Here is a 51,523-nt window from a genome sequence, read left to right on the forward strand (position 1 = left end):
GCAAGATACATTTGATTTGATAGTTCTTGGGACTTACAGAGTAAATGCATAAGCAAAATTTTTGCCTTATTTGGCAACAGTACGCACGGAAATGACCAAGATAGCTCTTTAGGATGAATTTTGAAGGATCTTCTGTCGAGGGTGACTTAATTTTCTGTTTCTAAATTCTCTTGGTTTAGTTTAATAGGTCTCCAAAATGTGGCTACAAGATAGAAGATAGTAGTCTTAAGCTCAGTGTTAACATATAAACATAATTAAAAGAACAAAAAAGAGAGATTCGCTGGCTGTAAATTAATGTGAATTGGATAATATTCCAAGTGGATAGAAAGTGAAATTTTGGCCTTTGAATTTTGAAGAGAAATAAGCTATGGAAAATTTTTAGTTACTCTTAGAGTACGGAGAAATGATACTTCCTCTTCTCACATTCATGATAGACCCTATAATGAATTTAATAAGTAGACCTCACTATAAATATAAAAGGAAGGAGTATCATTCTTCATGCTTCGAAAGTACCTAAAAATTACTCATCTACTGGACAGGCTTAACAATTACCCTCAACAAATGGCTTGCCAAAGGCTTATGCTGTCATCACGTTATTTTTTAACATTCTACTTTGATGTGCAGTCATTACTCATTAGTGACAATATAGAAGAAATGATGCACCCCAACTGGGATTCAGTTTTAAAAAAAGAACACGTACCCCAGCTGGATATTTTCTCATTTGCTTAAAAAATAAATTATATTTAAGCACATATTATATACATTTTTTCTAAGCTACCAAAAAATCGGATGGGGTATATCATGTATTCTTACAATAGATGCTTGGGGTTTGACCCAAACACATGCCTGTTGATTGGAATGCAATCTCATATTACCCCTTTTTTTTACATCGTCCTTGGTTTCTTGTTGTTCATCCATCTCCCCATTTTCATTGTCATTATCTTCCTTTTCTTGTTAGCACGATGCTTAGCAGCAATTCTCAACTTCCTCTTGGCATTGCGCATTGGATTGACAACAGCCATGATCTTTTCTTCTTGTTTCCTCTTATCCCTTTTCGCCTTGAGATTCTTCCTGATCTCACTGTAAATTTGTACAAAGCTCTGGATGCCTAGAACTTTCCTTAGAGTTTCACAAACTTCCTGCGCCAATTGCTTAATATCATCTGGAGGACATGGCAAACACATTAAAAGCAAATTCATTAGGTTGCACTAGAAAAACAGTACATACACGACATGACATAGAGCATGCAATTTCTATCTGATATTGTGTGAGAAAATTTCAATCATATCAACAGATGATTCAAACCATAATATTGTATCACGTCAACTCGGGAGATTGTAGAAAAGATAACCATATTATGGAAGCACTGCAGGATTGTGCAGGTGTGTGTGATGTGTAAAAAAGCCCCACTTCAGCCCAGCTGCTACATCTTATTTAAGCCCAGAAGTTAAAAAGTTAATTCCGTGGAAGCTTTGACCAAATCATATACAAATTAACAAAATATCAAATACAGGGGAAAAAAATCAACGGATAGAGATGGCATAATACATTAATGTATGGTCCCTGTCACACATTCTTCAGACGATCAGCTATGCCTAATAATAGACATCCATTTAATCATCCGAACTCAGTGGAAAGAAACCACTCCCAAAAAAAAAAAAAAAAATCCATATTATTAATTTAATAGGCAACAATTTTGAATAATTAAAAAAAAAACAAAGCTCACACATAGTAACCCACTAAAAGGATATTAAGATTTAAAAGATTATATTATAAACAACGGATAAAGGCTCAGAACCCAAAGAAAGGGAGTAAACAAAAAATCCCTTGCTCCCTGGAAAAAGTGAAAAACTTGATGCATAATTCATTATCACATATCTCAATTACTTAACACTTGAAACAAAACAAAGCACCTGAGCAACAATTCAGACAGAAAATAGATATATTTGTAATGTAGCATCACTATTCATATATGGAATCAAACTAGGAATGTAGAACAGTGGGAACCAAACTCACCAGGGATCACTTTCCCAGCAAACCCTTCACAAACTTTATATAGGGGTAGAAGGATTTCATATGCATAATGCAGGCAATCGTCTGGACTGATTTGTGATGAAATTTTTTCAAAACTATTAAATACAATTTTCATCTGCATAAACATTTAAAAGTTCATTAGTAACAAGTATTTTAGGAGGTAAAAACAGATAAAGAATGTGTTGATTTCAAGAGTATGAATAGTGTCTGAATAGGAATCAGAACCATTGTGGAAATTTTCAGGGAATATCTATAATGAACCTAACAAATCATATTTCTCAACATCTGGAAAACAAACCTGAATAGCATCCATCTGAAGGGCAATCTTTCCAATTCTTTTAAGCAGATAAGAAATGATCAAATATCGAATATCTTTGGAGTGGTCATGATCCTTTTGATCACCAGATGTAAGAGAGAAATATACGCTTCTCCCTTTTCTTGAATCAAGCAATTGGAAAGCTTTAAGAAATCGGCCTTGCTCATGCTCTTCAAGGCTAGACCAGAAATTTGGAGAATCTATGTACTCCATTTGTCCCATTAAAGAATGCACACCACATATTGTGAACACAAAGTTTTGTGTTATGAGGTTGCTGGCAGCATCATCATTGAATGGTGTCTTCAATTGGCAGCAGAGGGAAACAGCTATAATAAAAAGTCTACTTGGTTTCATAAGAAAATAAGTCCCTAGTGATTTCTCTTGGTTTTCTCTGCTAGCATCTATTACATTGGCGAAGTACAAGGATATAAGGCGACTTGATATGTGGCGTAACCACATGTGTGGGTGCAAAAGCAGCTCACAGATTGCTTCCCAGATATCCTGAAAATTATACAAAAGAATAAACAAACAACAGAAGAAATGAAACCAAAAGGGACTTAAATTATTATTATTATTATTTTTTTTTTTAAATCCAATAAACCCTTTGGGTTTGGCTTACCTCCAGTACTTTTTCAACTAAACATTTAGTTAGTTTTCCTTTGAGAAAGAATGATGTGGTAGTGGATTTTAATCTCCACCAAAGGATTAGTTAGTGGGTGATGTGGCTATTTCTCATGTCTAGTTAAAAAACTACTAGAGGTAAGCCAGACCCTAAACCCTTCAATCATCAAGTTCCAAAAAGAGAAAATTAAGGAAAGTCAACTTAAACCAAAACCAGCTTAAAGCAACAAAATCCAAAATTACAAGGCCTTATCCAACTACCAAGGGATTGTTGATAATTGATAAGCAAGAATGTCCAACTTGGTTAGAATCCAGAAAAACAATTTCACAATTTAACCAGACAATCACATTACAATTGCCTTGTTGGCAGCCAATTTCAAAACAATATACATTTTCAGTTTCAGATTATTTAAAAGATCATTACGTTACACTAGGAATAAGAAGAATTGGCCATATATTTCTCAGACAAACCATTCACCATGACTAGGCCTGTCAGAGGATTTTTCAAGGATATGATTTATGACTAGATAGCCCAAAGGACTTCATTCTAAAAGGATATGAAGAGAGATTATAATTTTGATTTGAGCACCCATAGTACTGACCATCTCCTTTTTTACACAACCACTACAATATTTAAAAAAAAAAAACCAGTTGCGAGTACATTTAGACTAATAATGTAAAGATTTCATGAACAATACTGAAATTCAAGGTTGGATTGTACTAGACCACCAACCACACTAAGTTCAACCAACAAAAGTCATTTTCAGAACATTATCTAAATGTACCCCATTCAATGAGTTATTATCAACCTAGAGTACTCAATAGCCCATGTCAGCAAACAACATGTGTAACTGTAAATTTCCCCAGCTATAACAGTTATAACTGCCCGCCAAGGCCTAACTTCCACAGTCAGTGATCACTGGCTTAGCCAAGTAGGGAACAGTAGAACTTATTGACTCAACTAAATATTATGCAAAGAGTGACATACCTCAAGATCACTTTCAAAGAACAAATCATGGAACTGATGCAGCATCTTTTCCAACATGATGAGTGAGTAATATGTCTCTCTCCAGGAAGTAACAGCAGTTTCCTCAGGAAAATCTAGTTGCCTATTAGTGACAACATTGATGGCAGATTGCAAAATTTTTCTAGTCACAGGCAATACTTTATTGACATATCTTTGAAATCCTTTCTTCATAACCTCAACTGATAATCCCAAGACCTGTACCAAAAAATTCAAAGATCTCTAAACTATGAATATTTTAAAACACAAGAAAGAAATTTGAATGAGCATCTAAATTTATTAGGATTTCTGTTATACACAAGGGGATTAGATCATATCAGATCATTAAATCTAGTTTACAATGTTTGGAAACAAAATGTGATGAAATACAGATCCCACTGCACTTCTGGAACTGTTATTAATCTCATAATACTCAACAGAACACCTTATGACGCCATATCAAATATATGAACACTGCAAGATTACATATCCCAATGAAATGTAAAAGCACCATCCACTAATGAAAACAGCTTGGGGAATAGAGTTCTGTTTTAGCATGGTTGTTAGTGTTTAGATCAGCTGCTTAAAGTGGCTTTCCCACTTTTATTGCTACAAATCGGGAGGCATCTGTGAAGAAGTTGGTGGTGTGGCAGAGTGTGGGGGAAAGTCGGAGTTGGGATTTGCAATTCCAACGTGATTTTAATGATTGGAAGGTGGAGTTGGTGGGGGCTTTTCTTCAAATGAGGATGTGGATTGGGTGAGGTGAAAGTTCAAGAGTAATGGAGATTTTAACATCCACTCTTTTTATAGTTCTTTGACATTGAAGGGATCTTTTTCTCCACTTTCCCTTGGAGAAGCATTTGGGGGTGAAAGCTCCACGTCGGGTTTCCTTCTTTGTTGGATGGCTACATGGAGGAAGATTCTCATAGGAAAGAATTTGAGGAGAAGAGGTTTCTCAATAGGAGATTGGTGCTGCATGTGCTGGTATAGCGGAGAGGATGTTGATCATCTTTTGATTCATTGTGAGGGGGCTTAGTTATGGAATGATGCTTTTAGATCTTCTGGGGTCTCTTGGGTCTTGCCTAAGAGGGTGCTTGATTTGTTAACTAGGTGGAGGAATTGGTTGGGGAAGCGCTTGTCAAATATTTGGAACTTGGTACCATTGTGTGTGATGTGGATAATTTGGAGGGAGCATCACAATCATATTTTTGAGGATTTGGAGTATTCAAGGAATCATCTCATAGCATTGTTTGCAGAGAATTTTTTTTTTTTTTTTTTGATAGGTAAGAAACTTGTATATTCAAAAAACTGCTAAATTTTGCAGGGACTTTGTTTGATTGTTCTTGGGCTTGGGGACTCACTTCTAGTTATTCCATTCCATTTTTCATAGACTCTCTTCTCTGGTACATAATTTTTTTTTTTTTTTGGTTTTGGTTGCTTGTACATATGTTTTTAGGCTACTTCATCCTTTTCGAATGAAGTAGTCCTTTCTTTTAATAAATTTTTTCTTACTTATCGAAAAAGATTTGAAAAAGATTAGTAAGCACGCAGCTTAGGCAAGCTAGCCCAGACCAACCAGGCCAATCCTGAAATTGGGCAAGCTTGATTTGGTGTTTCTAAGCCAAGGTTAGCTTTTTGATGAAAATCCCATCCCTAATTTAGTTTGGGCTGGGCTAGGGTTGTGGTTCCTACAATCCAAAGCTAACCTGTCACTTCATCAGTTTATGTGATTTCATTCAATTATTTGTTACTGCTCAGATATACCCATGATTATTTGACTTTGGTTATCTGCATTTTTTATAAGGTTATTTTACTTTCTTCTATAGCCATGTCTTTGGTTTTTACATATCTCTCATGTCTATGATGTCATTATTTGCATTTTGTAATTGACGATTAGTAATCTTATCATTTTATGTACCCCTTTGATATTGTTAGATCATGATAATAAGGACAAAAATTCAAATTATTATCTTTCTAACATGAAACTAACTACCAGCCTACATTGACCTAAACCTCACCCTGCCTGAAGATCAATTTGACTCAAATTAAGCTAGCTTGAGCTATTCCAAACCCAAAAACTTGGTTAGGATGAGTAATATGACTTAAAGTTCAAGCTGGACTGCATTAGTATTTGAGGTTTAAGAACTTGGGTTGAGCTTTGCGCTTGGTTTGGCCTCCAACCAAACCAGCTGACCCAAGCTGGAGCACTACGTTAGTATGTGCACGGTATGCATGCTGGACCATTTTATAACTACCCAAAATTTTTGAAGTAATGGTTCTACAACATGACAAAAGAGCCTGGTTGCCTGTCTTTGTTCCTTGTATATCAACTTTAGGTATCCCACTTATATTGACAATTCTATCATTAAGCCTGTAAGTGTGGGGGAGACAAGGGGGTGTTAGTGTCTGAATAGTTAAGATTTTTAAATTCATAGCTCTAGAAAAAGTTTTTCTTTTTGATAAATAAGATAATTTATTAGAGGAGAGGATCACTTAAAATAGTTCTACAAACAGTAAATTTCAAAAAAGCTGCAGGTATGCAAAATAAATGGTGAAGACGATTTCAGTAGTTCTTGACATCAGCCCTATCTAGGTAACTTTGAGTGATAAAATAACTAGATTCAGAAGACATTAACACTTTAAGCATGTTTACAACCATAGTTGGAGGTAGTGGTGCCCCAGAAGGGGGAGAGGAGGGGAGGGGAAGGGGGGGGGGGGGGGGGGGTGGCGCAAAGAGAGAGAAAAGTACCATTAAGTGCTACATGAGTATACTAACACTACTTTAATTTCTGGTTGATTTCTTCTTCTCAGAGAAACACACTTTTGTTTCATAAAATTTCACGAGTACTCCGGGTCTTGATATAATAGACTTATATACTTTTCATCTTTTTCCTATTTTATCTTAAACTAAAAACAGAGTATTTTCTACTATTATAAATGAAAGATATTGATGATACAAAGTACAACGAGCAATACATGTATGACAGGATTGCACTAATGAAGACGACTAATCCACCCACATCAGAATTATCCACCTCAGAATACTTACAAAAACTGAAATAAAATTAACCACCTCAGAATAAAATTCACAGAATATTACCTGGGCAGCGGCACTACGCAGTTTCTGTGTCTCTTCTGAATATGAATACCAAGATAATGTGTAGTCTAGAATGGAATGAAGTGAATGTGGGCTTACACACCCAATGAGTTTCTTTATAGCAGCACCAGTCATGGACCGAACTTTATTATCATGATCATTGGATAAGCAAATCACCAAATGTGTAAATAATGTCAGTGATTGCTCATCAACATTTTTTTTTGGAAATTTGACCATGATTGCATGAATCATTTCAAGCACAGATTCTCTCCCAGTTGAATGCTCATATCTGAAAGAATTGTCAAGTCATTTTAGGAAAAATAAGGAATTTTTATTTTTTATAAAAAGAAACCAAAATTTACTTGCAGATACTTGCCTTAGATTTGAAAGCAGAAAAGCTAGATGTTGTTGCAAACGTTTTACAGAAAGCTGATAACCAAGTAAAAATTGCAACAAAATTTGACTAGATTTCTTTCGAATTGAATCCACTTGACTTGTCACCATCAATTCCCCAACTTGAGTTACAAGATCATATATCTCGGGAACAACTAGCTTGCGACTAACAATTGCCTTGAGCAAAGAAAGGGCAAGGCTAGAAGGATTTCTTTCGAGATCAACAAACAGGGGAAACTGAATTAACAGATGTAACTGAGCTGATGAAAGGGTAATTTTGCTACTCCGCAGAAGCACAGCTAGCAATCTTAGACATGACTGCATTAGAGGACTGCTAGAAGATACCAAACCTTGTGCAATATCCAAGACTGCCACCTTTATTTTATCAGCTTGAGACTCAAGGGATTGTAAAGGCAGTCTTACCAATGGAGTAAGGCAACTAAGGGATGCAGATAAAATATCTTCATACCTGGAACCTAAGCAGTTGCCTAGAAGTGTGACAAAAGGATCCAACATTGATAACACATGTTCATCAATTTTGTCCCGTTTCAAACTTCTTATTCGTTTATGCAATATCCTGAGAGCAAACACAATAATAAGATGTGAAGATACATTCACAACTCGGCCAGAAGTTATTCTTTTTCCACTCATGTCTTTTCTAGGATGTTTTCTTGCCTCTGCACCCAATGATTGTTCACCTTGACCATTTCCATCTTTAATCCCATCTTCAATGAGGCCATACACAAAGATGAATAGGTCAGTCTGATCTACAGATGGATTACGTTCAATGCCAACAGCTATGTGATTCAACATCCTTTCCAATTCTGTTTTGACTTTTGGTGTCATCTGCTTCTGCAAATGAGTTGTAACAGGTGAAAGAAGCTTCAAGGCATGGGTTTTGAATGTTATGCTCTGGGCTATCAATTCCAGTGTTTTAAAAGACATTCGTGTCTTTGTTTCTTTCATTTTTGAAGCAATCTTTCCCACTTCTTTTTCTTCGGCAACATCTCCCATTATGTCATTTTCTACTATGGAAAGGAGATCTCCCAAACAGTAATCCAACTTCCCAATGACAGGTATTAAAAGAGACTTGGACAAGATGAAATTGAGAGTGTATCCCAATACATGCATTTCAAATCCTCGTTTCAAGGTCGCTCGCAAAACCCTGAGCACAAACTGCAGGTATTCCAGCCCCAGCTCCTTCAAACAAGCAGCCAAAGCTGATCTAGCTTCATCACGTATACTTTCCAAACGATTCTTTAAGAAGTTTGCAATGCGATGAATGATACTTGAAAGGAGTGAGTCCATCACATCCCCAGGAAGCAACTTTAGTAGCTTCAGTGCAGCAAGATTGATGTTAACGCTGACCTTATCAGGCTCAAAATTCAGTAGCTTCTGTATCTTCGGGAGAACAGTTTTATGCAGGCACGTCTGTATCTCAGTTGCAATATTAAAAGTACTACACTTGTGCAAAATGGCTGAAGAATCACTACCAATGGTCACGGAATCAGAATCATTCACGAAAGAGTCGTTGCCTTCTTGGCTCTTAGAAATTTCTAGAAAATGAAATTGGTCCAGAATAGAGCAAGTTAGTCTCAATAAGAGCTTTTGCTTGTCTGGTTTCAGAGTAATCTCTCGAAGGCATCTAACTAATAATGCATAGTATGACTTCCATTCCGCATGACCAGAAATAGCTGCAAGGGCCTCTATGCATGCACCTCTAACATGTTCTCCTTTTCCGTCTTGTACATCAAACAAAATATTAAAAAAGAGTGGCACAAAAATCCTATTTATGATTCCCTGAAGCAAAATAGCAGCACAGTAAATTTCAGTACTTAGCAGCACATTTTGAGGAAGCGAGAACATAAAGCGTAACATAATTACCTCCGACATATTGCTAGTACTGATAACATTCTTAAAACGTAATAATGCCCTTGCTCTCCTATGCCTCTGCAAGAACACGTGGATACATCAGAGGTAAGTCTACTTGCTTGGGAGAAACTAATGATAAAAAATATTTCATTAAAGATTATAGCATACTGAGATCTGTTACAAATAGTTATAACCATGACACTTAAAATGCTTCTCCCAATGTTAGAGAAAAGAAATGCAAAGGATCGTCCTTATTCATTCTGAGTCATATTCTTTCAATAGAGCAAGGTGATTATTATCAAGAAGATTAGACATAAACAACTCTAATATCACATGTAAGACATGGAATGAATAAAGTTCAGATAATGATAAACAAAAAAACATGTGAAGCCTTAGGAGGAAATAACACAGAAAACTCACCTGCAAATGAATAATATTATTGAAAAAATCTACTTCAGCATCATTACTGCACAGCATCCCCAATGAATTAAGATTTGCTACTTCTGGAAGTTTCAACACCATTTCTCGTAGTAAATCTATCCATTCCTGAAACAAAAAACATAATGATAGAAAGGATTTAATTTATGCAATTTTGGTTAATTAAAATAATCATTATTATTTTTAATCATGAAAAAGTTTTAAAAGTTTTTTGATATTTCTGTCTGCCACCAACTCTTTGCACAGTCCTTTTAAAGGCATGGAGAAAAAGGTCCAAGTAACATATTGAACTATTATTAAGTCATGCATGCAAGAAGGAGGCAAGTGCATTTGTCTGTCTCTGTATTTTTAATGTTAATTTATCATCAATTCCTACAAGATGAATCACAGAAACTTGATACCTTTTTTATATTAGTTTCTCTACTCAATGTATTCCCCACATGCTTCAAAAGAAATTTGTTTGCTATATGCTGAATAGATGCTCTCGTCCAACAACCATCATCAGAAGCAATCATCTTAGCAATTACTTCTTGGTGACTTTTTCCTTCTTGGCTGATAACTAGTGCAGAAAATTCAATAAACGAACACATTGATCTAAAAGCACTATGCCTTAAGATCAAGTCTTCAGATGACATATCATACACACAATGTGATAAAATGAGCAACACATGATCCTCGTGAATAGTATAGAAGAAATCGACACAAATCTTTTCATAAGCATTGACTATAGTGTCATAATCAAGTCCACCTATTTCTGCAGCAGAGGTTGCATTCAAGTCACGAACAAGTTTTGCCTGCATTCCAGTCAAAGAAGTAGACAACAGGGACAAATGGGTTTTAGAAATCAATTAGGTTCCATTAACGCTCTGTTCATTTTATGGAAAACCTTGTGTGAAGATCGCTTTCCACATTTTCTTATGTTTGGTGTGTTTGGTAGTATCAGAAGAAAAAAAAAGTCACGGAAAACTTCCCTTATTTAACTTGGCATGAGATAGATTTGTTTTCCGCTAATTTTTTTGGAAAACAACTCTATCTTACGCCAAGCTAAATAAGGGTAGTCTAAGAGAAAGTTTTCCAACTTATTATAAGATCACTACCAAACATAGGAAAATGATATAATTTTCTATAAAATGATTTTTGGAAAATTATTCATTTTCTAGAAAATGTTAATGTTGAAACAAACAGGGCATAAAGCAATACTTAAACATAAAAATAATTGAAGATACGAGTATTACCACTAACAGGATAGAAGGATCTACTTCAGCAAGAGAATCAAGAAGATCACAAATAGACAAACGCATATCCAGTTCAACAGAAGTAAGTAGTGGAGAAACTGCATTCAAAATTGTTTTAGTACTGTCGCTCCCTAACACTGGTATAATATCTCGAAAGACTTGCACAGCTTCAGAACAAAGATCTGCAAGAAGAAATAGAATTTTGAAGAAAAATTTAAGACTCTTACAGAGAGTACCAAACTTATGTTTCATGAGATATTCTTACCAGAATTTTGAGCTCTTTTTGCTAAAAATGGGAGCAAGATATCTACAAATTTGCTTGCTAGCAATGGATCCTTTATATACTTTGATAATAATTTGAAAATTCTTATGTCTCTCTCCCCAGGACATTTGACCAATTTCCTGGTACATAAAAAAGGTAAGTCAGAAAGAGGACATCTTTAACAAGAAGCTTTTTCCTTTTCCATAAATACTTTCTACACTAAAGGTACATACATTCACAAACATAATGCATATGCAGAATGACCAGAAATAGATGGGAAAATGGTGGTTTAAATGTGTTGATTCTGACCAGAACTGTCAGTATTTTTTGTTTTTCTCAACTAAAAATGATAATTTTCATTTCACTTTACAAGATGGATGTGAGTGTGGTTTATACAAAATTTTATGACAATAACAAGTGACAAAGAACACACTAGTTTGTTTCCAAAATTTTGGACACTAGGGTCATTGAGGATAGTTTATTCCAATAGCATGAATGGAAGCATCCTTGCATATGTGGAGTCTGACACATGCAAAAGCACATGAATACAAAATAAATAAATAAATGCACCAAAAACACCATCCATACCTCTTGGTGGCACTATCACTTAGGAAAAGGCAATGCAAGCTGCAGATAAGTGCCTCAAGGTTTGGAAGTAGAACTCTTTTTGCAGCATCATCTTTATCATCCAACTCACTATCAAGATTCAACAAGTTCTCAACAAACTTAAGAACACATGATACAATAGCTTCAGAAGCTGACTTGACACTAAGTATTGAAAATATATCTGGAACAAGTTTTGTTTCTCTACTTAGCAGTGATACAAGCCTGTGGCTTCTACTCATAGCAACAAAGCAAGAGAATAATGAACTTGGCTTCTCACTACTGGAACCCTCCTGTTTAAAACCGTCAACTAAATTTTTCACAGATGCAAAGAACAGGTCCCAGAACTCACAACCGAATTCATGATCTTCATACTTATTGAGGACAAAAGAAATTACTTTCAGGCATAGAGACCTTAAATCTTTGAACTGCTTCATAGCACTGCTAGTCTGCATGTTGACCATAAATTTTTATTAATAAGTTGCCATGTTCTCATCTACAACATAACAAAAAAGCACACTAGCTTTCCCTAGAGCTCTTACAAGTCAAAAATATTGGCTGATAAAGAAGATATTGACCCTACCTGCCATCTTACTAAATTGGGACAATATTAAGCACTATTAAGATGGGTATTATTTACCTAGACAGCACCAATACAGATACAGAACATGTATGCAACACAGTACAAACATGGTGATACATCAATCTAAAATTTAGAATATGATACAGCATGGATACTTCAATAAATACATAAATAAATATTTGTAGGCACTTATTCTCTAATTTTATGTTTAAAAGATAAAGAAGAAATGCTAAAGTGTAAAATACAACTAAATAATAAAGGGTAACATACTAAAACTATCCTAAGGTTTGCACTAATACTAGGTACTATCAAGACTTTTCAAAAATATCAAATTTGTTCCCAAAGCACAAACGGCACTGAACACCATTTTAAAGTTCCGTACTCCTCCAAGTTCTCTGCATCCTTCCAACAGCTTGTCTTGACTACTCAAGTCTTGCATTATGAAAATTATATGCACGAGGGAGTTTCTGAGTAGCCAATGATTGATAAATAACAGCTAGAGATGGAGAGGATGTAGAAGCAGGGGAATTTTCAAACAGTGTTATGTGATGTTTATGCTTAGGGAGAAATTCGGATATTTTTGAAATGTTTTGGTAGTAACTGACATTAGCCCAAACCTCAAGGATAGTTTTTAAATTTTACCCAATAATGAAACTAAATAAGAAGCTATTACTTTCATAGGGAGATCATAAGTGAGGGAAAGGAAGAGAAAAATTAGAAGGTTAACGAAGTATCCTGTGGCATCCAAGGGATCCGTATCAAATACAGAGAGTTTGAAGTATCCATGCTTTCTAGATTTTAACCAACCTAGTATCAAAGTATAAGATTAGGGGAGTTATCAATCAACTATGACAACAAAACTTTCAGTAGTATTCGAGATTCAGCACCCAAAATGATAAACATAGTACCAGGACATGATTTGTTGGAGCATCGTCTTTCTCAAGTAAAGTTAGGTCAGCACTAGAATGATCTTCAAGTGAGGAAAATCCATTGCACTTTGCAACGTCAATATTTGATGCACAGCTTCCCAATAGCCGAACAATACACCCCATTAATAGATCAAGAAAAGGTCTAAGATGCAATTCATCAAAAACTCCTAGAACATCTTCAATCACATGCAGAAAACCATATCTTTTCTTCCAAGACAGAGCTATTATATTATCCACGGTGAAATACTTTAAGAAATTAAAAGCCTGAAATTGATCCATAAAATTTTCAGGTGAAGTCCAAAGCCAACAAGCAGTACTATCAGCTTCTTGTGAAATAATTTGCAGTGGCTTTATTAACAATGCAAAGAAAAGAGGAAGCTCCTCAACATCAAGTTGAGCAATGAAACCCAAGACTGCCTTTCGGTGATTAATGCTTGCATTCTGCATAAAAAGGTAAATCATATTGAGTAAATTAGATGAGATTTTGAATGAAAAGTGAGGAAAACATACGGAGTGAAAACCCCTACAGATATTAACAAGATTGCATAAAGGAATGACCATCATAGAATTCAAATTAGGTATACCTTTCTAGAGGCAAGTGTCTTCAAATTTCTGACTTTCGGCATTAGAAGACGAATAACTATAGGAACCAGATAAGCTCTGTGTTGGTCTTCAATTAGATTAGATTCTTTGGATAAACTCCATGTTGTTAGTTCTTCTCGCAAATATTTGGAGCTTATCAACTTTTTCAGATGCTGATCATATGGGAGCAAAAAATCATCCTTCCAAATCAAGAGGCAATCAAGAACCTTCATCTGTATTTCAGCATCATTTTCATCCAAAAGCCTAATAGAAACATCCAAAAGATTCAAGGAAAAGCAAAACAAGAAAAAGGACTTAGTGCACCCGGGCTGAGATCAAAATCAAACACATCAAAAACTAGAAGAAAAGATGAGCATTAAATAAATATATATTATTACATCATTAAAACAGTGCACTAACCTATTTTGCAGAACCTCTTTAAGAAATTGACTCTGATAAAAGGACCTAGGGTTCCGCATTACTTTCAGCAAGTTCAACCATTCTTTAAGGACACCTTTCCACTCTTTGCCTTTACAAGCATGTGAATTGAAGATTCCCACGCTGCAATACAACATTAAAAAGAAAACCAACTTTTAATGGGATAGGTTATAAAGATTTGCTAGTTCACCGAGTCCAAAATATATCCAATAAAAGGCATAAGATCCTGCAGATGATTACCTTGCAAGAACATTGCAATCATAGCCAAGAAACTTTAAGAACAAAGGTACAAATTCTCGTGACCGAGATTCAATAACAATTGGAATCTTTTGTAACGATTGGAGCAACAAGGATAATATTGTTGCACAAGGAGTGCTCTCAGAGCCCGGATATACAAACGAATTAAAACACTTGACAAGATCTGGAAAAAAAAAAAAAAAACTAGGTTAAAAACTGAACTTCAAAAGGAATTTTGGATTCAAGAAAGAGATAACTCAGGAAATAACCAGTTTATTATTCTAAAACATGCACAATAAAACAGCAGCTGAGTCAAAATAAATATCTACCAATATGGTACAATAAAGATAATGATACATGATAATATCAAAACTCGAGTTGTCACATACCACTTGACTCGTAAGCTTTAGAATTCCCTTCATATACTTCATTAGATGTATGAAATATGGATTGGTATTGCTCAAGATAAGAAACAAATCTATCTCCTACAAGTCCAAAATGTTGGCTCATCAAGACTGCAAGGCACTCTATTGCTGGATTCCAAAGATAGCTAAATCGGTTATTCAATATGCCAATTATCCCATTCAAAACAAGGGGCGCATAGGCATCAGGTAATCTGCCGGCTGAGAGGCCCATTTGTATTTTAGAAATCAATAGGATAACTTTCCTGCTGGTAGAAATTGAAAGAGGAGTTTCCTCAATAGACAAAAGCAACTGAATAACCTGACATTTGAAGGAAAATCAGCCCAGGATCATCTAGTATGATATAGTGACAAACAACAAGAACAGCAAGAAAATAGACACATACATTAATACCCTGACTTTCCACAAGGGAATTTTGAGAGACTTCAGTTCTCATTTTCTTTGCAGCCGGTTGATCATTTGTAGAATCCACACAGCCCAGAGGTTGATAGTGACACAATATTCTAAGAGTTGAGAGGCGAATCTCCTTGTTTGAGTGGCGCAAATTATCAGAAAATATGCTTACTGCATCCACAACCTTCTCGCCAGCAAGTTCTTGATGATACATTCTATTGCTGTTGACAGCTTCCGATATAGGCCTAACATTTATGTAACATCAAGAATTTAGAAAAGCAGAGTTTTTAACATAGCCAGCAATCAACAAGCATTAAAATTTGAACAACGATAAGAATTTAGATTAGTAATATATTAATATGTAATCAATTATTGACACAGGTCAACTTACCCATACACAAAATCCAAATAATCAGCAACAGCAGACAATACTGGCAAAGAAGATCTGTATCTTTTCACAAGATGCAAAAATTTGCTCGTTTCTTCAGAGTCAGATTCTTTACCAAGATGTGACTTGTTGTAAGAACTCAAAGCAGCCCCAATTAGGCATTGCCAAGTTTGTTTAGGAACACCAGCTATGCAGTCTGAATGAATAACATATAGATGAATATTAAGAGAGACAAACGACAGCATAATATTGTACAACAGAAAATGAGAAAAGTTCTATTTACTAAATAGAATACCGTTTGCTTATCCTGTTGTGAGCATTTAAAATTCATTGAGAAGGCCAAGCATTGTGGATATAGTGAAAAGAAGGAAGAAAATGTCAACAGAAACAATCACAAAGACATTATTAGAATATCCTCCCTGGGATATAATACACTGATGGATCCATAAAGTGCATAAGTGCGGGATACAATACACTTTGATGGGTCCCATGAAGTACAGATACAAGACATTGACGGGTTCCATCAAGTGCATTAGTGCTTATATGAAAAACCAAGATAGACATTATATATTCAGGGTGTTTAGTATATCATAGAACCAGGCCAGCTAAGAACAACTTAACTGGTTTTAATTGTTTTTAGCTTGGTAGCTTTTTTATTCAAACTGAGACCATATATCATCCCTAATAAACTAGTTTTAACTTTTAGTTCTTTTAAACATACCTTCCCTACAAAATCAAGTTTTAAAATTTTGATGTTTTTCACATGAATATTCTCACCAGACTAGTTTTAAATTTGAAATTTTCAGATGCATATGTTATTAATACTAGATCTGAGCTGATTCTAGACAAACTTGATATAAAATAAACTGATTTGGTTCAGCTTGTATCAGAACTAAACTAATTCCGAGATTTGCCAAGCACCCACACTATCCTCACTTGAAAATAAGGTGAAGACACACAGTGTTTCAAAGTTCATATAGAGCAAGAAATTAATCTGAATAATACAGAATTTTCCATACCAGCTTCCATCATCAGTAGCTGATTGAGTGCATCTATCAAATCCATTAAACAGGATGATTTCTTTTGGATATCAATCAATTGAGGATAGCATCTAATGATTCCCCACAGCAGAGCGAACTTAGTCTCATGAATATGAGTTGATGATGGATCTATGCGCACAATTTCTTTTATTTCCCTTATCCAATCAGAGACAGCCTCCTGCAAACAACTCTGAATCTTTGGAAATCCTTTTCCAAATGTGCCGACTAAAAAGTTGGACCCTTGTGCCTTCGCTTCCATTATTTCACAGAAGGACAGTAATAGATAAATAACTTCTTCCGAAGTCTCTACCATATCATTCAAAGCACTGAAAATTATATCAGAAAATTAAGACTGTCCTATAAAAAGAACCATATTGCATCCCAGAAATAACTAACATATAACATTACCTTAAGATGTTAACTCTGAAGATATCTACTATGCAAGGGTCCTTCTGTAGTAGTTCTCTAATAAAAGTCAACAAACTGCAAGACAAGCCCAACAATCTATGTCAAATGATATTAAGAAAAGGGAAAGAGGTAGGGGGCAGGGGGGCACCAAACTAGGAATTACCTTGAGTTCCTTAACTTAAATACAGGAGCCCATTGCAATGAACAACTTGAGATAGTTGACATATCATTAGAACTATGGAGCCCATTGAGAATGCATACAATCAATTCTAGAACCTTATCAACAACTTCTTCTTGATGATCCTCTGCCTTCACCAAGTCAGAAGGCACAACAAACCTTTGCACAAGCAATCCCACATGTTCAAGTAATGATTGGTAATCTGTGCAACATCATAGTAGTTTAGCTTGGTAGGACAAGAACACAAATATGCAATTGACATTATTACAGTAATTGAACTTAAAACGTACAGCTGTAAAACAAACCAAGCTACTCAAGCTCCACTCAAGATAAATTGGGTGAAGTGATACTTGAACGATTAACTACATGGCTCAAAAACCAATAAGAACTGATCTCGAGCAACCTATTATCAGGATCGGCACCAATTGATTGTCTACTTTAGAAAAGTCAAACTACTAAAGCTCCGTTTGTTTTGAAATAAAATATTTTACACTGAAAATATTTTCAGGGAAACGTTTTCATTTTACCGTGTTTGGTTGCTTACAAGAAAATGCTGAAAATGTTTTCATTTCATAGTGTTTGGTTGCTTACATGAAAATGTTGTGGAAATTATTTTCCAATGTTTGTTTCACCGTAAAATAATAATAATAATAATTTAAAAAAAATTTCATATTTCATAAAACCCATCAAATGCAAGCACAGCTGCACACAACCGCTGAACCACCACCAACCACCCAAATTCAGAAAATAAAACAAAATTCCACTCTCAATGGTCAAAACAGACACACAGATACATGTATAGCAAGTACTAGGAACCAATCGAAGTAATCAAACTCCAAAGTGCCAATCGAGACAGAGACCCATGGCTGTTGGAGGGAGTGGACCTAGAAAGTCCACCACCAAAGTCGCCATAACCACCACAAAATGAGCAACCCACAAACCCAGATCCGAAAAAAAACCACCCCAAAATCTTAGCATTAGACCATGAATCCAGATTTCAAAACCAAAAACCCACGAATCTAAAATCCCAGATCAGAACTTGAGAAGCTGATTGGCGAGAGAGAGGTGGGTGGCATTTGCATTGGGTCGCGAACTTTAGAACCGGTGGGTGGCTTTTGCGTTTGGGTCAGACTAGAGTTGGGTCATGAACCCGAGAACCAATTTGAGGATTGATGACAGTGGAGCTAGTGATGAGTGGTGCCGACAATGGTGGATCTGGGAATGAGTGGCTGGTCTGGTTTGTGGGAGAGAAGAGCTAAGAGTGAGAAAGGCTAAGAATAGTCGAGAGTGAGACACTGAGAATGTGTAAAATGTTTAAGCAGTTTTTTAAGCTTAAAACATTTTACAACTTTTTGCCTTGAGTTTGAAAGTTCACTGAAAATATTTCACAATTGACCAAATATTTTACTACAAAACAAACATGGTAAAATGTGTAAAATGTTTTACTGAAAATATATTACTTCAAAACAAATGGAGTGTAAAGCTCAATTGAAATTTGGCTTTATGGCCTCATCAAAAAGCACATTTAATAAACCAACCAAGCTTGAGTAGCCAAATATTTGACTCGAATCAGCTTGCTTTACAGCCCTTCTAAAATTAAAAAAAGAAACACTAGTTTTGATATGTAAAAAGAAACACTAGTAAATACAAATATTATACAGCTCACCATAAACTATTTGTCCATTGTGGATCTGAACAATGGAAATAAGCAGTGACAATAGATGACTTAAATGCAAAATGCATCCATTAGTCACACACTCAGTAATTTTCTCATATAAGCATTTCCACATCAAATCCAACTCCTTTGGCTCTATGTTCTCACATAGTCTTTGAAAGGCAGTAATTATAACTTCAACAACCGCATCTGAACCTGCAGGGAGGACAGAGGCAGAGTCTTAGAAAGATTCATAACCATGAACTTGTAAATTGTGTCAACCTACATAGTAACACAACCATTGACCTACAAATTCAAGTAATTGTTTTTTAATTGGTAAGTTACACAAACCCAGTGGGCTTTGAACCCATGACCTCACCCTCCATCTAGAACTTGTAAGAGGAGGTGTCAGTTGAGCTAGAGCTCATTGGCATATTCTAGTAAACAAATTAATGCGGAGTACTATGATTATGAGCATATGAGGGGAAAAAAAAAGTAGGCTTTTAAAGTTAACACTCGAAGCCAAATTCGGCAGTAGTATAGAGACTACAGGAAACTCAGAAAATCACTTACTACAACAAGACCTATCATCTACAAAAAAAATAAAAATTCACAAGACTTATACCACTCTTGATTCTTTCTTCTTCTTTTTTTTTTTTTTTTTTTGCCTCCCCTTTTCCTTGTTCCACTCATAAATTTTAAGCTTTCTTCTTCATCACACTAGATAACAAGTAATGTCCAAGTGCTTACATAATCTGCTCCATAAAGCACACTTCTTTCTTATGTTGCAGTTGTTCACAAACTACTGGTTTACAAACTTGCTGTTAACACGCTAACAATAACAAAATTAATATCTAAATCCAAATAAATAAATATTATAGTTCTCTTTGATAGCCATTTTCAGACCATGCTAAAGACTGCATTATCATTGATGAAGTGCAGGATGTATTGATTTGTGCCCTTAGCCATACACTCATTTGATGCATGAGACATGAGATAGTATTTCTTCTTTAGGGACATATCATGCTATAAACTTCATTATCACTAGGATCAACTAATGATGATGCTGATTTCATTCCTAAAAAGGAGGTTTCTAATTTCATTATCATGGTTATGAATACATATATCTCTGTAACCTTTTTTTTTTTTGTGGGCCGGGGGGAGGGGGAGGTGGGGTGCATGTCATAATTATAGTAACTTATAAGATATGATACCTATATTTCTATAATTACTTATACTTTCCCTATGAAATGTACATCAATCACCTCTCTAGACATAGTCAAACAAATTTAAAATTCTTTTCGAGGTCCAGCCTTTCTCTCATAGACCAAAATCTTACCCGTGTTTATTAAAACTGTTTTGGCTTCTGCTGCAAAAATCTTATTCCATAAATTCAATATTTAAAGCCCAACTAAGCCTAAATGCCAAATTGATTGAATGCAACTACATAATGTATCCTTTTTACAATTCTATCTTATCTGGAATGTGATAATGTCATTCACCTTTCAGCTGTAGATTTTATCCCTTTTTCATTTAAGACAACGCTTTTTATGTCCAAGATAAATGTTAATTGAAACTCAGTGAATTTCAGCTTTTATATTATCATTTATACAAAATGTTTATAGCAAAATCATGCCCCAAAGCACATGGATAAAATTAATTTACAGCACTCCTATAGATAAAATTCTTAAATCTTCATTATTATCCAAAACAAACATCTTTAATCTTCATTGTTGGATGAAATACTACTATAAGTTCATTATGCATGTCAAGAATCAAGTATGCTTTCAATACCCACTAAATCAATAAATTCAACCTTCTTTATGTAGATGGAACAACGCTTCATGCCGGTCAGCTTGATACATAGAAAGCAAGACAGGCATGATGAGAACCATACATCTAATAGTGAATTTATATGAATTTTCCAATATGAGTCCAGTGAAAATTTTGAGTTAGAAAGTGGTATAAATTATACAGTTTTAACAGATCTCACCTAACATACGTAAGATCATGCAAATACCCATAGAGATGCATATTTAAGCAGGTATTTGTGGCCATAAATCATTAGAGTATGTATTATTTTAATTGTGCTGCATAATTGTAAATGGAAATTTATAACAAAACTCAAACATTTGTGTTGGCAGTGGCACACATATGTATATGTATGTTTGCAATACTAGTGTGCAATGTTATAGTTGTAAAGCACAATTCTAAATGGATCTCTCTCTCTCTCTCTCTCTCTCTCTCTCTCATATATATATAGCAACTGGAGCAAATCTTACATAACAATCAATTACAGAAAAATAGAGATCCTATGATATTAAGAAAGAAACTAGAAAAGATCGTCATAAGAATCTTGTGGGACTAAAAATAAGTATAAATTAGAAGTGAAACACACAAATGAAGATATGAAATACATGCAAGAAAGTTGAAATCATCATTACCAAATATTGAATCGTCCATCAATAACCGCAATACTCGCTCTGCTCTTGAGTGGAACCTTGATGACGACCCTCTCATAACATAAAAAAGTAAAGCACTGATGCCACATTTCCTGGCAGGCAATGGTTTCTTTATGACTTCAGTCATGATCTTTTTAATACCTGTTCCAATCCCATGAAACATTTATTTAGTCAGCTTAGAGTAATGCAAGTCCATTAGAAGACAACTTTGGCTATGCTATATACCAACTAGTTGAAGTCACATAAATACCATTTACCAACACAATAGTCAAAGAACAAAAAGAAAATATGCACATACAATCCGTCTATTTCCAGCCAATTATAAAAACCCAAACCTTGACCAACCTTTTAGTGCCTTGTCACTTCCAATGTGCCACAATGTCTGGCACATGTATATCAGTATGCAAAACATATATAAGTGAAGTTCATAACCAAATGAAAAACATGTGGGAATAGAAAAAAATGATGAAGAAGTGTAAGTAAAGCACCACGAAAAAATTACACAAAATCAACTTAGTATTCATGTGGTAACAAGGTTACAACGAAAGAACATTCTAAAACTTAGGACACTGTTTGGAAAGAATGCATCAATGTGAACATTTGATGAACCACAAACTAAAGGCTACTATAAATAGCCTATTTTGAGTCATTGTAGGCAATCTACCTTATGAAATTTGGAGTTGAATATTTCTTGAGCTCTTTCAGCCTAAAAATTGATATTTGATTGTTCCAACTCCAATCCTATTATCCTTTTCATTTGCTTTAATCTTATGGTTGCTGAAATTGCTTTTTACAACCTTCTTCTACACTAGATTTAAGTTCTCTTTATATGTATATATACATATATATACACACAGATAAGATAAAAGTTTTTTTGAGCGGTAAATAAATTTATATATATATATATATATACATGTTGGTAGGAATCAACTTACCTTGAAAGAGACTTTACTACACTAGAACTTCATGTATGCACTTTTAGATGCATATTAATCAGTAGCATTATAAAATAGTATCTGGATATATTTTATTTTTATTTTAAAAAAAATTGGAAATAAATCACAAGTGCTTTTCTTTTTTGGCTAGGTAAACATTCACACAACCAATGGTTTAAAATTGTGCTTGGACTTTTTTTTTTTTTTTTAATACTACTAATAAATATTGCATACATCAAATTCTAGCAAAGTTATGCTCACTATGGAGATGGTGATACTGATAATGGTGGCATCATAAGGTCATTTGAGTGACAAGGTGGAAATAATTGTGGCAGTCAACGAGCAGCATTGATGATGTTCAGGTGGGTAATGGACCAAAATAATGCTTAGAAGTTAAAGTAATTTGAAACATGGAAAGACAAGTCCAGTATCTTTGTCAGCTTTATGCATAGTCTCAAGCAAGAAGAATAAATAGATGAATTATCCAAGTCATAGTTACTACTAAACATGATGAAATTTGTACAGTACAATTTTCAATATTTTTTAAATAAGTATATACAGTACAAAATATGAACGTACATTTATTTCGAAGAAGTTAGAATAGAAGTATATGCTAATGGTATTTTAAAGAGTAAAGTTTACTATATTCCAATTAGTAGCACACTTATGCTACCTTAATATAATTTCTAAAGATAATATATTTATCAAAAAAACAAAAAACTTAAGATTTGAAAAAAATCAGCTAACATAATAATAAAAATTAAATATACCTTGCTATGTTGTCATACTTCCTCTTTCAAGCAAAGTAATAAATAATGCAAATATTATTTATTTCCTCATATTATTATAAATGAAAATAGTTTAATTTTTGTTCAAATATAAAATTTAAATACACATGTATGTGTGCGTGTGTTTTGAGTGTGTTATTTTAATAAGGTTGTATATATACATATATACAATGCATATATGTATATATACAACCTTATTAAAATAACACACATATGTATATATACAACCTTATTACATTTTACAATGTAACTTATCAAAAAAAAATATACATATATACAATGTATATGTATTTTAATTTAACACACATATTTGAAACTAAGATTTAATGATCTAAATTCTATAAAAATATTAATAGCTCAAAGAAAAAAGATTAAAATATACTCTTAAAGAAAGTCAGTCCTTCACGTAGATGACTGGGTAAAATAATCAGTTGTCCTTGTGGATCCAACATTAATCCTCTCACACCGACTAATTGGTGTTCTTGAGATGCATTTCCTCTAGTTCCCGGAAAAGACATCATATTAAATAAATATAAAAAATTTGATGTCTAACATAAATAGAACATGATGGAATTAAGATTTTTTTTTTTTTTTTTATAGGTAATAAAACTTTTATTCAAAAAAATTGAGCATCATGTTCACGATGGTGAACATTCTGATCAAGAAAAATTACAGCAGTGTCAATAGGATGATTAAAGTTTAGTTGAATTGGAGTTTTTTGTTTTTTGTTTACCAAAAAAAAAAAAAAAAGAATTAATGATTACAAATGGGCAAAGAGTACAATGGTGTGGGGGAATCAATTAAGCCATGATTCACATATGAATACAAATAGCTCCTTCTGGACAAACTTAGACAATAAAGCATGGTCTTACCTTCCTGCAGCTGCTCAGCCGGTGCATTCCTAAACAAGAATGATATTGCCTCAGCCATAAATTCTTGGACGTACTCCTTGGGATAATATCGTAGTTTTAATGTAACCCTTAAAAAAATTTGAGAAAACCATATAAGTACATATGTTATGTAGGTTTGTAGGTAAGTAAATATGTAATGAGGCTTCTTCACAAGGAAAAAAAAAATGTAATGAGGTCTCCAGTATCTAATTGCTACAGTGAGCTCCATGACAGAAAAAATCTACCCAAATGTATCAGATAACATGTAATCATGACGGTGACAATGAAAACCAACCAGATTCTGATAAGATAAACACCTTTGGGGAACACGAATTCAATCATACTAGTACAAATGTACTTACTTGAGCACATAAACAAGGTCACGAATTAGATATTTTTGCAAGTACATCATAATATATGACCACGACGTAAAAATCTGCATAATATCAGCCAAAAATTGAAAAGCTTAATGATTTTGAGGCAGCTAACAAAAAATACAGCAAAGAAAAAAATGGAAATTATAGCTAGACCTGCTCAATTATCTCTGGTTCCCTATCAGCACCAGTTTCCAGGAGAGACACTAAAGAATCAACAATCCTTGGCAAAAAGCTGGGAAAGCTCCAATACACAACATATAAGTCATAAATATAACAAACTATGACATATATATGTAAGAATACCACAACTCTGGCATAGGACAAATTCAAAGAAATTTATAAGGGGGTAGGAAATCTTAAACAACAATCTAGGCACTCTCTTCTTAAGTAGAAATTCTAACAAAGTAAAATCAGGAACAAACAGAGTAGCAATTTTAAGGTTAGAAGCCTCCACGACTAGTTAGCGACAGGGAAAATCCTATGAGATATGTTAAATTCAAATAGAAAGAACTTACGGTATAAAATCAACCAGGAGATCTCTAGATAGAGCTGCAAGTAACCTGCAAAAAAAAATAAATAAATAAAACAATCAACCTACAAGAACTTAAGGAGAACACACAAACAACTAAAAAAAGAAAAAAAAAAATCAACAAACAGGTTGAAAGAAGAAAATACACGAGCTAGAATTCTTTTGATAGTTTACCTTATCAAAATTAACCCTAGTATTTACAGGTTTGATTTTGTACTGAATAATTAGTTTTTCTAGCAGGATGTCATTTTTTTTCTTAATAAATCTCTCAGTGTATAAAGCAGTGATATTACATATTGAATACCTATTGACTTCATCTTGAATTCTATAACAACACAAGCTAATTCCCCTACTTGTTGTCTACAGCAAAGAAACAATTCAAAGCCCAACACCAGAAAGAAAATTTAACAAAATAAAAATTGCAAACCCTTATAAAAGTTCAGGTAAAACTTACGTACACCAAAAATGTATATCTCAGGCATAGCATGCTAATCATCAAATGCACAATATGAAAGTTAAAAGGATCTGGAACCAGGTGGATGGTTGGGAAATAAAACATGGGAGTATTTTGTCGTATATTAATACAAGGGTTTTTCCCGGAAAATAATATTATTTATGATGAATTATTAAAAATAGCATTGTGGTAAAATTATTTGCTAGAATAGCCTCTCTTTGAGAACCTTGTTTTGAAAAAAAGATTTTAAGCATTTAAATTTCAACATTTGCACTGAAAATTGTGTTTCCAAAACAAGATTTCAGTTATATCACACTTTGCACTGAAATAGTGTTTGGAAAACACATCATCAGTGTAAACACGTTTCACACTGAAATTGTTTTTTGGAAACATGATTTCCAAAACATTATTTTCAAAGGAAGGCTATCCTCCAAATAATTTCCCCCACAGTGCTATTTTTAATAATTAAAAATAAATAATATTATTCTGATATTCTGTAAACTGTAGTTCTTCTGAAGAAAACGACTAAAATAAATAATTGCAAAAGAAGAAGAAGAAGAAGAAGAATGGTTGAAATGGCAATTCACATAACAATAATGGCGGTTCTTTGGCACACTAGCATCCTTTGGCCTGAAAGAGATCAGCATTTCTAATTTCCACATGACATACCTTCCTTCTTAATTCCCTAAATGCTTTTACAATTCATTGTTTCTTTTGAACCAGAAAAATACTTCTCACACGACTTCCACAAATATTTTATTTTAAATTAAATTAACCTACTTTTCAGGGGCAGTTTTTACAAATCATTCACCAGTAACCCCATTAAAAATAACATGAATTGAATCCTTAGTTAATTTCCAACTCTATAATTCTAATTTGCATCAGCTACTGCTTCTGAAGATTTACATCAGACTGACAATCCAGATTCAAACAGAAAAATTAGTCAATATTTAGACACCCACATAAATTGATGTCATTGATTACTACAACCATATCTAAGAAGAATTATATAATATCAATTTTTATGCATTAACAATATTGAAAGCCAAACAATGGATTCATAGACTGAAGAACAAAACTACCCTGCCTGAAGAAGTAAATTCAGTTATAGTTACTAGATACATGTAAGAACATTTTTCTATCGAAACAGAAACATTGAATAAACAGATAACACAAGCACCAATATAAGTTTATCATTCAATTGTAACACACATAAATATCCTGAACACTGTAAAGAAGTAATTAACAATATAAACTAGCTTACCTAAGAATAGGCTCAAGAGATAGCCTCGCACTCATTTGTAATCGTGGGATAAGTTTCGAGAAAATTAACTCTTTCTGTAATATAATCAAGGGTAATGTCTGGACCAGGGGCAACATTTCCTCGTAAAACGAAATAAAATCCTCTGCAGTATTCAATTCCTGTTCATAACAATACAATCACAAACAAAAAATCAACAAATCAACAAAAAAACAGAAAACGATAGGATGTCCTATTCAAAGTATCATAGCAGCAACAAAGAACCAACAAATAATAAATAAAAAAAACTTCAGCACTGTTTTGATGGGCCGTTCCTTTTTCGTTGAATACTAGCAACTTAGCCAAAACAAGCTTCCAATTACAAACTTCAAATTATAAACGTTACTAATTACAACAACAAAAACTTTCCTTTTAATCCCACTTTTCTTTTTAAATAGAAAAGAAAAATGTGAACCTTTGGCATCCTCACCATGTAATTACTCTTAACCATTAAGTCAACATACCAATGGGCTTCTTTTTGGTATAGATGAGATTACATGGGCGTTTACCAGTCGAGCTAACTCTTTCTTTTTCTTTTTTTTTAATTTATAATTACTAGTTGAGCTGATTGGAACCAATAAATCTAGAGCTACAACCAAAAAAAAAAAAAAAATTCACAACTGCCAAAATGGCAAGTTGGTCTTAGTCGGTAAAAAAGTGATGTCAGTGACGGCCGAGAACCAGTAAATGTTGTGTACTCAAACCCACATTTTAATATTTTTAGTTTTTACTAACAAAGTAAAGACCAAAAACTATAAACAAAAACACAGTAAAAAATAAAGGCATACCCTCCATTCTGTGAGGCAGTCACGGAAAAAGGAAGACCCTTCTGAAGGCTCAGCCTTCACTTTATTAAGGCTTCGAAACACATCGATTTCAATCTCCTCTACTCTCTGAGAAAAATTCTTGAACTGCAATACAAAACAAACCCAAAAATAAAAATCAAATAAAAACCTTAAATTTAATTACGATTTAAGCTTTTGAATTATAACCCTTAAAAAAATTTGAGAAAACCATATAAGTACATATGTTATGTAGGTTTGTAGGTAAGTAAATATGTAATGAGGCTTCTTCACAAGGAAAAAAAAAATGTAATGAGGTCTCCAGTATCTAATTGCTACAGTGAGCTCCATGACAGAAAAAATCTACCCAAATGTATCAGATAACATGTAATCATGACGGTGACAATGAAAACCAACCAGATTCTGATAAGATAAACACCTTTGGGGAACACGAATTCAATCATACTAGTACAAATGTACTTACTTGAGCACATAAACAAGGTCACGAATTAGATATTTTTGCAAGTACATCATAATATATGACCACGACGTAAAAATCTGCATAATATCAGCCAAAAATTGAAAAGCTTAATGATTTTGAGGCAGCTAACAAAAAATACAGCAAAGAAAAAAATGGAAATTATAGCTAGACCTGCTCAATTATCTCTGGTTCCCTATCAGCACCAGTTTCCAGGAGAGACACTAAAGAATCAACAATCCTTGGCAAAAAGCTGGGAAAGCTCCAATACACAACATATAAGTCATAAATATAACAAACTATGACATATATATGTAAGAATACCACAACTCTGGCATAGGACAAATTCAAAGAAATTTATAAGGGGGTAGGAAATCTTAAACAACAATCTAGGCACTCTCTTCTTAAGTAGAAATTCTAACAAAGTAAAATCAGGAACAAACAGAGTAGCAATTTTAAGGTTAGAAGCCTCCACGACTAGTTAGCGACAGGGAAAATCCTATGAGATATGTTAAATTCAAATAGAAAGAACTTACGGTATAAAATCAACCAGGAGATCTCTAGATAGAGCTGCAAGTAACCTGCAAAAAAAAATAAATAAATAAAACAATCAACCTACAAGAACTTAAGGAGAACACACAAACAACTAAAAAAAGAAAAAAAAAAATCAACAAACAGGTTGAAAGAAGAAAATACACGAGCTAGAATTCTTTTGATAGTTTACCTTATCAAAATTAACCCTAGTATTTACAGGTTTGATTTTGTACTGAATAATTAGTTTTTCTAGCAGGATGTCATTTTTTTTCTTAATAAATCTCTCAGTGTATAAAGCAGTGATATTACATATTGAATACCTATTGACTTCATCTTGAATTCTATAACAACACAAGCTAATTCCCCTACTTGTTGTCTACAGCAAAGAAACAATTCAAAGCCCAACACCAGAAAGAAAATTTAACAAAATAAAAATTGCAAACCCTTATAAAAGTTCAGGTAAAACTTACGTACACCAAAAATGTATATCTCAGGCATAGCATGCTAATCATCAAATGCACAATATGAAAGTTAAAAGGATCTGGAACCAGGTGGATGGTTGGGAAATAAAACATGGGAGTATTTTGTCGTATATTAATACAAGGGTTTTTCCCGGAAAATAATATTATTTATGATGAATTATTAAAAATAGCATTGTGGTAAAATTATTTGCTAGAATAGCCTCTCTTTGAGAACCTTGTTTTGAAAAAAAGATTTTAAGCATTTAAATTTCAACATTTGCACTGAAAATTGTGTTTCCAAAACAAGATTTCAGTTATATCACACTTTGCACTGAAATAGTGTTTGGAAAACACATCATCAGTGTAAACACGTTTCACACTGAAATTGTTTTTTGGAAACATGATTTCCAAAACATTATTTTCAAAGGAAGGCTATCCTCCAAATAATTTCCCCCACAGTGCTATTTTTAATAATTAAAAATAAATAATATTATTCTGATATTCTGTAAACTGTAGTTCTTCTGAAGAAAACGACTAAAATAAATAATTGCAAAAGAAGAAGAAGAAGAAGAAGAATGGTTGAAATGGCAATTCACATAACAATAATGGCGGTTCTTTGGCACACTAGCATCCTTTGGCCTGAAAGAGATCAGCATTTCTAATTTCCACATGACATACCTTCCTTCTTAATTCCCTAAATGCTTTTACAATTCATTGTTTCTTTTGAACCAGAAAAATACTTCTCACACGACTTCCACAAATATTTTATTTTAAATTAAATTAACCTACTTTTCAGGGGCAGTTTTTACAAATCATTCACCAGTAACCCCATTAAAAATAACATGAATTGAATCCTTAGTTAATTTCCAACTCTATAATTCTAATTTGCATCAGCTACTGCTTCTGAAGATTTACATCAGACTGACAATCCAGATTCAAACAGAAAAATTAGTCAATATTTAGACACCCACATAAATTGATGTCATTGATTACTACAACCATATCTAAGAAGAATTATATAATATCAATTTTTATGCATTAACAATATTGAAAGCCAAACAATGGATTCATAGACTGAAGAACAAAACTACCCTGCCTGAAGAAGTAAATTCAGTTATAGTTACTAGATACATGTAAGAACATTTTTCTATCGAAACAGAAACATTGAATAAACAGATAACACAAGCACCAATATAAGTTTATCATTCAATTGTAACACACATAAATATCCTGAACACTGTAAAGAAGTAATTAACAATATAAACTAGCTTACCTAAGAATAGGCTCAAGAGATAGCCTCGCACTCATTTGTAATCGTGGGATAAGTTTCGAGAAAATTAACTCTTTCTGTAATATAATCAAGGGTAATGTCTGGACCAGGGGCAACATTTCCTCGTAAAACGAAATAAAATCCTCTGCAGTATTCAATTCCTGTTCATAACAATACAATCACAAACAAAAAATCAACAAATCAACAAAAAAACAGAAAACGATAGGATGTCCTATTCAAAGTATCATAGCAGCAACAAAGAACCAACAAATAATAAATAAAAAAAACTTCAGCACTGTTTTGATGGGCCGTTCCTTTTTCGTTGAATACTAGCAACTTAGCCAAAACAAGCTTCCAATTACAAACTTCAAATTATAAACGTTACTAATTACAACAACAAAAACTTTCCTTTTAATCCCACTTTTCTTTTTAAATAGAAAAGAAAAATGTGAACCTTTGGCATCCTCACCATGTAATTACTCTTAACCATTAAGTCAACATACCAATGGGCTTCTTTTTGGTATAGATGAGATTACATGGGCGTTTACCAGTCGAGCTAACTCTTTCTTTTTCTTTTTTTTTAATTTATAATTACTAGTTGAGCTGATTGGAACCAATAAATCTAGAGCTACAACCAAAAAAAAAAAAAAAATTCACAACTGCCAAAATGGCAAGTTGGTCTTAGTCGGTAAAAAAGTGATGTCAGTGACGGCCGAGAACCAGTAAATGTTGTGTACTCAAACCCACATTTTAATATTTTTAGTTTTTACTAACAAAGTAAAGACCAAAAACTATAAACAAAAACACAGTAAAAAATAAAGGCATACCCTCCATTCTGTGAGGCAGTCACGGAAAAAGGAAGACCCTTCTGAAGGCTCAGCCTTCACTTTATTAAGGCTTCGAAACACATCGATTTCAATCTCCTCTACTCTCTGAGAAAAATTCTTGAACTGCAATACAAAACAAACCCAAAAATAAAAATCAAATAAAAACCTTAAATTTAATTACGATTTAAGCTTTTGAATTACTAATTCAAGCACGCGAATAAAAATAAATCAATTTTTGTCAGGAGAAGCGAATTTCGTGAGAATTGGGGTTTAGGGTTTAAGGGTTTGTGAGAGGGTTTAAGGTGAGGAGGGGGGTGGCTTACAACAAAACGGCGTCGTCCTGGGGATTTGTTGAGAGACTTCACTGCCTGAGCTTGCGACGGTGTCGCCATTGCTTGAATTAGGGTTTTGATTCGATTCGATTCTCACCGAAGCTCTGCTTTCCTCTTCTTCTCCTTTCACAGAGAGAGAGAGAGCAATATTTCAGAAGACAATGGAGGCGCCGACTTTAAAAATGTTGGGTTTTTCAGGTTTGTATTCGGGTTGAGTCGAATGGGCCGAGCTAATTCGGGTTTATATGGATTATAAACTGGGCTGGGCTAGGCTTTTTTTTGGGAAAGTACCCAAAAAAATAAACCATAGTTTTATGGTTACACATTAAACACTGACTTTCATTTTTTTTTTTTTTTTTTTTTTGGGTTTCCCAAGATATCCCAAGTTTTTATATCAGGACTAATCCTTCGAGGTACTGTTAGGCGCCAAGGCGAGGACCTCTCCCAAGAAAGTTTGCTGCATCTACAAGGGGCTCAAAACCGATACCACTTGCGTAAGCGACCAGAGTCCCTTCCACTCAGGCCAACCTTCATTAGTTACTTTCATGTATTTATGGTTATTAACTTTCATGTATGTACCCAAACACGCTAAACAAATCTCATTCTCACACATGAAATGTATACCTATGGCTCAAGGTTACCCGGGTTGGACTGTTTGGTTCGATCCGAGTCTAACAACCATTCTCTACATAATATTGATAAAACTATGGGATTTTTTTTTTTTTTTGGTACTCTCTCCCCTTTTTTTTGGATTTTTTGATAGTCAAGGTCTTAAGGAGGGGGAATGTTTGGATTTGAAATATTAGAAAGTGTTAATTGAGTTACAAGACTTTTGGTCTGGAACACAAATTTTTACGAATAAAGTTATGGAAGGGCACAACATTGTTATGCATTTCATTATAGATTAGTGCACAACTTAAGGAGTGTTGGAAATTGAATTTCACTTTTAATGTCATTGAAGATCAAATTAAGACATTGATTTTAAAGAAAAATAATTATGAGATTGATTGTTAGAGTTGCAAGATTGACGCATTAGACATGCAATTCATATTCAATTATTTTGATTTGTATGTAATCTCATTATAAATATGGATTCCATTGTAATATAATATAAAGAAAAGTTTATAATTAAGATACCACTTATGACTTTCTCTGTAGATGTAATTCAACAAATCAAACCATATAAACCTTGTGTCCTCTCTTTTCTTGCTTCCACATCACTTCTCTACAATTTCCTACATAAATTTTATCTTTTTTCTTTAGATTTCAACATGTTCTTAGTTGTTTAGTCAAATAAGCATAGTGAGGTGACTAGGGAAAGACATCACTTGCATGCTAGATAGCATGGGTTTCTTTTTACAATTTGATTTTGATATTTTTAAAGTGAAAAACTATATCTAATGGCTAATGCTAGATTTAATATATATATATATATATATATATATATTTATTTATATTGTGCTTTGGTAAAAGCCATTATTTGCTTCTTCCTCAAAACAAGACCATCTTATGTCCAATCACGTAATATTATGTTCACGATCCTATTAAAAAAAAGGAGCTAATATTATGTTCACAATTTTTTTCTCACAAATTTTTAGGTGATAGGATATGATTAAAACTACATTACTTTCAAATATATAGACCCCACCATTGATACTACTTTTACTATACATTAATTACAATGTCATATTAGTAATTGTAAAAAAAGAAAAAGATATTTAATTAAAGTGGAAGAAACGACTGCATGTGTATAGTGACATATGGTAAGTGAGATAGTTTTTCAAAAAAATATTGTTTTTTTGGATGACTTATTTTCTTCCTCAAAACAAGAACATCTATGTTCACAATTCTATATAATAATAATAATAATAATAATAAAAAAGTTAATATTATGTTCACAAATTTTTTGTTCTCACAAATTGTTAAGTGATAGGTTATGATTAAAGCAATATTACTTTCGAATATATAAACCCCACCATTGATATTACTTTTACTATACATTAATTACAATATGTCATATTAGTAGTTGTAAAAAAAATTGTAAAAGCTTTTTTGCGATTAAACTTATTAGACTTAATCCAATTACATGTTGAAGACTATTAAAAGATATTTAATTAAAGCGGAAGAAACGGCTGCATTTGTGTAAGGACATGGGAGATAGTTTTTCTGAATATGTTTTTTTTTTTTTTAAATGATATTTCCTTTAATATTGAAACAAATGGAACGAAAATGAAAATGCTAATGTTACTATACGTATTATTATATAAAGCTTATAAACTAACGCAATAATAAATGTGATTGATAGATTTCAACTACCTCATAAATGAATGTTTACATTGCCTTTTTGCAATTGGTTACACATTAATTTGTAAGCTTAATATAGTAAAATTTGTAATACTTCTATCACTACTCAAACTAAAATACAAGCATTTTTCCTATAAGGCCTTAACAAAACATGAGGGAAATAGTCAGGTGACTTAAGTAACCAATAATCTTATCAACAAAAAAAAGTAACCAACAAAAATTACATTTAATGCCCATTTTTCCAAAGCATGAGCAACCCCATTTTATGATGTATGAACCCAATTAAATTTACTCCCAGAAAACTCTCTAGCTAATATATTAGCATCTTCCAATCTCCCAATAGAGCCTTGAGGAATGAGAAGTACAGAATCTATACAAAGTTTTGAGTCTGCTTCCAAAATTATATTTGAGAAATTCCTTTCATTTGCCATTAAGAGAATCTGTCATAAAACAAAAATTTCAGTAATTACATATAGGGTTTTGAGTATGTATAATAGTAAATATTTACGAGAAAACATTTAATTCATACGCAGTATTTATATTAATTAATTAAAACCAGTATGTACAATGAGAGTATGTAATGATGATAGCACAATACCTTCATCGTGCAACCATATTGGAAATGGACAACCCATATATCGAGTGAGTTTCTGATTCTTTGTCAGATATCTGTGCTTCAATCGCTTTTCTTGCAAAAGAAAATGCAGGTTTTTTAGGCGAAGGTAGTACCAAACTTTCATTTGTCAACATAGATATGACATCTGACATTGTTGGCCGATCAATTGCACTATCTTCTACACATAAGAGACCAATATGAATGCATTGAAGCATCTGATCCTCGATACATGAATCCGTAAGTGCCGGATCCATTAGGTTTGATATGGCACCTTCTTTCCATAATTCCCATGCCTGGAGAAAGATTATACAATGTTAGATGCATATATTAAATGTCACAAAACCATCCAAGCTGAATGTTTTTTTTTACATACATATCCAACTAGATTGACTGAGTGCTCAGTGTGGTAGAAGCTGTTGTTTTTTCTACCACTCACGATTTCAAGCATTAGAACTCCAAAACTATAGACATCAGATTTTACAGAGAAAATTCCCTCCATGGCATACTCAGGGGACATGTATCCACTGCATTAAATCATAAAACAACTTTTAAAACTATATTTGACTTCATTAATCATGTGGGAGCAATAATGTTTAGCATCCAAAGTAAAACAAGTATAAGAATATATGAATTAAATTTACTTACTATGTCCCCACAACCCTTTTGGTATTTGCTTCTAATTCATTTTGTTGAAAAATTCTTGCCATGCCAAAATCAGAGATTTTGGGGTTCATATTTTCATCAAGGAGTATATTACTAGCTTTTAAATCTCTATGGATTACTCTCAATCTTGAATACTTGTGGAGATAAAGCAATCCTTGAGCAATTCCTTCAATTATGTTGAAACGTTTTGGCCAATCTAACATCTTGCTCTTGGTTGAATCTATAGGATATTAATTGACCAGCAGGATTAGTAATTTACTTTGAGCAAAATCATATTCAAAAACAAATTACTTGGTGGAAGAAAATAATTCAAATGTTAATACAAAACGAATGTTTTCCTAACCAAAGAGAAAGCAGTCCAAGCTTTTGTTCGGCATGTATTCATAGATTAACATTCTTTCTCCTCCATGAATGCAGCAACCCAGAAGCCGAACAAGATTCATGTGTTGGAGTTCAGATATGAGAATCAACTCATTTTTGAACTCTGAAATTCCTTGTCCTGAATTTCTTGAAAGTCTCTTTACAGCTATTTCTTGCCCTTTCGGAATTTTTCCCTGATGCAATGCTCAATAAGTTATCACATTGTTGAATACAATTCAATCAAAACATCTTTGTTCAAAGAGTAATGTAAAGCTAACTTTATAAACGAGTCCAAAGCCCCCCTCTCCAAGCTTGTTTTCCAATGAGAAGCTATTTGTGGCAGCCATGATGAATTTATAGTCGAAAACTCTTAAATCATGCCCCTGCTTCCTATCATTTTGAAACTCATGGGCACTGGTGAATCTATCAGAGTTTACTAACTCAAGCAATCCATCATCAATCACTGCTTCATTCTCCCCTGTTCAGATGCAGAGCATTAGAGATCCTAATGGGAAAGTTACTCTAACAAGTGCATACCAAATGTGAAGCACCTACCTTTAAGTATTACATTTCTCCTTCTTGACAGATAGTACAAGATGCATAAGAAAATTACAAGAAGAGCAGTAGTGCCTCCTATGACAAAACCAATCCATGTCGATTTCTTTGTATCTGCATTCAGTAACTAACCTCTTAGTGATTGTCATGTGAATAATTTGCTATAGCTTTGGATCAAAATTACGATATCCATTGCAGCAGTCAACAAATAGGAGGGAGGTCAGTGAACTTTTTTGCATGATTCATTTCTTTAATAACTTCATCATTGCTAATTTAAGAGTTTAGAGCTGTGCATTATGGAAGGGGGGAAAAAAGAGATATCGTACTGAAGATAATTTAATTATTGTTAATTAAAAAAATATATATATATTTTGATTGAATGGCTGCACAGGCTACACTAGTGGGAAGACCCCCATCTCAAATTAAAAGGGTAGGTAAGTAAGGCTGGTTCAACACTTCAAAAAACTAGAAATCCAAGTCGCTCAGAGGAAAAAAGTAGGTAAGTAGATACATAAAAATAAATAAATAAATAAAAAAAGGAAGGAAAATTATTTGTTTATTTTATGTGTTGCACCTATTATAAGTATGTTTCTTGGTAAATGTAATGAAAGTGAAAATTTCTCCAGAGTTTTCGCTTGAGAAACTTACCATTTTGGGAAGGCTTTGGTATTAGAACATAAATAGGTGGAATAGCACCAGAGAGGTCATGAAAGAACTCTCCTTTGTTGTTCCAAAATTTGCATCCAGTCTGATTATCATATAGAGAAGTATAGGCATCGCAGTCACACTGGTACCAGCAAGCAACCTTGCAATCATTCAGGGTATGACTCGTGTTTGTATCCAAGGAAGTATGGTCTGGCCCATGTATGAAGTAACCAGATCTTTTATCAAACATATCATCATGACGGCGACACCTTGGCAGCCATCTCTTGCAGCCTCCATCAGTATTGTATCCGCTACAGTTTTCAGTTTCTGCAACATAGGATCCATCAAAGCTAAGTAGTTTCCCCTGAAAACTTAGAAACCATGCTGATTGTCCACCTTGCTTTGTATTAGAATAAGACAAGAACTCTTCATCCTCATTTGAAACAACACTGAAATTATACTTGCCCTTGGATTTTTCTGATATAAACTCAAAAGTGTCACCTTTTAAGACTCCACTAGTCCAAAACTCCACCCCGTGTCGCCGAATGATCATTTGGTGTCCCTTAGGATCCCATTCAAGGCTAAAAGGCCCTGGAGCTGGTATAAGATTGTTTAACCATGAGGTAAGCGACCAAGCACTTCTATTCTTGTGGTTAATACCTAATTTCATCTCGGGCAGAAGTGAGTCTGTAGGCTTATCAAAACTTTGCCACAAAACCCTTTTCAGAGTTCCATTCGAGTTCAACTCTTGCAGAACAAAGTTCCCGGAATCCAATAGGGTAGCACTGATAGTACTATTGTAGGTGACTTGAGCAGGAGAAAGAGTTACTGCATCTCCACCTTGCGACATAATTTTGAGGCTCCCTGTGGTCTCCAAAGTAAGAACAGCAGAAGTGTTGACAACAGATGCGTTTCTGTTGCCAACCCAAACTCTTTTTTTCTGATCATTGGTGAACCATATTCCTAAGTAGCTGTTGTTGGTATTGATGCAGGGGCAGAAGAACCCCAAAGTAAATGCTCTTTTTGAAGAAACTAGGTAGCTTGAGGAATCGAGAGAGTCGCCTGCTTTGAGAGTATCCCTTGCTTCAGCAAAGAAACTAAGCAAGCATGAGAATATTAGCAGGAAAATAATGTTGTGAAGGTTTTGGTTTGAAGCCATGAATTAGTGACCACAATTAATTTCTTCAATTGGTAAACACTTTGCTCAAACTCAAACTTACCCGCAGGCAGCATAGATAATTGGGGTTTTAAGACCTTATTTCTTTACCAATCTTTATTGTGTGAGATGTGGGGTTTGAGCCTTTGAGGACTGCGTCTCTTTACCTATCTTTTTCTTTTTGTAGAACCATTTTACACGCAGCCAATGAATGACCAGAATCGGTGGAAATTATAAAGCATTATGATGTCCACAGGTCTGCTCTAGGTAACTGAAGTGAAGGTTGGTAAAGCACCTTGTGTTGTGTTTGTTTGGTTGGTAATCTTTAGCTCTCTATACTTTGTATTTTGGCTGAATCTATAGTGTTATACCTTACTCATCCAAAAAGCAGAACTTAAAAAAAGAAGATAAGAGAAAAAAAATATAGCCTTAGGGGGCTGGTTTAAGTCATGGTATCTTGGACTTTTTTTTTTTTTTTTTTTTTTTGGAGAAGAATGGTATCTTGGACTTGGTGAGCAGCTAGCGTTGGCCGTAATCAAACACCCTGTTAACGTGATATGAAATGAAAAGGGAAAAGGTAAATAACATAAAAGAAAATGACAATTAAATGCTTTTTCTTTTTCTATTTCTAGTTCCCGATTTGGAAAAGGTGTATTGAGTTTCCTCATTTGAATCAGAATAGGTAAACGGGCAATGAACTAATAGTGATACTCTTACCCTTACTTTTTTTTACATTTAAAAAAAAATCTAATTTCATGTATAAAATGTGGACATTTTTTTAAAATTTTTTAAAATACAAATATTATCACATTAATTATAAATATTAGTGTAAAAGAGTGGAGGTAAACTAGTTCTAAAAAAAAAAATATATATCATATCATAGATAGGGTCATTCTACTGTACCCCTTTATTTTTTGGGGATACGGCATACACACAAATACTAACAATTAATTTAGTGTTGTTTTGACCTTAACCGTTCATTTAATTAGTTTTAATGGATACCGGTTACTAGTAAAACAAGTCAGCATATATAAACAAAAAATAATTCAGATGGTTCCTCTCTCAGTTTTGTCGTGGAGGCGGGCATAGGATAACATTGCATGTTGAGCCGTTAATATCAATGGAATTGCTTCCATTAATTGAGATGAAAAAGGAAAAGAGAAGTCACTAAACATATCATAATTTGTGAAGCATAAAATGGAACGCAATGAATGAAAATGAAAATTTTCATCCTTAAGCTTATTACACATAGACATAATAGTTTCTCTATGTTAACTATATGAAATACATTACACATATTTGATACATTATCAATGAGTTGACTCTGGATAAATTTAGAATCATGTAGCAATGATGGGGCTTGTGAGTGCCTAGATAGTTTTTGCATGGCGATTGCATACTTGGAGCTATATGGGGACGCTATGGATGAATTCATCTATGAAATTTATGTTGAGGGATACAAGCTGTTGGTTAATTTAATTTAAAGAGGTACAGAGATCATAATTCACTTTAATGTTTGCACGTGCTTGCCGTGGAAAAAGAGTAGTGATTAAAGTCATGTTTGCCGTGGAAAAAGAGTAGTGATTAAGATTAATTCTATATTTTATTTGTATTACAAAACAAAGATATAAATCATTTGATTTTTAAAGTATATAGAGATTTACATTAATAAAAAGAAACATTAATTTTAAGAATTTTGATAATTATGTCATAAAAAGTAAATCTTATTTGTATAAGAATTTTGATCAACCATAAAGTTAGGATAACTATTTAACACACACACACACACACACATATATATATATATATATATATTTATAGATATATATATTTATATATAATATATTTATATTATATTACTTTAGTATCTATTTTGCTAAATGAACAATTGTGGGGCCCGGCCCAAAAATAATAGGCTATTCCAAATTCAAGCCCGACCGACGAGCGTTCTGTCCGAAGAGAAGCCACATATGAAGCATTACTCAATCCCAATAACGGCAAGGAAACCTGTCCGAGGAGTAACTCCTCCTCGGACATCACGAAGCCCAGACGAGGAACTCTCCCCAGCCAATTCAGTTCATCCTCCCAACATATAAAATGAATAAAATCCAAAATATCTCATGGAAAGCTACCACCACATTAATTACGCCCCAACCACCCTCTTGGCCGCATTAATGAGGAAAAGACCCCTGAACAGTACCACCTTAGCCTCTGCAACTCACAAAGGGAGTGATGAGGGCGGCTGATGGGACAGGTGCTCAAGTAGATGCTTAGATGATCAACAAGTGTAAAGTTGAGATGAGAGGAGGAGAACTATATAATGTAGTGGAGTCCCTCAAAGAAGGGGACAAAGAAACTGTATTAGGAACTGAAGAAATAGAATCATACGGGAGAGATCCATTCTTGTGTTTTTATTTTCTGCAACAATATTGTCCATGTATCAGACCGAATAGGCTCACTGAGGCTAAGTTCTTTGACCCATCCTCTACAAATATTTATTGTGGGTTGCGCTTTGGGCCAAGGCCTGATCAATAGAATTTGGGCCAGGAAAATCGTGCAACTACAATTGGCGCCGTCTGTGGGAAGAACTAGGGCATCAGCTAGCACAACGGTCGAGCATGGCAGAACTAGGTCCGCACCAGGAGAATCCTCACCAGGCTAACTCCCAACAGACACAACCCGCCGAGTCCCAGAAGCAAAATAACCCCATCAACCCAGGCCACAGGGAAAATCGTGAGGGAAGTGTGCATACTATCCGGACAAGTCAGAGTCACACTCAGATAGGTAGTCACGTGTCCCAGAGGCGAAATGGTCACCAGGCCATGCAGCGAGAGATAGACGATTTGAAGAGGAAGCTACGACGGGTACAGCGAAAGCGATCTCCTTCAGACTCAGACGAGTCCTCTAATGCAGAGGATGCGAGTTACCGACGGAGATCAAGGACCCCCCTAAGTGAAACCTTTTCCTACGAAAAGGAACCACGCCCTATACAGAAATATGAGAGCACATCCAGCAAGGGTTCGGGAAACGATGCCATGAAGAAGGCTTTGGACCAGGTTTCAAGGTCCCCCTTCACGTATAGAATTGAAGGGGCTAAGCTGCCTCGACGGTTCAACCAACCGGCATTCGCCATCTATAACGGTCGAACAGACCCGGTAGAGCATGTGAGTCAATTTAACCAAAAGATGGCGATCTACTCACAAAATGAAGCCCTTATGTGTAAAATCTTCCCGTCCAGCTTGGGATCAATAGTGATGAGGTGGTTCAACGGCCTGAAGACAAATTCCGTAAGCTCATACAAGCAGCTCACTCAGGATTTCTGCTCCAGCTTTATCACCAACACCAGAGTCCCCAGGCCCCTCGGTTCGCTATTGTCCTTATCCATGTACGAGGGAGAGACTCTGAAAGCATATTCGGATAGATACTGGGAAGTGTATAACGACCTGGATGGCAACCATGATGCTGTCGCTATCAGCACATTCAAAAGCGGGCTCCCCACCGACCATGGCTTAAGGAAGTCCCTCACTGGTAAACCGGTTGCCAACGTTGATCAGTTGAGGGATAGGATCGACAAATACAAAAGGGTGGAGGAAGATTAGCTGCAAGGGAGGGGAAAGGAGAAGGTTATCCCCCCCAAAGCAAATGATTTCAGGTCAGAACGACACAACCCTGGTCAGTCGAGGAGAGATTTTTCGCGACAGGCTGGGCAGAGCAACCCGCAAACAGTGAATGCCGTATTCAGAAAGCCAGTACAACAGGTACTGGAGAAAGTAAGGGGTGAGCCCTATTTCAGGTGGCCAGGAAAGATGGCTGGAGACCCTTCCAAACGTAACCAGAACCTATACTGCCACTATCATCAGGACCATGGGCATACTACTGAGGACTGCAGGAATCTATGGAATCACCTAGATCAGTTGGTCCGAGAAGGAAAGTTATGTCACCTGCTGCACCCATCGAGTGGCCCTCCCGGCCAAGCAACACAAGAGCCTTGAAAGGACGTGTCCTTAAGACCCCCCACCGGGACGATACATGTCATCCTCGCTGCACCAGGAAGAACGGGGCCGCCCATCCCCAGAGTATTGGCTGTTGATCGACTCCCCTCCGAGGGCAGGCAAAGGGAACCCAAAAGGTCAAAAAAGGGAAGCTCTTTGACACTGGGATTCTCGGACGAGGATAAGAGAGGAACTATTCAACCTCACGATGATGCCTTGGTGGTCACGCTGAGGATTGGGGGCTTCGACGTGAAAAGGGTGTTGGTGGATTCGGGAAGTGCAGTAGAGATAATGTACCCTGACCTATACAAGGGGCTGAACTTGGAGCCAGAAGATTTGGCAGCTTATGACTCCCCCCTTCTCAGCTTCGAAGGAAAAATTGTTACGCCAAAAGGGTAGATCCGACTACCCATACAGACGGGGTCGGAGGTAGTGAAGGTGAATTTTATCGTCGTCGGCGCTTACTCACCCTACACCGCAATAGTCGCCAGGCCATGGATCCACGCCCTAAAGGCCGTAACCTCCACACTTCATCAAAAAGTGAAATACCCATCCAGAGGACAAGTAGAAGAGATCCGAGGAGATCAGGCCGTGGCCAGAAAGTGTATGGTGGCCGCCATTTTACATTGGCCCCCAATCGAGTCCTCGGCCCCAGAGAACTTATAGCAACCAACCCCCTCGGCAAGGCAAGGCGATGGGCTGGCCGAGGAGATAGGGTATGAAAGTTTAGATAAGATCGCTGTCAACAACGACCCGGAAAAGTTCTTTCAGGTCGGCTCTGAATTACCTTCTCAGGAAAAGGAGGAGCTGGTCAGATTTCTCAGAGAAAATGTCGCCGGGAGTTGATCCTAGCCTTATTTGTCACCACTTGAACGTCAACCCCTCTTCCGTTCCGAAGAAACAGCCACCCCGACGCCCTTCGAAGGAACATGCCAGGGCCGTAAGAGACGAAGTGGCGAAATTAAAAAGGGCAGGGGCTATTAAAGAGGTCTTTTATCCCGAATGGTTGGCGAATACGGTGGTGGTAAGAAAGAAGACAGGGAAGTGGAGGGTCTGCGTGGACTTCACGGACCTGAACAAGGCGTGCCCGAAGAACCCATTCCCCCTACCCCGAATCAACCGACCGGTGGACACAACAGTAGGACACCCTCGAATGAGCTTCCTGGACGCCTTCCAGGGCTATCATCAGATACCCCTTGCGCTAGATGACCAAGAGAAAACGGCTTTCATGATGCCCATCGGAAACTATCATTATAAGGTGATGCCGTTTGGGCTAAAGAACGCAGGCTCAACTTACCAAAGGATGATGACTCGGATGTTCGAGCCACAACTGGGCAAGATCATTGAGGTTTATATAGACGATATGGTTGTGAAGAGTAAAAGGGTGTCCGAGCATGTGAAAGACCTCGGAATAATCTTCGCTATCTTAAGGGAGCACCGGCTGCGGCTGAACGCTTCCAAATGTTCATTCGGGGTCGGGTCTGGGAAATTCCTAGGGTACATGGTCACCCACAGGGGAATAGAAGTAAGTCCCGACCAAATCAAAGCCATTAACAGCCTACAGGCTCCTCGGAATCCGAAGGAAGTGCAGAAGCTCACTGGCATGATTGCGGCATTAAACCGGTTTATATCGCGATCGGCGGATCGATGTTGGCCTTTTTACCTCCTGATAAACAAATGGAAAGGGTTCAAATGGTCGGAGGATTGCGCTCAGGCTTTCCAACAGCTTAAGGACTACCTGTCCCGACCACCCATCATGTCCAGCCCTGAGGCAGATGAGGTGCTGTTTGCATATGTCGCTGTAGCTCCCCATGCTGTAAGCTTGGTACTGATACGGGATGATAATGGGGTGCAGCGACCGGTTTACTATGTGAGAAAATCATTACATGAGGCCGAGGTGCGGTACCTACCTTTGGAAAAGGCAATTCTGGCGATAGTGCATGCAACCCGGAAGCTTCCTCACTACTTTCAGGCGCATACGGTCATCGTTCTAACACAGCTTCCCCTTCGAGTAGTGCTGCGAAACGCTGACTACACCGGAAGGATCGCCATGTGGAGTGCGCTTTTGGGGGCCTTTGATATTAAATATATGCCCAGATCCTCCATCAAAGGACAGGTCCTCGCAGACTTGGTGGCGGAGTTTGCTGAGCCCTCTGTAGAAACAATAACTGAGGAGAAAGACATGGATGGAAAATCGGTTGGTGTGATTTCAATAGGGAGGACCATGCATTGGAAGGTCTACGTGGATGGCGCAGCTAACCAGAGAGGATCAGGAGTTGGGATAGTTTTAATATCCCCGGACGGTGCTGCCATTGAAAAATCACTGAGGCTCGGATTCTCGGCTACAAACAATGAAGCCGAATACGAAGCCTTACTCCAAGGGATGACGATGGTTCAAAGATTGGGCGGAAGAATAATAGAAGCATTCTCAGACTCCAGACTGGTAGTCGGACAAGTGATGGGCGAGCTGGAAGCTCGAGATACTAGGATGCAAGAGTATCTGGAACAAGTCAAGCGGCTGCAGACGAATTTTGAATCCTTCAATCTGACGCACATTTCCAGGAGTGTAAACACCCATGCAGACTCGCTGGCCACTCTCGCCACGTCCTCGGCACATAATCTGCCGCGGATGATCCTGGTTGAAGATCTAGCCCAGGCAAGTCCCATCAGCAGAAGCCCGGCCAGAGTCCATCAGAGCAGAAAGAGTCACAGCTGGATGGACCCCATAAAGAACTTCCTTCAAAACGACATCCTGCCGGAGGAAAAATTGGAAGCCGAGAAGATACGTAGGAATGCTCCTCGATTCTGGCTATCAGAGGACCACAAACTATATCGGCGCTCTTACTCTGGACCGTACCTACTCTGCGTGCATCCAGAAGAATCCGAATCTCTACTTGAAGAGTTACACGAGGGGATTTGTGGAAGTCATACCAGAGGAAGGTCGTTGGCGCACATGGCACTTACCCAAGGGTATTGGTGGCCGAACATGCAAAGAGAGGCCCAAAAATACGCTAAGAAGTGCGATCAATGCCAAAGATTCGCCCCGAATATTCACCAACCCGGAGGGGTTCTCAACCCCCTCTCTAGCCCATGGCCGTTCGCACAATGGGGCCTTGATATAGTTGGACCCTTCCCCAAAGCTGCGGGGAACAAGCGATACATAATAGTCGGAACTGATTACTTCACTAAATGGGTGGAAGCTGAACCCTTGGCCAACATTAGGGACATGGACGCCCAAAAATTCATCTGGAAGAACATCATCACCCGCTTCGGGACTCCGCGTACACTCATTTCCGACAATGGTCTGCAATTCGACAGTAAGAACTTTAGGGAGTATTGCCGCGAGTTTGGAATCATTAACCGATACTCCACCCCCGCCTACCCTCAAGGAAATGGGCAGGTTGAAGCCGTGAACAAGGTCATAGTGAACGGACTGAAGAAAAGACTGGACGAGGCAAAGGGGAGATGGGTAGAAGAACTCCCCCACGTCTTATGGACTTATCGGACGACGCCGCGACGATCGACCGGTGAGACCCCCTTCTCGATGACTTATGGGGCTGAGGCCGTGCTCCCAATCGAGAACAACTTTCCCACACTAAGGTCTAGATCGTTTACCCCAAGCGATAACGATGAGTTATTGGAACGGAGTCTGGACCTAGCCGAAGAAAGAAGGGAAAAAGCGATGATTCATATGGCCTATTATCACCAGAAGCTGAGACAAGAGTATGATGCTAACGTCAAACTGCGGCCTCTGGGTCCAAGTGATCTCGTGATGAGGAAGATTCTTGGCAGCGCAAAAAACCCCTCTTGGGGCAAGTTGGGGCCCAATTGGGAGGGACCATACCGTGTCACATCCGTGGCCGGAATAGGCGCCTACTACCTAGAAGATTTGGATGAAAAAGCTGTACCTTGACCATGGAATGTAAATAACCTCAGAAGATATTGTTATTAATGAGAATGGCTTAGCATACGTTTTCTTTCATGACTATCCGCTGCTTGCTGGTCTACTGACAACTATTCATAGTTTTAAACAAAACCTAAGTCCTGCATGGCTCCTCGGACCACAAACTTAGGGGAAATTATTACTGAAGACAATTTTTATAAGTTTTAAACAGAACCTAGTCTTGCATGGCTCCTCGGACCACAGACTTAGGGGAAATTATTACTTACGGTAACTGTTCATAGTTTTAAACAGAACCTAAGTCCTGCATGGCTCCTCGAACCATAGACTTAGGGAAAATTATTACTCATGACAATTTTTATAAGTTTTAAACAGAACCTAGTCCTGCATGGCTCCTCGGACCACAGACTTAGGGAAAATTATTACTTACGGCAACTGTTCATAGTTTTAAACAGAACCTAAGTCCTGCATGGCTCCTCGGACCACAGACTTAGGGGAAATTATTACTCATGACAATTTTTATAAGTTTTAAACAGAACCTAGTCCTGCATGGCTCCTCGGACCACAGACTTAGGGGAAATTATTACTTACGGCAACTGTTCATAGTTTTAAACAGAACCTAAGTCTTGCATGGATCCTCGGACCACAGACTTAGGGAAAATTATTGCTCATGACAATTTTTATAAGTTTTAAACAGAATCTAGTCCTGCATGGCTCCTCGGACCACAGACTTAGGGGAAATTATTACTTACGGCAACTGTTCATAGTTTTAAACAGAACCTAAGTCCTGCATGGCTCCTCGGACCACAGACTTAGGGGAAATTATTACTGAAGACAATTTTTATAAGTTTTAAATAGAACCTAGTCCTGCATGGATCCTCGGACCATAGACTTAGGGGAAATTAATATTTAAGGCAACTGTTCATAGTTTTAAACAGAACCTAAGTCCTGCATGGCTCCTCGGACCACAGACTTAGGAGAAATTATTACTCATGACAATTTTTATAAGTTTTAAACAGAACCTAGTCCTGCATGGCTCCTCGGACCACAGACTTAGGGGAAATTATTACTTACGACAACTGTTCATAGTTTTAAACAGAACCTAAGTCCTGCATGGCTCCTCGGACCACAAACTTAGGGGAAATTATTACTTACGGCAATTGTTCATAGTTTTAAACAGAACCTAAGTCCTGCACGGCTCCTCGGACCACAGACTTAGGGGAAATTATTGCTCATGACAATTTTTATGAGTTTTAAACAGAACCTAGTCCTGCATGGCTCCACAGAACCTAGTCCTGCATGGCTCCTCGGACCACAGACTTAGGGGAAATTATTACTTACGACAACTGTTCATAGTTTTAAACAGAACCTAAGTCCTACATGGCTCCTCGGACCACAGACTTAGGGGAAATTATTACTCATGACAATTTTTATAAGTTTTAAACAGAACCTAGTCCTGCATGACTCCTCGGACCACAAACTTAGGGGAAATTATTACTTACGGCAACTGTTCATAGTTTTAAACAGAACCTAAGTCCTGCATGGCTCCTCGGACCACAGACTTAGGAGAAATTATTACTCATGACAATTTTTATAAGTTTTAAACAGAACCTAGTCCTGCATGGCGCCTCGGACCACAGACTTAGGGGAAATTATTACTTACGGCAACTGTTCATAGTTTTAAACAGAACCTAAGTCCTGCATGGATCCTCGGACCACAGACTTAGGGGAAATTATTTCTTATGACAATTTTTATAAGTTTTAAACAGAACCTAGTCCTGCATGACTCCTCGGACCACAGACTTAGGGGAAATTATTACTTACGGCAACTGTTCATAGTTTTAAACAGAACCTAAGTCCTGCACGGCTCCTCGGACCACAGACTTAGGGGAAATTATTGCTCATGACAATTTTTATGAGTTTTAAACAGAACCTAGTCCTGCATGGCTCCTCAGACCACAGACTTAGGGGAAATTATTAGTCATGACAATTTTTATAAGTTTGAAACAGAACCTAGTCCTGCATGGCTCCTCGGACCACAGACTTAGGGGAAATTATTACTTACGGCAACTGTTCATAGTTTTAAACAGAATCTAAGTCCTGCATGGCTCCTCGGACCACAGACTTAGGGGAAATTATTACTCATGACAATTTTTATAAGTTTTAAACAGAACCTAGTCCTGCATGGCTCCTCGGACCACAAACTTAGGGGAAATTATTACTTACGGCAACTGTTCATAGTTTTAAACAGAACCTAAGTCCTGCATGGATCCTCGGACCACAGACTTAGGGGAAATTATTTCTTATGACAATTTTTATAAGTTTTAAACAGAACCTAGTCCTGCATGACTCCTCGGACCACAGACTTAGGGGAAATTATTACTTACGGCAACTGTTCATAGTTTTAAACAGAACCTAAGTCCTGCATGGCTCTTCGGACCACAGACTTAGGGGAAATTATTACTCATGGCAATTTTTATAAGTTTTAAACAGAACCTAATCCTGCATGGCTCCTCGGACCACAGACTTAGGGGAAATTATTACTTACGGCAACTGTTCATAGTTTTAAACAGAACCCAGTCCTGCATGGCTCCTCGGACCACAGACTTAGGGGAAATTATTACTTATGGTAGATTGGGGAATTATTACTTAGAGGAAATCATTTTAAAGCGTGCGCGCAGTCGGGCACCATCGCAACCCTCAAATGCGCAGTCCAAAAACTCATTTTATTTTGACCATCTACCTGTATCTACATCGTTGCAAATGTTTAAAAAAGAGCGTCACTGACATACATCCATAGTAAGCAAAACGAACATTTTATATTAACATTCCTAGTACATTAGAAAGAGAGGTCCTTACAAAAGAATGGAAAAATAGGACGACTCTCATTCAAAAAAAAAAAAAAAGAAAAAAAAGAGCTAAGCCTTAGCAGGAGGATCTTCTTTTGGCTCGGGCTGAGGGGGAGGAACCTCGATGGAAGAGTCCGTGACAGGATCCTTCGCCATATCAGGTACGGGGGCGGCATCAGGCACCGCCAGATCCTGCTCAGAAATCGCTTGGACACCATCAGGATGATCTCGGATCTCCTCAAGATAGAAAATGCTCTCGGGCAGCCTCAGCGCCGAATCGGCAGGAACTCCTACAGCATCAAGGGCACGAGCCCATGAGATGCTGCAATAGTCCCGGCATACCTCTGGGATCTCCTCGGATAGCCTGGCCTCCGTCTCTTCGGCCTCGAGCTGGCGAGCGGCATTCTTCTCAGCCTCTATAGCCTCTCGGATCAGCTGGGCCTCCTTTTTAACCCGCCGCAGCTCATCCTCGACTTTTTGCAGAGCAGTCTTGAGGTCCTGCACTGCCTGCTTCTCGGTGGCGAGGTTAATCTGGGTCGTGAACAGCTCTTTGCGCTGGTCCTCCGCCTGGGTCTCGGCACTCTTCAAACCAGCCTCTGCAAATTTGCGCTGGTTCTCCGACTCCTTGAACTTGTCCATGAGTTCAACGTGATGGTGCTTGAGGGACCCCAAGGTTTTCTCCATCTCCGCCCGAGCCTGGCTCTCGACCTCAGCCCGGCTACTGTTACCGCGGCAAAATTCCTCAGCCACAAATACCTGCTGAGTAATCTACAAACGAAACAAGATTGCTTTAATCTAACAAGGTCAAATAAATTAATGAAACAGTAAAAGGATTACTTACCATCGCGAGATCCCTTTTAAGGGATAGGAAGATCTCGGGTTGAGAAAACCGCCTATAAGCCTCCATGTCCCGAGGAAGGAGTAGGGGTTGCTCTAAGGCGTCAGCCACGTACCCTGCCCGGCCTCGGTTGTACTCTCGAACCGAAGCATTGTAGGGGATGGCAACCCCATCCAGCTCCAACTTGGGGCTCCATGTACGCGGAGTAGCGCGCACCTCAGCAATGTTCTCCTTGTCCCGTCTCTCCGAGGAGTTACCCCTTCTGCTCCTTGGAGCACGAGTGGTTTTTTTGCTGTTTGGTCGGCTGGGTAACCACCTCACCCTCCTCAGGGGTGTCAACCGGCCTCTTCTTCTTTAGGTCCGGATTAACCTTAAGGCCAGGTTCCGAAATGCCCTGAGGGACCACAGGAGGAAGGGTTTTGACTTATGATGGAGGTGGTCCCTTCGATGACTGACCTTTCCCTCGGGAGGCCATCAGCTCCTTTAGAGATTTTCCCTTTCCTACCATGGGCTGTGTCTCTTCGTCCGAAGTATCGTCCGAGCAGATAACGATGGAAGGAACGCCAACTGCAGAATGTCGATCCCGCTCTCCTTCAGGATCGGAAAGTTCCACCAAGGGGGTCTGCTGAACTTCCTCCTCAAAATAAAACTCGTCTATCTCTTCCTCAAGGGAAAGACGAGATGATTCAGCTTCCTTTTCAACCTGAACGGCAACACCAGGCTCGTTTGGCGGAGGTAGCTGCTCGGCTAAGTAGGGATTTCTAACACCGGGCAACACGACTGGTGGCAGATCGTGTTCAGCTAGGAACCCGTCCTTGGACACGTCAATCCTAGCCAACCTCGGACTGCCAGCCTTTATAGCGTGACCGATAGCCTGGAAAGAGCTGCTCAGAGGTTGATAGCTCAGAACCAGATGGGCCGCACGCAACTGTCCGTCCTCGGAAACGTAAATCTCCGGCCTAAGAAGGTAGTTCAACGCTGGCACGTTCACAAAGTTTAGCCGAGGAGCGACGTGAACTTTATCTGCAAACAACCAAGAAAAATGGGGTTAGTTTACGAAATTTTCCAATTACAAAGAAAGCAAGAAAAACAACCCCTCAATACTAAATCCTTTCCCAAAAAGGATCGATCCTAAAAACGCCGCACCTGGTTTCCTGCCCGAGTTGGACAATGAATACCGTCGAACCACTCCCCAGAAGCAATAAGGAAGTCATTCTTCACGGTCTTATTGGATATTGGGAGACAAGAGATCAACCTAATGTCCTCGTTCCGGGATTTAAGATAATACCCATCATCCCCGAGGCGGTGACATTCGTACAGATAAGCCACATCGTGCCAAGTAAGGCCTAGATTCATCCGCTTGTCTAAGACATCTACACAGCCTAGTATCTTGAATATATTCGGGGCACACTGATACGGCGTCAACCTATGGTTGAACAGGTACTCCCTTGTAATCCTACGCATGGGAAGTGTCATCCCTCCCTCTATGAAAGCAATCATGGGGATAACGACTTCTCCCTCACCTCTATCTGTCAATACTCCTTCAAGAGGACAGTACTGCAGCCCAACCCCCGGGGGAATGTGATATTTAGCCCTAGAGGCCTCCATAGCGGCTGGAGTTTTTACTAATTTCTCAAATCTACCCATCTGAACTGAACTGGGGAAACGAAAGTAAAGACTGAGAAGAAAAGTAAAGTCCGAGGAGGGAATTGAAATGGCGAGATGAACAAAATGTACCGGTACCTTCACAAAACGCCCAATGGAACGCCTGGAAATCTCTCTTGGACGAAACGCTTCACAAAAAACGGCTACGGTAGCGTAACGGACGCAAGTGTTCGAATATCTCTGGGATTCGATGGAGTTCTCTGGAGTCCTTTGAGGTTTATGAAATGCAGATAAAAAGAAGGAACTGAACCCCTCTGACGTCTTATATAGCCGGGAGGAGAGAGAAAAGATCACTCCTGCCTAAAAATACGAGAAAAAACGATGGCCGTTCGATCCACGCCACACCGTTGGATGAAGGGAACATAACGCCTCTAGAAGTTAATGGCCGCGCCTCGTAAATTGTAGCGCGTCAAAAGTAACAGTCCGCACGCGC

At 36.9% G+C, this 51,523-nt stretch overlaps 2 protein-coding genes across 2 annotated transcripts; both read right to left on the reverse strand.

The window, feature by feature from the left end:
- Nucleotides 1-624: 624 nt before the first annotated feature.
- On the reverse strand, nt 625-31,718 carry LOC115987009 (small subunit processome component 20 homolog). Its single transcript, XM_031110447.1, has 31 exons — nt 31,538-31,718; nt 31,215-31,337; nt 30,391-30,548; nt 28,659-28,703; nt 28,297-28,375; nt 28,129-28,202; nt 24,185-24,291; nt 21,572-21,730; nt 19,140-19,343; nt 17,459-17,675; nt 17,296-17,370; nt 16,867-17,213; nt 15,851-16,043; nt 15,452-15,704; nt 15,033-15,366; nt 14,647-14,827; nt 14,389-14,529; nt 13,971-14,232; nt 13,366-13,827; nt 11,860-12,323; nt 11,275-11,411; nt 11,010-11,191; nt 10,176-10,568; nt 9,757-9,882; nt 9,349-9,414; nt 7,448-9,264; nt 7,075-7,360; nt 3,960-4,193; nt 2,333-2,851; nt 2,017-2,149; nt 625-1,162 (listed from the first exon to the last, which is right to left on the reverse strand). The coding sequence occupies exons 1-31, from the start codon at nt 31,604-31,606 to the stop codon at nt 885-887; spliced, it is 8,118 nt and encodes a 2,705-aa protein (XP_030966307.1). The 5' UTR covers nt 31,607-31,718; the 3' UTR covers nt 625-884.
- A 2,141-nt stretch (nt 31,719-33,859) lies between these two features.
- On the reverse strand, nt 33,860-38,210 carry LOC115984382 (G-type lectin S-receptor-like serine/threonine-protein kinase At1g67520). The gene is made up of 8 exons (XM_031107418.1): nt 36,693-38,210; nt 36,045-36,158; nt 35,768-35,967; nt 35,473-35,683; nt 35,112-35,349; nt 34,840-34,990; nt 34,449-34,759; nt 33,860-34,290 (listed from the first exon to the last, which is right to left on the reverse strand). Exons 1-7 carry the CDS (start codon nt 37,846-37,848, stop codon nt 34,451-34,453), a joined length of 2,379 nt encoding a protein of 792 aa, XP_030963278.1. The 5' UTR covers nt 37,849-38,210; the 3' UTR covers nt 33,860-34,290; nt 34,449-34,450.
- Between the last annotated feature and the right edge of the window lie 13,313 nt (nt 38,211-51,523).

The sequence above is a fragment of the Quercus lobata genome, chromosome 4 (genome assembly GCF_001633185.2).
Source record: "Quercus lobata isolate SW786 chromosome 4, ValleyOak3.0 Primary Assembly, whole genome shotgun sequence".
Classification (NCBI taxonomy): Eukaryota; Viridiplantae; Streptophyta; class Magnoliopsida; order Fagales; family Fagaceae; genus Quercus; species Quercus lobata.

Coding starts and splice junctions, on each gene's coding strand:
- LOC115984382 (XM_031107418.1), bottom strand. CDS start 37,848: ATGGCTTCAAACCAAAACCTTCACAACATTATTTTCCTGCTAATATTC. Junction 34,991..35,111: donor AAAAGGGTTGTGGGGACATA/GTAAGTAAATTT, acceptor GATTTAATGCAG/TGGATACATGTCCCCTGAGT. Junction 34,760..34,839: donor CAGTCAATCTAGTTGGATAT/GTATGTAAAAAA, acceptor ATCTTTCTCCAG/GCATGGGAATTATGGAAAGA.
- LOC115987009 (XM_031110447.1), bottom strand. CDS start 31,606: ATGGCGACACCGTCGCAAGCTCAGGCAGTGAAGTCTCTCAACAAATCC. Junction 9,883..10,175: donor GAGAAACTAATATAAAAAAG/GTATCAAGTTTC, acceptor TTTTTGTTTCAG/GAATGGATAGATTTACTACG. Junction 7,361..7,447: donor TTTCTGCTTTCAAATCTAAG/GCAAGTATCTGC, acceptor CAATTCTTTCAG/ATATGAGCATTCAACTGGGA.